This window comes from Nelumbo nucifera, chromosome 3 (assembly GCF_055504915.1).
Source record: "Nelumbo nucifera cultivar China Antique chromosome 3, China Antique-T2T, whole genome shotgun sequence".
Classification (NCBI taxonomy): Eukaryota; Viridiplantae; Streptophyta; class Magnoliopsida; order Proteales; family Nelumbonaceae; genus Nelumbo; species Nelumbo nucifera.
The window spans coordinates 24972467-25038289 of NC_142651.1; the positions used below are offsets into that span (position 1 = coordinate 24972467).

Here is a 65823-nt window from a genome sequence, read left to right on the forward strand (position 1 = left end):
GATTATTAATTGGCTAAAAGATTTAGACAACAAAAAATTAACAGTTTTTCAGAGCCCATGACATATATATATATATATATATAACTTTTGCATCTGATCACTGCTTATCTAAAAGGATAAAAAAGGGGTAGTGGTGATTTGACGAGAAGACAATCACTGAGTAAACCCTAATAATTCTACCATGCTTTTATCACTTATTGGCTGGACAACTCAGACAGAAAAAAGAATTTCTGAACTTTTTTCCAGCTTAAAAACCATTCCTGATCAACTTTATTCTAATTAAGACACGTCATCAGTTGTTATTGCGTAAAATTACATAATGATATGTGAAAAAGATTGATAAAAAGAGGAAAAGAGGAGAAAGATAATATGCTTAAATTATTGTTTTACTATTTGGAATTTATGTTTTTGTTCTTTACTGGAGAAGGGACCCAGGTACGGCATGGCTCCTAATGGGTATAAACGAATGAACCCAAGTCCATGGACCCAGACATAACTAGTCAGGGCTGGGTCTGTCGACCAATTGGGTATACCCCCATTGATGACATTAAGGCTTATTAGTGTTGAAAATTACTTCACATCATACCCCAGAAACAAAAATACTTGGTTCCAACATCCATTGTATTAATTGTAACACATTCTTGAGCAGAATCCACAACTGTGTAATAATCAGGCTCTTGTGGGTATCATAGAATCTGAGTTCTTCTACGGCTGGGTATGAAGTATATGAGCTCACAGAGATTTACTTATGAGAGAGTTCACAGTTAACAAGAAGAGGGAAAAGTACGGCTTTTATATATGAAGTTCTAGATTGTGTCCTTTCAATCTTTTACCTTGGAGAGAAAAACGGTTACAGCAGTGTACATGTAAGAAGCACGGTAGTGGTAGTAGTCGTAGTAGTTGAAGTAATAGTACACCCTTGGCCGTTTTCTCTCCATCCTTTCTATAAATAGAGGTGTCTGGGGACTCTCTTATAAACCATCCACACCTTATAAACCTTCTTCTATTTCTCCCACATCCCCCTTCTCCCTCTCTCTCTCTCTCTCTCTCTCTCTCTCTTTGTTTTACTTCTTTTGTTCTAATCTACTATATTAGTTACAAGGGACAGAGAAGGCACTGGTGATGTTGTTGACAGAAGATAGAGAGCACAGATGATGATGTGCGTGGAGTTCGCACCTCACTCCTTTGTGCTCTCTATGCTTCTGTCATCATCTTCAGCTTCTCTTCTCATATTTACTACTTTACTAATAGTCTAATACTAGTAAATTACTAGTACAGCAGCATACAATTGTTTATCTTGTTTAACTTTTCATCGTTTGAGAACCATATGTACAATGGATATCTCTAGCTATGTGTTTGATTTGTCTGATCCTTTTGCTTGTCTGTCTTTTCTGTTTGTGCAGGTCAAATTTGCTGATTGTCACAGATAATGTGTGCCGATGGGATTGATTCTGGACTTGGGTTTGGAGTAATTTCAGGCATGGAAGTCGTGAATCTGGTTCTTGTAGTACTGTTTCAGTTACAATTCTTCCTCTCTTATCGCAGCGAGAATTGCTTCACGGAATCGATTGACTGTTCAACTGGAGTTCATGTGAAAAATATGGGTTCGTTGTTGATTGCATGACGAGTTGTTCATCAGGTCCGTTTGTTAAAGCATCTTGCATTTGTGTTTTCCTATCAGAAACTGTATGTTTTGTACACAAGCAACGTCTGTAATTAGCCAATGTTCCATTCCACAATGTAAAGCTGCAATATTTCCTCTCTCTCTCTCTCTCTCTCTCTCTCCTTGTGGTCTTGGCTGAATGAAGGCCTATAGGGGGAAGTATATATATATATATATATATATATATTATGGGACTAAAATCATTTTCTGGTTAATTACCGAATTCCTTTTCAAAGTTACAGAGAAACTCCCAACTTTTCTTCTAGTGGGGAAAAGTTCCATTTCTGTTCATTTTGTGTTTATAACTCTTCTGTCATATTTCTGTTTTAAAATTCTGTTTCACTATATATAGCTGCTGAATGTTAAAAATCTATGAACCATATCAGATTACAGATGAGGATTTAATGAATACAAGCAGCCAGTGGAAATATACGAAACAAAGAGAGCAAATCATGTGGCTACTGAATGTTATATTTTTCTCTGGTATGTTATAACATGATCCGACCACAATACTGAAGAGTGAGTTGGGAAGATCTCTTCCCAAAATTTATTTCTGATTGCTTAGATGGCGAAAAGCTAATTCTTTATTGGATCCATCCAAGTCATAAGCATACAAGATCCTATTTTGGCTACAAGGTCTTACTGCATTGGGGAGGTTGAACCTTGAAAATGCATCTTCAATTAATTGGCAGAATATGGTCGGTTCACTGGTTGTCTGGTATAAGCTTCTATTAACTCACAGGAAGTTTATCAAATACTGTTGGCTTACAAAAACCCTTTTGGGGGTTCATTATTCACAGGGTCAAGAGCTATTTCAGATAAGTTGTATAGCTAATGAAATCTTTCTTTCAGTATCCATTATGAGAGATGTGGCCCATTCTTATTCTCGTGGCTTTCTACCTGTTTCCTTTAATTCTTTCAATAAAACCTTTCCATCTATTGAACTAAAGGTAGTCCAATTCCAGAAGAAGCGACATATATAGTAGGAGGTTGAAACCTTATCTCGTGTATATGAGTGTTCTGTGAAATCAATACCTCTCATATATATATATATATATATATATATATATATATATATATATATGTACCAAAAAACCCAACCAATGAATTAAATTCATTACACACATTCAAGGGAATTAACAAACCAGAACATGCATACTTTAAATGGTTCTAACAACTTGGTTGATTACTAATTAAATTGACATAACAGTTACCATCAATTGATTATCTCAAAGAAAGTTTTTGATTGGATAATGTGTGATTGTTGATCCAATGTCAAACCTAACGCCTTCTCTTGTCTCCTGATTGTCCATCACTTGGGCACTCGGAATGATCATATAAACCACTTAGAGACTCCTAGCTAGGAACAAGAGGGCAACTAATAATCACCTGCTGGAGAACCACAACTTTTCTCTCATTTCTATACTACTAGATCATTAAGTGGAAGAGGGAGTTGAGCAGGATTTGTATCGTTTGCTAATGAAAAGAAAAAGAAAATTAAAATCATTGAAAAAGTAATGAATATATAGAAGGTAAAAGCCTTGTCTACAAGAAAATATATTGTGTATAACAATATATATTTATGTATCCGAATACAAGGTTCACAAATAAATCATGAACAACCAACACTATCTCAGTAGTCAGTAGTAAGAATTAATTATGCATGAAAACTACTCATGGAAACCAACCACGAGTTGAATGAACAATGCGTTTATGGCCTTGAATGAAAAGCACAAAACACATTTTCTACACATTGTTGAATCCCACCAAATTTGCCAATATTTTTCGTCCATGGCTTGTAATAAATCATGGTTATGAGACATGGTTAGTAGACATGCCATTCATAAAGGATGCCTCAACCGAGAAAAAAAAAAAAAAAGTGTAGAGACTCAGATGAGCATTGTTGACTTACAAACAAAGATGGTCAAACATTTCATCTGAAGTAAACAGATTACATTTTGATCAATGTATCAACCCCCAATTTATTATGTTGTGTCATTCGAGAAGGATTGTTTTTTTTTTTTTTTTTAAGTTAGATTTGAGTACTAATTAATAAGAAGCATGTTTTAGTAGGATAATATATTGTTATTTTAAAATTAAAAACATGCTGAAAGTCTTTAATTTAAAGGCTATTTGTTTTGAAATCTTCAAAATCCAATGAAACTTACATTGGTTAAAAACCTAACTTCTAAATTTATTTGAATGCTTTTGAGTTCCATTAGGTGTTTCCATATGGTGATATTATTAGGGTAATTAAAATATTTAGGGAGAAAAATAGTCTATATAACATCTTGTTTAACCAGTGTATACACTTTAGTTCTTTTAATTTGCAAATATTTTCTTCTTTTAATGGTTTTAAGTAATTTTTTTAGGTTGACTTATCTGTATTTTCTCCATTTTCAAATATTTTAGTGCATTTTTACTGGGAACATGCAATGCACGTGAACACATTTGTAGATTTATAAAAAAAAAAAGTAATAGAATTAATATAGGGGGATTTTCTTTCTGCTTCTTCTTTTCCCTTTTTTTAAGAGGGAAGATAATAGTGGTGGTGGTGGTGGGGAGGTTCTTGGGAAGAGAAATTTTAGTAATTACAATTGAGATGTCCAAATTATCCTAATATACACGTTATATCTATCTTATTGTCCCTCATATACAATTTTATATATGAGGTCTCTCTCTCTCTCTCTCTCTCTTCTGATAAAGGTAAGGTAGATGCAATTCATAAAAAAGAAAGGTACAAAAGGCCTGGTTCCAGTGAGAGAAACCAGGCCCAACAAAGATACAGTACAGCAAAGAGACTGGGCCAGCACACAAACCAGCAGCCCCAATGGCTGAAAACAACCCCCCCCCCCCCTCCAATTCAAACAAGTAATGTCTCTGTTGCAATTTTTTATGAGGTTTATTGTAAAATGTCGTACCAAAATATTCTACGACTTCAAACCACCAAAACATAAAATATAACTCAAACTAGTAATGTCTCTGATATGTGGTTAATTTGATGGACCATAACCCATATAAGAGTCTAGGCCCATCAAAGCAAATCTTTGGTTTTGCATAAGTAATAGATGTCCGAATACATTTTTCTTTGTCTGTGGTTTTGCATAAGTAATAGATGTCCGAATACTTGGGATTCGATTATCTTCTTCGAAGAGACCTCATGTTAGTCACAGTATATATTTACCCACCATCAACTTGAAGCTTGACCCAGTTTCACCACTTCCTACTTTGCCTAATGAAAGAATTAACAACTAAAGTGATTTTCTGAGAAACAGCTAGAAATCCTTAATTTTTAGGTGCTATGGTTTTATTTTTTGTAGGAACCAATAGAGTACAAAGTACATAAAAAAGTGCATTTTTCTATCTAAAGCCTTTTGAAGTAATTCCCAAAACAAAAGCAAACGGTTCCTTATGATGTTATTTTAACTACAACAAATAGGGGTGGATTTCCATGATTGAATTCACCAAAACTAAATCAAAGAAGACTACCAAGCATCAATTTTAACTGTTAGTTATAAATGATCCATGTTATTTATTTGAATTAATACAAATTGTTCATGTTATGATATAGAATACCATCTACAAGATAGAGCAATGCCATTTCACATTAAATTCACTTATTAGGGAATTGTTGAAATTTGTTACATGAACAGGAAGAAGCATTGACCAGTCCCGCATTATAAGGACACCCCAATACCAAAATGGGGGAAAAAAAAAGTTAGAGAACACCTTGGGTCGGTTAGGGGAGTAGAAAGAATAAGATCCAACTCTTCTTATTGAAGCCATAAGATGAACTTCTTTTAGATAACATTGTTGTAGGGTTTAAAAAGTAAATGTTGGAGCAAAGATATTTACCTGCTTTCTCTCCATATAGTTAGTCCTTCTGTACACAACCTAATTAAGGTACTCATTGTTGGAGCTTCAAAAATTTACATCAACCAAACCTATAAGCAATGGAAACAGGTATATTATGAATCTCTTTAATCAGCTTTTCCATGTGAAAACTTATATAATTCCTGCTTAATATAATCCATTTCCATATTTTAACTTCAACTGCAGCATCAATTTAAGACAAGTTCTCATAATGGTATTATGAGAAGTTATCATGGTAACTGGTTTATGTTGAAATTATTATTATTATTATTATTTGCTTTTCCTTTTTTTTTTTTTGTGAATTTGATCTGTTGAAGTCGGCAGGTCTTGGATTCTTTAGGCACTAGTGGGTCAAAGGAGGTGAATACAACAAGAAGGAACCACAATGTCCCCTCTGATGATTCTGTACATGATCGTCTTGGAAGGAAAAAGAAAGATTCCCCCCAAGTCGTAGTCAATTTGTCATTGTCAGCCAAGACAAATAATTTTCAGTGACACTAATAGACTCGAATGGTGTTCCCTGAGATAAGATATTATATGGCTTCAGGCTTCAGGCTTCAGGTATGTGCAAACACCGTTGGTGAAGCAATCAACTCACAGTGATCAATTTCATTTCATTTCATCACTCATATATGCTTACATTTGCAACTCAAAACATCATGTATTCAGCATTGTAATTCATAAGGTGGTATTTCAATTATATTGCCCCTAGGCTGCTAGCTAGCTTGGATGCTGTTTCTTTTGTTTATGACTTTATTTCTTTTTCTTTTGGTTTGTAGTTAATTTAGCCTTGGTTCATGGTTCCAATAGTGAAATCCCATCCCATGCTTCTTGTGGAACAAAAACAATTGAATGCTGCACCCTCTTGATTGATTTATGCTTCCATTACTTAGAAAAGGGGAGCAGTGATTGATCTAATGTTTCATTCGACCTACCAACTAAAACGACTTACCAATCTGGATTTATGTGGGAATCTCTTTGATTTGACATAATAACAAGAAAATAAAATGATCTCTGAGAGGCTTGAAACAAGTTGCCATCCCTGCGGGATATCTACTGTTTATTGCTTATCATTTCTCTCGTCAGCCAATGTTGATCAACAAAAGCCCCATAGCTTAAATCATACCCTTAAAATGGAAATTTGACATTAAAATCAAACCCATCATCAACATGCTCATGGGTATATTCAAATCCATGGCAATAATGGATTGGAAGTTTCAACAAGAGATGATGGAAGTAGGTTTATTATGAGAAGAGGTCGGGTCCATGTGATAATGCTACTATTGTCCATAGTATTATGAGATATTTATATACGAAATAGTTGAGAGGTCAGAGAATGAAAGGTTACACCAATCGATGACACAGAAGTCCAGTCAGATAAATTCAAGTGATACTGATATAACAATCGAGGTAACGTTTGGCCAATATAAGTTTGTCGTGGTGTACCATTCTGTACCAACTACCAAAGCCAAAGCCAGAGATGGGCCGATTGAACTGCAAGATAATGATGTCTTACTGTTGTAAAGGGAAAATTACTTAAAAAGGCATGGTGGGTGTGAAAAAGAAAACGGATTTTAATTAAAGGTAACTTCTATCAAGCCATGCTTCCAAGGGTAAAACGACATTAACAAGAGAGAAGAGACGTACCATAATGATGTATGGTTGGTTATATTTCATATTATGAAACCATCTTTTTGTTGTTTAATTCTGTGTTCTTTCACTCTTTTTTCTTATGTAAATATATATATATATATATAAAGCACTAAATAAAACAAGAAGAGCACTCATAGAATTCTCTTCTTCATATTCATCAACTATAGCAGCTATCTTTTCATAGAATTTAAGCACTGAAAGTCACTAAAAGATGCATGAATGTCTCAGTCTGGAGTAGTGATTGGGACCAAGGTTTTTAAAACAGACCCGGAGATGAATCGGTCAGGGGTTTGGTTCCCGGGTCAAACAGTCCCACCATTTGAATCGAATGGTCGGTCCATTTTAACAAAAATAAATAAAAAATGGTCAAAACTGTTCGAACGATTAATCGTCTGAGTCAATGGTTTACTGACCAAAATCAACAGTTTTTGAGAAAATCTAATTTTCTGAAAAAACGAAACCGATCACCTGACCGATTCCCAATTTTTCTGGTCCAACCATCCGGTCCGGTTTTGAAAACCATGATTGGGAGTTGGGACTTCCCAAACAGACAGAAGAAACTAAAATGGATTATGCAATACAAAGGAAACACAGCAACGCAACCGGCACGAGATTGGGAAGAGAATAGTTGTAATTAGTGAGTGAAGCAACTGATAAAAATTCAAATTTTGAAAAGGATCATGCACTGTACTTGCAGAAATCAGTTTTGGGTCTTTGGGAACAAGACAAGTAAGATGTCTAAAGGGGCATCTGAAATCAAATGTGTAATTGTTACAGAAAACCCAAGAAATAAAGTCTATATCCACAGCTTAGAAATTTAGTCACGGACAAAGAATTAAAGGATTCTGTTTGCAGTTGATCAGGAATGAGATAGTAACTGCGTATCATCACCTCAATAACCATCACCCTCCAATTATATCCATATTTTTGAGAAATTCCAAAACCCACTCATCAATTCGTGACAAGGATTTCTTGTGGCAGTTCGTGATAGAAAATGACGTTTCTGGCAGGTAAGGGTGGAAAGGGTTCATAGAAGCTTAACTGTTGAAACCCATTGGCAAGTGATGTGGGTCCCTAGAATTTGCAGTAAAAACATGGTCATCATTTCAGAAAAATTGAGCTCCTGAGTATTGCAGCTATATCAATGGCAAAGGTTTCAGTTCCAACACCAAATATGTATGCCCAATATGAAAGCCTCTCTAACTAAAACAGAGAAAAGAAAGATATTAGGAAGAAGCTACAGCTTTTGCTGGGAGAAAGTAGCATTTGATTAGCCTTGGTTCATTTAAATTCTCCCTTCTGGATAGAGTAATTTATAGTGGCCATTGAGAAGAAGAAATTCAAAGAGACCAATGACAAGGATGGAAGAATTGGTAAGAATTAATGAAAACAAAAGAGGAAATCACACATCAGTACTCCAATATATCAATAATATATTCAATAAGTTGTCTTACACCACCAGTCCTAAGCCCTGATAAAGAAGGAGGGTTGCATCAGGTTGCCGGTCTAGAACATGGTTTTTAAAACTGGACCAGACCGGAAAGTCGGACTAGAAAAACCGAGAACTGATTAGGTGATCGATTCTGTTTTTTATCAAAATCAAAATTTTCCCAAAAACCATTGATTTTGGTTAATAAATCGTTGACTTGGGTGGTTAACCATTCAAACAGTTTTAACCTTTTTAAATTTTTAAATTTTTTATTTTTTTTGTCAAAATAGACTGACCATTCGATTTGAATAATCGGACCATTCGACCCAAAAACCAGACCCCTGGATAATTCATTCTTCGGGTCGGTTTTAAAAACCTTCGTCTAGAACTTCTGCCAAATTCTAATGATCATGAAGACGTTAAAAGGTTTAGGGCAGTGGGTAGACCAAAAAGAACATGAATTGATTTTAAGCATTTTTAATTTAACAATGGATAGAGTATATATTAAATAAAACCAGACGGTGAAATAGGATTCATGTAGACAATTAACCTTGCTAATTTGGAAGCAAATAGTAATTGAAAGAATTAAACCCAGAACAAGAATTGCGTGGAAATGACATATTTGGCCCCGTTATATGGATGCCCTTGTAGATAATTTTCCCTAAAGCTTGGCTTTTCCTTAGATGATATGTCTCTGATTGTTATGGTTTTATTCAAGTTTCAAGTTTCAAGATTCTAGCAGGGCGGCTGGGGTTTTAGTTTTCTGCTGTTCACGTGAATGACCAATAAGCATTTTTGTTTGTTTTCCTTTTTCTTTCCTTTTATTAATTTGTTCTTGATAATGCATATGCCACGTATGTATTTAATCTGCCCATATAATTTTTAGTGGTTGGCAATGGCCACGTGTCATGCATGTGGACACATAAAAGGAGACTTTTTTTTCTTTTTAAGAAAAAACTGTCTTTTGTCTTTTTTATTCGAAACATATGCATGTTTTTGTCTTTTTTTTTTCTCCATAGATACATTTTCCATAATTAATTTCGTGGATTTGTCAATTCATGGTAACATAGAAATATAAATAATTAGTTGTTTCATCAAACATTTAAGTAGGATTTGTATGCCTTTGACACATGATTGGATTGGACCCCGTCCAGTCCAAAATCAATCTAACGGATTGGATGGACCAATAATATATACTGGATTGGATCAATCTGGTTTAAAATATTTATTAGATTGGATTGGACCTGGTCCATCCATAATAAATTTATATTGGATTGGGTTGGATTAAGCCAATATCTAGTCCATTGATATAAGATAAGAATATATGTGTCAATGGACCGGGTTTGGGTTGAAATCAATTTAAATCAAAATGAATTTGAACAGATTAGACTGTTCATACATTGAATTGGACTGGTCCAAATTGGTCCATAACATTCATTGGATTGGATTGGACCTGATTCATTTATAATGGACTCACATTGGACTGGATCAGATTGGACCAAATCCAATCCAATTGACACCCCTAGCTATTACCATACTACATACAATCATACAAGCTAGGGTTAGGGTTCTTGATTCCCTAATATAAACTTATAATGCCTATCTTGATCAACACATAAGATACATAGAGGTGCAAATCAGGTCGTGTCGGATTGTACTTGCTACCTCTGAATGTTGTGTGGCGGGCCAGGTCAAGCCATAAGGGGTATATTTTTCAAAAATAATTTTAAAATAAATTAACAAAATAAAAAATAATAAAATGAAACTTTGATGATAAAATTGTTTATATATAAAATAATAAAATGAAATTAAAATACAATTGAAATAAAATAGTATAATAAAATTGGAAATAAAAATTAATACAATTATTATTATTATTATTATTATTATTATTATTATTATTATTATTATTATTATTATTATTATTATTATTATTATTATTATAAATATATGGGTTGGGCCGCAGGCCGGGACGGGCCACAGGCCCATGCCAGCGCAACCTGTGTTGTCGTGTCGTGTTGTGTCCGGCACGGCCTGCATGCTGTTGTGCCAGGCCGCATATGGCACAGCCCGATTTACAGCTTTAAAGATACATTTTAAGTATGTAATTTTTTATATTTTTAAAAAATATTATTATTTTTTCCTATAATTAAAATAATCATCATCCTAGCTTTATCCAACCATATGGGGTCAGCTACATGAATCCTATGTCATCATCCCATTCTATTTAAGTTATATTCATTGTTATATTATTAGTATTTAAATAATTTTTTACTACTTCAAGCCATGTCTTTTTAAATTTACCCTATCCCCTTTGGTTTTGGTACCTTCAACTTGCAACAGGTCACCTCTTAAGAATGATGTTAAAAGTCTTCTATACATATGACCAAACCATTTTAATCTACTTTCTTTCGTTAATTACTTATTAAAAATACTACTAAATTTCTTGTACTAGAAGAAAAATATCTCAGTGATGAACTGGATGTAAACCATTCCAGTAGAGCAAGGACATCACCGGGTCTGGAGCCCTTTATTGTCCATGGCTTTTTGTTATCGAAGAGGACAATTTTTAATAAGCCAATGAGAAAAATAATTGTACTATGAATGTATAATTTATGGGGAATGTCTTGGGCGGGCCTGAGAACACAATATCCACGTATGGCTCTAGGGCCCCAATAACTGGTAGTGATCTATATTAATACTATATTTCACTGATTCGTGTACCAAGCACCGGAAGGGTAACCAAAAATTCAATAATTCTTTGGGTAAAATACAAAAATCTCTCCTGAATTTTTTGAAAATCATAAAAATCTCTATTATAGTTTCATTTTAACAAATATCTCTCCTGAATTTTTGAAAAGTTCAACAAAAACCTCCTTGTCGTCATTGTCCCAGACCGAAAACGTTAGATTGATAGCTCAGTTTTTTTCAAATACTCATTCTACCCTTTTATAAATTATTTTATATACAAAATTACTGAAATAATCTCATTTTAACTTAATGAAAACCTCTTTTAACGATCATTTCAGTAATTTTACATACAAAATTACTGAGATATATTTTTTTTTGTTGAGTTAAAATAAGATTATTTCAGTAATTTTGTATGTAAAATAATTTATAAAAGGGTAGAATGGATATTTGGAAAAAACTGGTGCATCAATTTAACGTTTTCCATCTGGGACAGTGACAGAAGGGAGGTTTTTGTTGAGTTTTTCAAAAGTTCAAGAGAGGTATTTGTTAAAATGAAACTATAGGGGAGGTTCTTATGATTGTCAGAAACTTCAAGGGAGGTTTTTGTATTTTACCCTAATTTTTTTTACCACCTTATTTAGACTAAGGTTCAAAGTATCGATACAGAGCGATACGCCGATAGGGTGTATTAGCCTGTATCGGTACTGTTTTTTTTTTTTTTCAAATCTGGTTCAGAGATAGGACTGTTCATAAGAAGACCCAACCCGACCAAACCAACCCAACCCGAATCGGCCGGGTTTTCTTCAGCACCGATCGGTTTCGTGTTGTAAAAAATCATAAACCGACCCGAACCGAACCGACTTAGTAGTTAGTAGTTAGTTCCTAGTTAATATTTACCACCTACTTAGTTCCTACTTAACTAACTTGTCTCTATCCTAGTTACAACCTAACTTAATTTCTAGTTTTCTAATTAGGAATGACATTAATGACAAGTATTGTAAGACAACTAGACAATGAATTTTTTTGGAAAAGTTTAAAGAAAATAATCAAAGGATCCTAGTTTTTATGGTCTTTTACACCAAATAGGCAACCAATTACAATTAGAATTAGGTGTCATTTTTTACTTATATTAGAAGGTTTCTTGAAATATACAAATTTCAGTCTTCTTTCTCTAATACAATTTGACTTTCTATTTTCTTGATAACTTCTATTCTAACTTGGTCCGCCCCCTACAAATTTCAGTCTTCTTTCTCTAATAGAATTAGGTGTCCTTTTTTACATCAAAATTCAGTCTTCTTTCTCCAATCTACCAATTTATTACCATGGTTGAACTTAGAGCCGAAACCGACCCAAACCGACCAAATCGGTTTTAGTTTCAATTTCAAGTAACCCGATCAAGTCGGGTCGGTTGAAAAAATCTCAGTAAACTGACCCAACCCGACCCGTGAACAGCCCTATTCAGAGGGGTCAGTTGACCCCTAAATCACTTGTCGACCTGAAACACTCCCTGTAAAGGCGTATCGGGAAGGCTCCTATAGGATACGCCGATACGTGACAATATTTTTTCTGGTTTAGACATGGCAAGTCATGGGCCAGACCCAATATCTTGCCTAACATAATTTTTCTACAGTTAAAATTTGAATATTTCCATGAATTTCGTGTCGATATCAACAAATCAAACATTTTACAATATAATAATTTCTATTTACTTTTCTTATAATTTAATATGTCCTTAGTTCTTTATATAAAATCTACTCACCCACTCCTTAGCTCTTTACTACTATTACAATCTTTCCTATTATAGTAATGTATTCTATATCCTTCATTTGGTAACCTCATTGTGCAGCTTAACTACATATAAACTAGCTAGTGGGCTTTGAATATACCTTTGTTAGTGAATTTCTAACAATAACTAGTTTATATTAGTGGATTTCTAATAATTATTTTTTGTTTAAATGCTCTAATAGGTTTAATTACTTTTTTTACTATACAGAGTGATGTAACTTCATGCATGAGGCATCCATATCCTACCATTCTTTGAGAGACTTGAGTGATTCATCTTGAGTGGAAAATAAAAATTCTTCTCTTAGGTGTGGTGCCTAAATCCCGAAATTTTGTACATCTTTGTGGTCTATCTCTTCATTCATAAAAGTTTTATCCAATTTTCTTGTTTATTTCTTTTCGGGCTATTGCTTCTTCCATTTTATTTCTTTTTACTTAAGCTTTGTCACCTCATCCTACTATCAGCTTAAAAAAAAAAAACTCGCTCATTGAATTAGTGAAGCTAATTAAACGATGCATATAAATCCAAATTTTAGAAAACAAACATCAGATCCCCCAATATACACAAGAAAAACAATTTAACAAAATCATACTTGTTGCTGAAAACCCACTAAATTATATTATTATGAAACAATGCCTGTTTTGTATTACAATACTGATCTATTGCTTAGGAGAAAAAAAAAAGAAAAGAAAAGAAAACTTTTTGCTTATACATTGTTTTGTACACAGCTTCTTATTATATATCTTATGCAGAAATCAAAGATTTCTATGCATCCACCTAAGGGTGTAAATGGACCGGTTTTGGATTGAACCCATACAGTCCAAAATCAATTTGGATGGATTGGATGGACCAATAAGACATATTGGATTGGATCAATCCGGTCCAAAATATTTATTAGATTGGATTGGACCTGGTTCGTCCATAATAAATTTATATTAGATTGGGTTGGATTAAGCCAATACCTAATCCATTGATATAAGATAAGAATATAGGTGTCAATGAACCAGGTTTGGGTTGAAACCAATCTAAAACAAAATGAATTTGAACAGATTGGACACTCCAGGCAATAGATTGGACCAGTCCAAAGTATTCATTAGATTGGATTGGACCTGGTCCATTTATAATAGACTTACATTGGACTGAATCGGATTGGACCAAATCCAGTCCAATTGACACCCCTACATGCACCCCCAATAGCTGAGATGATGAATGGACCTAACGTGTATATATATATACTCCCCATCCCCATGTCCTGCATGCAAACCTTAGTGGCTGATGTTTCTTGAACATCATGGACCAATCCAAACTCCAGCGCTTCCACATTCTATCTCTTTCTTCGAATATAATGAAAGCAGAATTTAACCTATATTCTCAGTCTACCCACCAAATTAAGAACCGAGGTCCATTTCCATGTATTGACTAAGCCAAATATGGCTTGACTTGGGATTGGGGGTCCAATAAGTATCATGGGCTCAATTTTTGGGCCCATTTTCAAACTTGGGCCTCTTTTAAAAACCCATTTCTTACGTGTATATCTTAGAAGCTAAGCCCATTCTGCTCAACCATTCTTGGTTTTCTGTTTTGAAGACTACTATTTGAATTTTGAAGTACATTATACGTTATTATAACATTATTTTTGCCTGGTATTAACATCACGCTTTCCATATAGTTACCGAATAACAAACACAAGGGAATTGCTCCCTGATGTCTTTGTGATCCCCCAAACTCTCTCCCAAGTCCCAAACATACAAAAACTGATAAAATTGCTAAAAAGAAACAAACAGAAGAGATTGGACAAAGCAAACAACAAAGAAGGAAGAGAAAAAACACGAGTGGATCATTGGGAAAAAGTATTTGAGCATAAGTAAACTTTCAACTTTACTAAAAAAAGGACTAATTAATCATCCCAGCAAACAAAAAAGATAAAAGAATGAAAGAGTTTTAGAGAGAGAGAGGAGACTTTACTGAGTATGGCAGTATCGACTGCTGGGCGCGTTGAGGCCTAACGAGGGTCCATGGTGGATTTTCAGGAGTGTAGATCGCCATCGCCGCCAACAGAGCGGCAGAAGTAACCAGGTCCACCTCCATGACTCCATCCTTATCCTTTTTCATCTCTTTCTCTCTCTTTTTAACCCATTTAACGTCTATCCACAGCGGATTGGGGAAGGAGAGGAAAGAAAAGAAAAGGGGCCAAGCAACTTTTCTGTAACTCATTTACCAAAATACCCTCATTTAGTTACCTCACATCATGAGGGCCTATATGGTGGCATATCTGTAAATGTAAGCTTATACTGTACCCTCCTTTTAGTGAGCACCGAGCAGTCACAGCGAAAAGCTATAAATTATAAAATGAAAATCAATAAACTGTTGCATCTTGTTTGTTTGCCTGGGTATGGGTGGTTGCGTCACTTCATTTCCGACGCTACGCGGCAGCATCAGCAGGTCTCGACTTCCACCTTTGCCCAGCCGGTGAGTTATCACAGAGTCTTTGTGGGTGTTTGGTATGTTTGTTGGCTGTGTGGCTGTTGTGATTAGGGAGGGTTTTGTAAATTTTAGATCTTATTTGTCTTCTTAGACCTTTCGATCCATACCTGTTCAAAATTCGTAGTAGGTTCAATTTTAAGAATTCGTCTCATGAATATGCAAAATCCTCTCCGCATTCAAGGGTAAGGCAAGTTGATTTAGAACCTACATCTAATTTCTTATTATTTCTTGTCATATATAAATAATAAATAAGTAAAATTACACAAATAAAGAACAAAATTTATAATTATTTGATTAAGATATGTAGAAAACACATAAACTATTAATTATCTTTCACATAAAATTCAACATATTATTAAATTCAACGCTTAGTATATAAAGTTTATATGCTTTCTAACACTATGCGCGTTGGGGAGGGTCAAGTTTAGCCTAATATTGTACTCTATCTTTACCCGTACGGATTGTAGAATTCCAAAGCCCATCCCCACCCCAAAACCTGTCCTTCAAGCAAAAAAAACTGCCCCATTGGTGAGGGTAGGGGTGGGTATCTACCGATTATGATAGAAATTGCCATCCCTAGTTGTGATTCCATCTAAGTATGGGAATGGCCAAAGCCCATCCTCCATTCCTGATCCCCAATGGATATGGGTTCCTTCTAAGGATCTGAATTCCCAAAATTTTTTAATTAATAGTATTTTTTTGAAAAAATAAATTGAATTTAAAGATTTTTTAAATATAAATAATACTATATACATAAAATAATATATAATTAATATGAATAATATTTAATAATTAGGTCAAAGTGGGGTAGGGACTTCATTCCCCACCCTGACCCCATCCCTTGATGGGGTCAGGGAGACCTGATACCTAGTGGAAAAGGGGAAAATTGACATTCCTAATTCATCTTAGTGGCACATTAGTTTTAGGCTATTCTATTTGACTCTTGTTTGGTAATTCGATTGGGTACAAATTTTATTAGAGGAAATTCACTTTTATTATCATTTTGATTGGGTTACAAATTTTGCCTGTGTGGTGCCTACTGATGCTTTATGTGTAAGAAGAATCTTGTTTGGTTGATTGATTGGGTTCAAGTGTTATTTTTTTTTTATTCGGGATTATGTGAAACTTACAATTAGGCTCTATTTACTTTTTGGTAAGTTACTTACTCGGATAAATGCATTTATGATTTACCCATGTTCTTTTATTTCTCAGGTAAATATTTAATGACCATTTTAACCATAAAAATTTATTATTAAAATGGGCATTTTTGTCCCATCAAAGTGTTGACAACCTTCCCCTAGGTGGAAAAGTTATTTACCCACCTGTGAGACAAGAAAATAAACTTCCCATGGTTTCACATAAATTTGGTACAAGAACATAGGTTTCTTAGATCCCATTGACCAATTTTTCCCCTTCTCAAAATCCAAAATATGAAAAAATAACATAGGTTTCTTGAATCCAACTAACCAACTTTCCCCCTCTCAAAATCCAAAATATGAACGCCCCATTAAAGAAACATCATAAGGTGGTTGTAGCTTATGTGTAATAAAGCAGAATAAACAATTGTTGCATTGTACTCCATGCCTGCAACGATTTTCTGTTTTTTTTCCATTTTTGCTACATGTGAATATTAGCATAAGTGAACACAAAACTGAAAAATATTTTTCAAAAAGAGAATTAATTGTAGGGAAGCAGGAGAAAATAAATAACGTAATTTGTCTTTCCCATCGAATATCGTTTTTCAAGAAAATCTAATGGGCCCAGGTAAATCTAATGGGCCTATGATCCTCCTAAATATTGGTTATCTATATGTGAATTTGGTATCTCAATTTTCTATATGTGTTTAACATTTAACTATTAGGAAATATATAATTTGTTCCATGGTTTTTAAAACCATATCAGACCGGACAGTTGGACCGGAAAAACCGAGAACCGGTCATCTGATCGGTTCTGTTTTCCCCAAAACCATTGATTTTGGTCGGCGAACCGTTGAACTGGGCGATTAATCGTTCAAACGGTTTTGACCATTTTTTATTTTTTTGAAAATTCTTTATTTTTTTATTTTTCTATCAGAATGAGCCGAGCATTCAATTCGAACGATCGGACCATTCAACCCGGTAGCCGGTCCCCTGACCGGTTCGGTCACCGGGTCGGTTTTAAAAACCATGATTTGTTCCATTTAAAAATTTGTTGATTTTTTGAACGTATTGTTTCAAACCTTTACCTATGCTATGCTACAATACTCCTCTTTGTATTCATAAATTCTCTCACCTGTCACTATTGCTAATTTAGTAATTTTGTATAATTATTTTATATTTTTAACCATGTTAGGAAATTAAAATTCCTAACCAATATTTTAAAAACCAAACCTAAGGCTGAACTGTTTTTCCCTGGGTAATGGGTCACCAGTTTGACCATCCATGTCAAGTGGATTTTAAGCAATTGATCGACTTATTGTCAAATCCTGGGTTTTGGAAAAATCAGACCTTGAATTATGTCTAGTTTAAAGAGTTCAACCATCCAGATCAATGGTGGATTGAAAACCTGATTGATGATGTGGCACTGGCATGAATGAAAAATACACATTTTTCACCAAACAGGTTTAAGTTAAAACAGTGGTATTTGTGTTCCAAATATAAATGATATTTCAAGTGAAAACAGTGCAAATTCAAACACCAATTGTACTAAACACAACTGACAGCCTCATCTCTAAGGTACTGGGTTCTCTACTCTCTACCCCCTTGTGATATGTATATATATCATGGAACTTTTCCTCTCTACTCTCTACTCTCTAAGGTACTGGGTTTGGTGACAGCCTCACCAAGTAGTAAATGGATTGATCCTTATTTTGCATCTGATGAATCCTGTATCCTGTATTCCTGAACTTTTCATTTTTTTTGGACACATAGGTTGTGTTTGGTTTGAAGGAAAAAGTAGGGAAAGGAAAGAAAAGGTAGGGAAGTCTTTAGGCTCCGTTTGGTTTGTGTAAAGATTTAGGTATGATGGAATGGAAAAGTGTAAAAATTTACACTTCCATTGTTTGATTTTATATTTGGGAAAATAATAAGAAAAACATTGTGACGAGCTACTTCTTTGTTGTGGGGTGCTCTATTTCACCAAGAGGAAGATGAACAGTAGTTCGTCGACGGAAAGTAAAGATGATGAACAGTGTCGCTGGTCACCATTGGAAAGCGAACAATGCTGCCGGAGACAGTAGTTCAGATTAGCAGGTAGCAGCAAAGCATTCGGACTAAAGTATAACCTAACTTTCCTATTCGGAAGAAGAAGAAAAAGGAGGAAGGGGAGTGACTGTTCATCATCTCCTACCTTCAAACTAATAGGTAGCAGTGGACCGAACCCCCATCTCTCTCCATTTCTAAATCTTACTCACATATTCCTCTCCTTCTCCCTCCATCCTCTTCTCCGTTCGTTAGTCCTCTGTCGAACGTCTCTATCGGCAGTGAGGGAAGAAGCACACCAGAGTAGATTGTGTTTCTCGTATCATTTTCAATATAAACCCAACACTCGCGAAGCTACGGTCGATAAGCTTGGTTTCTTAATTGAATCTCTCCAAACCGGCCACAAATCATCGTTCTTATCTAAAGAAAGGTACTCTGAAATCGAATCGAGCTCGAATCTCCTCTATACACCAATTGAGTTCAGGCTAGACACAAAAGGTATTGCTCTGCCCGATTCGCCTTAAACTTAGGAAGAGCTACCAAAGTTGTTGGTGAAATCTCACCGAACCAGCTCGTGCTTTTGGGTTCGAATGAGGAACTAGAGGTAGCAAATCGCCGATGGTAACAGGGAAGGCACTTGTCCTCTCCCTCCTCTGTTCATCGTCGCTAGTTGCCTCCTCTGTTCGTCGTCGATGGTAGCAGTGCTTTCTCAAAATTTTCCACTGGGGTCGCACGGCTTTGGTGCGATCCCAAATCCACAATTTTGGGATCTGACATCCCACATTTTTCTCGTCCCATCCCTTTGTTTCCCTCAAAACAAATGAGAGAAAAATGAATAGTTTTGGAATATTTCCTTTTTCTCATCCTCATCCCACAAACCAAACGGAGCCTTACAAACCTTGTATAGGTTTCCCTACCTTTTCCTTCAAACCAAACATAGCCATAGGGAGATTTAGGATAGGAACATAGTAGGGTGCAGATAAAGCTCGATTTGGAAAGAGTACAATTACATATAAAATAATACAAAATACATAGTTTTGCACACTACGTATTTGTATTTTTACTCCTTCCAAACTGAGCCTAACGTTGTGTTTGATTGCAGTGCAAATTTATTTGCACTAGTACAAATGCATGAGAGTGCAAATGTAAAAAATGCAAATTCTTATTCAAACAAAATAAGCTAAAATTTAAAAGAAAAATAGGTCAGAACTTACACTCAAATCATTTGCACTGCCATGGTTTTCTATCGGTGGAAATTTATTCGCATTGCAATCAAACACAGCTACCAGATCATTAGCATACTCTTGAACTCAACTCATTAGATGGATTCTGACTAACACTAGCAATTGATTTATCTTTTTCTTTTTACATAAGTTTGTTATTTTTGGCATATTGATGGCTGATACTTGGGTTTTGCTATAATTTAGGATCGATACAGCGGAATTTGGATAAAGGATTTTCTGATTAAATGAATTTCGGATGTTACCCCTATCCAATTAATTGGGTCCATTTTCTGCCCTACACCACAACTCCTTCCCCCTCCCTCCACCTCGGCCCATCAATGAATCAGTTCTGTATTGCAGTTCAGACGCAGTCACAACTGATAAGAACCCAAAACCAATCTCAATGGAAGAGTCCCATGACATTTAGAGCTAAGTTGTTAAGTGGCCTAAACAATCCAAATTGCCTAAAGTTGTTAATGGGTCGGGCGTGGTTCTGGTCACTTGGACAGGGAGTACCAGTTCTGATTAAATGAATTTCGGATGTTACCCCTATCCAATTAATTGGGTCCATTTTCTGCCCTACACCACAACTCCTTCCCCCTCCCTCCACCTCGGCCCATCAATGAATCAGTTCTGTATTGCAGTTCAGACGCAGTCACAACTGATAAGAACCCAAAACCAATCTCAATGGAAGAGTCCCATGACATTTAGAGCTAAGTTGTTAAGTGGCCTAAACAATCCAAATTGCCTAAAGTTGTTAATGGGTCGGGCGTGGTTCTGGTCACTTGGACAGGGAGTACCAGTTCCAAACCACTTATTAGTCTTCTAAACCAGAATTGTCTTAATTTTTAATCGGGGCAATCGAATCTGATCCAATTAGACCCAATTATACATGAAATTTATAATTACATATGATAATAATAATTTAAAATTTTATTTTTAATGATATAACCTTCAAAAAAATGACAGTAAAATAGTAAATTGTTTATATGTTGATAAAAGAAGCATCCTTAACCAAAATTATCTTATACACTATCTATGAATAGGGGTGTCAATTGGACTGGATTTGGTCCAATCAAATATGAGTTCATTAGAGATGGACCAGGTCCACTCCAATCTAATGAATACTTTGGACCAGTCCAATTCAATGTTTGGACCATCCAATCTATTCAAATTGATTTTAATTTAGATCGGTTTCAATGCAAACCTGATCCAATATTGATACCTATATTCTTATTTTCTATCGATGGGCCAGATGTTGGTTCAAACCGACCCAATCCAATGTAAATCCTTTACGGATGGACCAGATCGAATCCAATCCAAATTGATTCAGATTTGAACGGGTCCAATCCAATACAAAAATAGAGGCCTTTATATATTATTAACTATATAATCGGTGCATGTCTGAATTAATTTGGAACAAAAACCTATCCAGATCCCATTATTATTTAGGACAAAACCATAGAACCAAAACCATTATAATAGGTTTGGTCAATTCAGTTCTATATGGTAGACCGAACCCATTGACAGCCCCACAATTGACTTGTAAAATACATACGATTCTAAATGTTTTACTTCAGCGAGGCTGTGTTTGGAAATGGTGTAAATGCCAGCCGACTATTGCATCCCAGTCCTGATTTGCATGCGTTTGGAAGCGTTGTAAAAATATCCTTGAGATTTAACTAAACTTGCAAATGTGTCGAGTTTTTTTTCGATTTTGGGGTGAAAAACTATTTCAAATTTTTTAGTGTAAATTCACGCCCTTTTTTCTCCACCGAGAAAAGCACACGCTATCCATCCAGCAACCGACAGTCTGACACCAATTTTGTGGTTCATAGTAGTTTAATGTGATAATACCATCTCTCGTACTGATTGAACCGCGTTTCCAAAACAGAGACGAACACGTTTTTTAACATTTTAGCTACCAGTCGTCGTCACTCGTCACCTACGAGTCATAGCCTCGGGCATTCTACAATCTTCCGTTGGATCCTCTTATAAAGAGAGGTTTAGTTTTTGTAGCCTTCCGTGCCGTGACATTCCACACTCACCTTTTCCCACGCTTGCAGCTTGCTTTCATCTTCCCAGAAGCATTTTTGCACCCCCTCTTTATCATGGCCCATCATCGACACCCTCCACCACCTGCTCCTTTTGCACCACCACCGCCACCTCCAGGGCCAGCCGGGCCGTCTCCACCACCACCACCAGGTCCTCAGGGTCCTCCGCCACCACCAGGTCCGCCAGGTCCCTTCGGTCCACCACCACCACCGGGACCACATCCTCCTCCGCCACACTTGGATCCGTTCGCCCCTCCACCTCCTCGGAGGCCACCAGGTCCTCCACCTCCGTTTTAGCTAAGCTTTAGCTTTTATACTTTCACTTTTCTAGTTTTCTTTATATACAATAAAGGGATTCTTCGACAAATCCCAATTCCAAAATGGCTAATCCATATTCTACTTTTCAAATTTTCGTGTAACGAGAGTTGTTGAAACACTGAGAAGTGTTTGTAAGATCTCTCTCTCTCTTATATATATCTTGTGAATTCATGTTAAAGGTTGAATAGTAAGATGCTAATTGGATTCAACTCGTCTTTTGCTTTATTTGAATCATCATGATTCAATTCAGTGAGAAGTTTGTGGGTTTTAATACTTTTATTCATTAGGAGAGTGCCTTACAATCCAACAAAACCATAATCAGATATCATTAAGGGCTTTGTCCTTTGTTGGAAAGCATCCATAAACAAAAATGCTTTCCAAAAAGTTTACAGTTGTTCAGGTGATGCATTCCTTATTTCTAAACCTTGTATTTTCACGGTATATATCTGTAAAATTCTACTCTTTCCAAACTGATATTTTAAATTTCTGAAAAATATAGTTACTTAGGGTTGATGACCGCCCTGTGAGCGTCTATAGACAAAGACCCCTCGCCTCCTAGGAATTCAGATTAAGTACTCGTAGAACCGCTTTCACACTGCTCACAAAGTCACAGCAACTTACTAGCTTTGCATTGGGAATATCTCCCTTCCAATCTAAACATATAAATACTAAGTTTTTTCAATGAATTCAGATCTCCTGCACATAAGAACTGTCTACGTCTACCCACATAACATTATAGCCAGAAGTGGGAACATCTCATCCTCCTATATAAGATGTTCCAAATGCATGGAGGTGATATGTTGTGGGTAGATGTGACTTGTGAGCAGAGTTCCTGCGGGCAAGAGATCCGGAGTCATTCCCGATGCACTGCTACAAAAAGGCTATGAATACGGTGTAAGGACAGTTTTGTGTGGGCTGAATCCATACTCGCCGAAACAGTTTTGCTCCTCAGACCAACATATCTCTATGAATGACAAGATAGAGATCTTTCAATTAACGACTGAAACTGCTACGAGGATTGTTGGACATGCGATCTACAATTGTTCTGTTCAGTTTGTGACAAATGTCTTACATACGTGTAAAACAGATCACACATACACTGAAACAGGCTGACCGAAACTTCAGAGGTGCAATTAAACTCAGAATATTCACTATAAGAAAAACGGTTTTAATCCTAGTTAACTGCCAAATTAGGTTTTGCCCAACATCTTCTGGTTCTTTGGGCGGTGGTCTGAACCGCCAGATCAGATCTAGATACAATATCCATTTGACATATAAAAAATACAAGGACTTCAAAAAATTCAATTTCTCAAATATTGTAACACATATTTCAATGCAAATCCACCTAACATAATGGTTGGACCTGCAACCATTATGGACGTGCAACAAATCCACATCGAATATTGTAACACATATTCTCTAACATATAAATTGTTAGAGAATGTAAACTGTAAAGTCAATGAGATGTCCATAAAAAATGTATAAAAACAAGGCATTTGTGGAGGCATCATAATTTAGCATTCTCATATCAATAAATGAATTCTGCAACTAATGAACTTTTACCTAATACCACATTAATCTTAACAGACAAAGTTGAGAAGTCACCGTTCAAGGTCGAGTTCTCTTAGAAGTTAGAACATTCATGGCTCTTTCTTCTTTCTGTTGTTTGGTAAGTGCTTTGGGAAGACGTAGAAGAGAAGCATATGTTAGAGTCTCTTTTACTGTGAGGTGAGGAAAAACATCATCATCTTGCATCACAAAACCAATCCTGTTCATGTATACCATTCAATCTCTCAGTAATTACTGGATTGTGACTTGGCAATTTCATCTCATATATAGTTTTTTTTTTTTTTTTGAGAGACATCTCATATATAGTTTGACACAAACCATATATGGATACATTAAATTCCATGATTGTCTGGTCAGGCACTTTTATCATTTTACATGCACCCCAAGTATGCATGACTAGAAATCAATGCATGCATCCATCCATTCATACATGTATCATGTATGTATGTATGTAAAGTTTTTTAGATATCAAAACTAAGCATATACGTACCTGTCACCCTTCCACTGAGGAGATTAAGTCGTTTTACCACCACCTGAGGGTCCCATCAGAGCAAGGACCTCTTCCAGTTGTACTGAACCCGTAATCCCATAGTGTATGTACTTCTCAGCATCTGAGCTCCTTCTCTTGTTCATAAGTACCTTGTATTGACATCCTGGAACTACAGATAATAGCCATGGAAGTTATGCCAATTCTTATTACATTCCAAAGCTACAGAATTTGAAACAACTTGAAAATTTTCAGCTAAACAAAAGGAACCCATCTTTATAGTATTACAAAACATTACCTTCAGAAATATGGCAAAGTAGGTACAGTCTCAATTTTCTTCCAACTGCAAGATTTTTTATCCTCCTCATACGATAAAGGGAAGCCATCTACTGCATTCCCATCTGGTGTTGCATGCAATTTTCAGTGCAAATTGGCTCCCAGTAAGTATCTCCACCAGCAAGGAAAAAAAGAAAATAGTAGTAGTGGAAGCACTAGAATTAACTGAGCACTTAGCCCAGTTTTTTTATTGTTCAATTCAAATTATGTTAGCTCACACATTATTTAGTTAAGAAGAAAGTAACATTTTCTAACAAGAGTATAGTTAAAACAGTAGTACTAGCTAGGAAGAGACTTGCTGTGTTTTATGTTGTTCAATCTCCAATATCTGAGATATCATCTGAGAGCATAGTATCTCTGGTGATTGAAAAGGAGAAGCCCAAGTGGTTGCTAGAAGAACCACTATGCATGAATCCATCTCACTAAAGCTTCAAGTGGCATTGCCAACAAGTTAATGAATAAAACTTAATTTCGTAAATTGTGGTTATGGGAGCTTGCTCCAAGTCTGTCCCCTGCAGGTGCAGCATCTTTTTCTTCTCTTTCTTTCCTTTTTTTTTAATAACTAACTCAAAGGTTTATTAAAAGAGGAAAATAGAATGATATACAAGAGACCCTGGGAGTGGTAGGAGATCTACCCCTTCCAAACATGTCATATCTAAATTATTTCCTGCCCACCACGAACACCGTAGTAGGACTTCTCTTCCCCATTCAATATCAGTGCTGTCACCTAGACGAAACTTTTTTTTTTATCAATAACTTGAAGATTTCATTAGAATATGCAAGAAGTAGAAAGTAAAAATACAAGGAGGTATAGAGCAAAGATTGTGTGAGACAAAATCTCTTATCTCTCCCCAACCCACCCCAAAAACCTTTACATTTGTGCCGAGAACAAAGAATGTCCCCCCACCCTTTGTTTAGCTAATGCATCAGCTACAGAATTTACATCTCTCCCAACCCCAGAATTTACAATCCACCCCAAAATCTCTTATCTCTTCCCACCCCTTGGCTTCATGTCTTAGGTTAGCCACTTGATTCTTTTATTTTTATTGTTGAAGAGACACATTTCCATCTCCTCTCCTTGTAACCAGTGGGTTACCAGCTTTGAGTCTCCCTCCACAAAGTGGTTAATGATTAAAAAGGTCTATTGAAGACAGTGGATGGAGCAATGGCTTAGAGAAAAGCACTTGGAAGCTATTATTGATAAACAATAAACTTCTTTGAGAGCTCAAAGCACTGTTTTGAGATGGATCCCATGGGGCTGAATGCTATTATAAAATCCAAACCCTTGAAATAAGAGAGAATCTCTTCATGTTCTACTAAATTTAGTTACATCCCCAACTGAATTATTTCAACTGAAATGAATCACTTCGTCTAAAATGAGCCAGTATATTAGAAACAAGAAAGAACCTGAAGCACGTTGGCAGCATATCTCCGAGTAGCTGCATCTTATTCCGCTAATCTGCGAGCATCCTCTGTTACCATTTGCTCTTGCTCACCCGCATTAGGACCTATAGTAACATTGGATCAGATTGTACACTATCATGATAGAGGTACACTTTTCCAGTGAGTTTTAGTGCGGAACAAGGAAACAATAACATATTTTTGGTATGCAAATAGGATACAGAATGGGGGTAGCGCTCCCCCAACTGAAACCTCCCAATCCCTGGTGGAGTCAGGATTTAATCCCATGTCTTGGCTAGAACTAGCCAGGACAAGGAACAATAACATAAAAGAATATCAAAAAGTTGGCAGACAAGGAAACAAGTATTAAACACTTGGAACTACATTTTTTCTTGGAAGTATTTTAGGCAACACCTCAGAGAAAATCCATCATCATGAGAGGTTTTCATCTTTTGAGAAACCAGGAAACCATGAGGAAATTTCAAAAGGAACACAGAAGGGAACAGTTGGCAAACATTGTCATTCAATCTCAACAAACAAGAAGTGGGCATTAAAAAAGATAAAGTTAAGAGGGACAAACAATGCTGAGCATCTTGGGTTCACTTTGCTTGTTTTTCCAGTAACTAAGAACCACCTTCACCAAATGGATGAAAGATAAAACTCAGAAGAAATGAAACCTGAAGCATGGAACACTCTTATTCCTGTTTATCTGATAGGGCCTGCCGTAGCTCTGCTATCTCTTTCTCCAACTGCTCCACCTGTATGAGAAAAGAAATTTTCAAAAATTTTATAAGCAAGACAATTGACATAGGTTTGCAAAGTAGAGAAAACTGTCCCCTTCCACACATACATACATGCAAAAGAAGAATGAACTAAAGAGTGAAATTTAAGCTCTTAATAGAACATATACAGAAGAAAAGTTGACAAGAAAACTATTAGAGAAGGCAATTACCAAGTGTTGGTTCCAGCTATCTGGGGTCTTGGGAGGGGTTGATTGGCTGCAGTCCTAATCGTTGGCATTCTATTACCATAAAATGGCCGCACTTTGCAAGTGCTACACTAATATCTGATGAACTTGTATAATTATGATGACGATTCTTCATTTGTACATTTAATTGTGATGATATTATTATTAGAAATTGTAAATATGAAAATTTCTAATTTCTCATCAATTTTCATATTTTATGGGATATTTACTGCATTTTTATTTTTTATCAGGATGCTTACACCCTATAGTGTTCTGGTTGTGAGTGCCTCACACATCTACGTTATAAAACATTAGCACGAAATGTTTTCACAAATAGATATGAAACCTTCAACCAAATAGTTCAACTACCTTTCAAGAATGAAAGGGATAGCCTAACCTCTCCTTGTGGAGTTGGCATTCTTCTCCCATCCACATACCTCCATCACTCCCCAATCTAAAATGTTTCTGAATGATTAATTTTTTAACAGATATGCTCCCCCACCCCCACCCCCACCAAAGAAATAAATAAATACAACAAAAAACACTCCACATAGTTTTCTTATCAACAGCTCAAATCAACAAAGCCATACCCAACTCTATTGAATCTGCTACATGAATCTGGTTTTCCCATTACAATCTATCTATTAACAGCAGAATAGAGGAGAAGAGAGGAAGAAGAAGAGAAGAGAAAGAGAGGAGAGAAGAGAGTGTTTTGGAGTCAACCACTATGGCTGGCGGCACCAGTTTATATTAATATATATATAGGGTGACCATAATTAAAAGGGAAAGGACCCTTATGCCCCTACTTAAGTTACAGTACAAAAAACAAAGAAAAAAAACTACTTTAACTAGTCCAAACGGACCCTAACTCAGCAGAATACAAACATAAGAAATAAAATTAACATTCCAACACTATCCATATCCCAAAGAAAAATCAGTGGTGTAATTTTCTATTTATCTATTGCATTTGTAAACTTCATATCAACTACCAAGCAAATAAAGGTAATAAAACTTGAACCCAAACATTGTTAGATGAGCTGTTCATTGCTACATATATAAACCTTGATTGGTTAACTTTAAAACCCAGAAAAATGTGAAGCCCAATCCATAACATTGGGGCAAATTCAACACAAATGCAAAGGAACACAAACCGATTAAGCAGTCTGTCAATCAACATTCAATTTCAAATTCGGTTCTTTCTTTTATTGGTTGGTTTCTGTTGGATTAAAATCCAACCCAAAAACTTCACTCCGAAAATTTGAGTTAAACTGACTTGAACCACACCGTGAACAGTCCTACAAAAACATGTGTTTCTTTCATATTTAACATGACAACTGGCATAACAAGCAGATAGTCTATTGTGATTCAGATGTACCCTTGCACTCATTTGTCAACAATTATCCTGCTTGACCATCTCCATGACTGCAGTTTCCAGCTCTTGAGCTCTGACAAAGAAATAGAAATAACATGGAAATTCAATACTAGATGTTAGACTAGGAAATAAAATTTGAGAGAACCTAATAATACCAAGGTGAAACTGATATTTTTTTCTAATGGGTTGGCTCTCCCTTAAAAGTATTTCCAATAGCCAGTTGACTCTTATATCTTAAAATTTTGTGCAAGAAAACCTACAAATTACCAACAATGATTATGACAAAGAATGAAGTGCAGTTCCAAGTTAATGTTTCAAACTCAGCACATTATAGCATGAGAAGAAAAAGAAGCATGGATTAACATATACAGGTGATAAAGCTTCTCTGGAAGTAAAATATACATTACTAGAAAACTCCAGACTCAACTTTCCATGGTTTCTGCAAATAATGAAAATAAAAATAAGAGAGCTCAATTGCTACCAGATGATTTCAGGTTTACTTGAGGAACTTCATAGTTCTCTCTTTGACAATGCAGAGATTGAAGAAAGGTGTGACTCAAGGCCCATGATTATGCTTTTTGCTAACTACTAAAGAAATTTCCATTAAATATCAAAAGGGGAGGGAGAATACATGAAACTCAGAAAGACCAAACTGGAAATAACATGCAAGTATGGAACTCCACATACACAACCAGCAACTAATAAAAAATGGTGTTCTACCATTGATCTCTAAGATGGGGCTGGTCTGTTGGGGCCCAATGAGCATCAAGGTAGGCTGGGCCTTAGTGACTGAACCTACACTCGTCTGTGTGCTTTCCTCGGGTTTTAAACCTTGTATGTGGACCTCTTCATAATTCATCACAAGATCCATATTCAATTGGTTCAAATCACATTGAACCAGGCCCAACTATTTAAGTCATCGTATATCAAGGATGAAGTCCTCCCTGCTTGCTATGGTGAAGTAGAAGAGCAAGAAGAGAAGAGAAGAGAAGACAGCAAAGTATAGGCGGCAATGACTTCTCAATCAGCCCTAAAAACTAATATATATATATATATATATAAATATATATTGACATTAAAATGTTACAATAAAAAGACTAGAGTGCCCTAGATTAGTGATGGGACAACTAGACAGTACAAAAATAGAACCAGTTCAGGCCCATAACAGAATATGAAACTAAAACATAGAATGTTAAATGAACCCACCAACACTTAATCACTAGGCCCAACACTCGCCCTCATGCTAAGAATGGATGTCAATCATGTTTAGCTTGCCAAGTAAGCCAAGGAACTTCACTTAATACGGGCATTTTGTCAAAACATCAACAATTTGCCTATCTAGGGGTGTGTAAGGAATGCAAAGTTCACCTGAGACAATTCTCTCTCACAAAGTGTCGGTCAATTTCAATAACAGACATAACAGAAATAACAAGGGAAAAGACCCTTGTGCCCCTGAGTACAATAACAGACATAACAGAAATAAAAAAAAAACACTTTAATTAGCCAAACAGGCCCTAACATCTGCAACTAAGTTATTTTAACATTATTCTAACACTCCCCCTCAAGTTGGAGCATAGATGTCAATCATGCCCAACTTGTCACACAAATCTTTGTGCCGCACATGATGAAGACCTTTGGTGAAGATATCTACAAGTTGCTCTTCCGAGCTGACATATGGTGTGCACACTTCTCCACTTTCAAGTTTCTCTCTGATAAAATGCTTGTCCACTTCAATGTGTTTCGTCCTATCATGCAAAACTGGATTAGCAGCAATATTGATGGCAGCTTTATTGTCACAGTAGAGTGACGTAGGATTGCTTACTGCGGAACCCAGTTCACCTAACAGATTTCTTATCCACATGATTTCCGCAACCCCATGAGCCATCACTATATACTCTGCTTCAGCACTGGATCTAGCCACCACACTTTGTTTTTTGCTTCTCCATGTGACAAGGTTTCCTCCTACAAAGGCACAATAACCACTGGTAGACTTTCGGTCATTGACTGCTCCTGCCCAATCTGCATCAGTATATACTTCCACTTTTAAGTGACTGTGTTTCTGGAACAACAAACCAGCTCCAGAAAACTTCTTGAGATATCTCAAGATCCTCTCTATAGCCTCAAAATGAGTTGTCCTCGGGCTGTGCATGAATTAACTAAGGACACCCACCACATAGGCAATATCAGGCCCGGTCATAGACAAATACAGAAGTCTCCCTACGAGTCTCTAGAACATCTTTACATCTTTCAAAAACTCTCCCTGACTGTCTCTCATATGGTGATTAGGTTCAATAGGTGAATCAGATGGTTTTACCCCCAACTTGCCTGTATCCTCTAGTAGATCTAGTACATACTTCCGTTGGGAAATAAAGATGCCCTTGTGAGAGCGGGCAACTTCAATTCCAAGAAAGTATCGTAAGGGGCCTAGATCCTTCACCTCAAATTTAGTGGCTAAGAATTTTTTTAGTCCCTGTATTTCAGCCTCCCAATCTCCTGTGATCACTATGTCATCCACATACACAATAAGAGCTGCAATTTTACCTTCACCTCTTTTCACAAACAGGGTATGATCTGACTGGCATTGTTTGAATCTCATCTGTTGGACGGCTAAATGGAACTTACTAAACCAAGCCCGAGGTGATTGTTTCAACCCATATAGGGACTTTTTTAACCTGCACACCTTTTGTTCACTGCCTTTGGCACAGAACCCTGGGGGTTGGGTCATGTACACTTCCTCTTCCAAGTCACCATTCAAGAAGGCATTCTTGATGTCCAATTGGTGAAGATCCCAGTCAAGATTTGCTGCCAAGGAAAGGAGAATCCGGATAGAGTTCATCTTCGCTACTGGAGCAAAAGTCTCTGCATAGTCCACTCCATATACTTGTGTGAAGCCTCTTGCTACCAGTCTAGCCTTGTACCTTTCAACAGTTCCATCAGCTTTGTGTTTCACTGTGAACACCCACTTGCACCCCACTGGTTCCTTCCCCTCAGGAAGATCTACCAACTCCCAAGTACCATTTTTGTGTAAGGCATCAATTTCTTCCTGCATTGCATCTATCCATTCAGGTTTTGACAAAGCTTCTGCCACGGTCTTAGGAACGGGGACACTATCCACAGAAGAGAGAAAGGCACGATACGAAGGTGAAACATGCTCATAGGACACAAAATTAGAGATAGGATGATTAGTGGTACAAGATCTAACACCCTTTCTCTTAGCAATAGGAATATTAAGATCATTGGTGACAGGTGAATCAACATTTATAGGAGCAATGGGAGCAAGTGTACCTGGCTGATGAGACGGATCTGCCTCGGGTGAATCCGATGATGTTGGTTGCATAGTGTCCGGCTCCACAACTCTTGAACTCTGTTGGCTCTTATGGCGATGATGAAAAACCCGGAACAGAGGAGGATCGGGTAAAGGAGGTAGTTGAATCTGAGTCATCGCCTGTTTCTCCTCAACCCTACTCTCCCCCTGAGGAGAAACCGAGAAGAACGGTTGACTCTCAAAGAATGAGACATCAATGGAAACATAGTACTTGCGGACAATGGAATCATAGCAACGATACCCCTTTTGAGATGAAGGGTAACCAAGAAAAACACAAGGAATGGCCCGAGGGTCAAGTTTACCACGAGTAGGTGACAGGTTGTGGACAAAACGACACCCAAAAACACGCATCGGAATGGTGGACAGTGGGGCAGTAGGGAACAAGAGCTGATGTGGGGTCTCATACTCTAGTAGCGGAGAGGGCATGCGATTGATGATATAGGTCGCACACAATACTGCATCCATCCAGAACTGTTTTGGCACATTCATATGAATCAGCAAGCCACGAGCAACTTCGAGAAGGTGACGGTTTTTTCGTTCAGCCACACCATTTTGTTGGGGTGTCCTAGCACAAGAGCTTCGCTGAAGTGACCCACTCGAAGCAAAGAACTTCGTGAGATCACTATGGAAATATTCCTTTGCATTGTCCGACTGAAAGATATGAATTTCCGTTTGGAACTAAGTGAACACCATGCGTTGAAAATCTTTCACAATTTGTGGCACTTCATCTCGAGATCGCATAGGGTAAACCCAAGTGTATCGAGAATAATCATCAATCAAAGTAACAAAATACTTAGCCAGCCGCAGTAGGTAGAGTAACAGGGCCCCAAACATCAGAATAAACAATATGAAATGGAAATTCAGATCTTTTATTTCGTAAAGGTAAAGAACTTCTACAATGCTTACTCAACTGACAAGTTTGACACTGTAACTGGCTCACTGACAAGGACTCAAACAACTTTGGGAACATAACTTTTAACAACTCAAAAGAAAGATGACCTAAACGACTATGCCATAAATAGGCCTGACTCTCACTCGACGAACTTGTGAACTCAGTCGCCACTAGACCAGCATTATTCTCCAACACGTAGAGACCATCCACCATGCTTCCTCTACCAATCGTCTTCCCCGAGGTCAAATCCTGAAACACACATTAAGACAGAAAAAAGGGGATTGAGCAGTTCAAAGAGTAAGACTACTAATGGACAGCAAATTAATAGGTAATTCCGGAACATGCAGGACATTAGGAAGAGTAAGGCCAAGTGGGAGAGATATGGTGCCTCGGCCAGCTATGGTAGAAAAAGAACCATCAGTCAGTCTTACCTTATCTCTCCCAGAGAGAAGGTTATATGTCTGGAACAAATTTGACTTACCGGTCATGTGATTTGAGGCTCCGGAGTCAATAATCCAAGGTGAATCAGTAGTATGAGATGACACATGGAAGGCTATGGCATTACCTGATGTAGACGCAAATGAGGTAGGAGTAGGCCCAGAATCCACCTGGCGGAGAGTCCTACCATACAATTCCAAATATTCACGGAAGGAGTTGATAATATCTTCCTTAGGGTCAGAACCGGGATGTCTCTCCTGAGTTACGGAAGGACTAGTCTCTGTCGATGCCATATTAGCTGAGTTATACCTTTTTTGATTCTGCTGGTCTGGTTTCTTGCCCTGATCCGATGTTGACTTCTTACCCAAATCCTGTGCCCATTTAGGTTTTCCATGGAGATCCCAGCATGTATCTTTCGTGTGTCGTGTCTTCTGGCAGTGAGTGCACCAAAGCTTGCTTTTATCTTCTAATTTTTTCTGAGTATCACCCCTTTTAAAGCCACCTCCGACAATTGTAACTGAATTTCCCTGGACCGCTAGGGCAACTAACTCCCCTTCTACACCATTCATCACACTTCTTCTGCTTTCTTCTGACTGCACCAAGGCATACACCTCATGGACTGATGGCAAGTCTTTACTACCCAAGATCTGTACCCTGATGGACTCATATGACGGATTCAGCCCTAGGAGGAAGGCAAACACTCGTTGCTGTGATACAAGTGACTTATAGGCCTTTGCATCTTCATCACACTTCCAATTCACATTATGATAGTGATCAAGTTCTTTCCATATTGATGTCAAATCAAAATAGTACATCGAGAGACTCCTCTCCCCCTGCTTGCAAGTAGAAGATTCAGCTTGTAGTTGATATATCTTGGCATAGTGTCTCTGTTCTGAATAAGTGGACTTCGCTTGTTCCCATATCTCACAAGCAGTTTCAGCCCAAATAAAAGTCTTCCTTACTTGTGGCAGCATTGAAACCAAGAGCCAAGACATCACCATACTGTTCTCTTGGTTCCACCTATCATGCTCAGCACTTCCATACTTCAGTTCCTTTACTCTCCCATTGATGTATCCTATTCGCCCCCTAGCAGTGATGTAGAGTTTTATCCCCCTAGACCACTCAAGGTAATTCAGACCAAGGGAATGACAACCATGGGAAAGCTCATATCCATTCCCCCACTCACTCCATTGTGGCTCCCTGAGATCTCTGAAGTAGCAGAATTCTCAGTCGACATGGTCAAGCAGTTAATTAGTCTCAAACACCAGACTTAGGACCCCTCCTTACTCCACAAAACAATGCTCTACTCAATTCACACCCACACACTCGGGTTTACCAACCAGATTGAGCACAAACAGTACAGAATTCCGGACAAAAACTGAGGTAATATTCGGCAGATTTCAGACCTGTATAGTTTTAACAGTCCCCACCTACCAGAATTCCAGAATGTCTAACAGCCACTAATCAGCAGGAGAGATCCTTCTTACTTATAGTCAACTCAAACCATTGAGAAGACAGGTCATCCTTGACCTACAGTTGTCTTAACACATGAACAGGATCACACGATCCAAGAAAACTAGGGTTACACAAATTCGACAACATTCAGCCACCCCAGATTCATAAGGTTTTCACTCGGCACATGACCAAGGAGAGTAAAGAGAAAAATAGGGAGAACTATACCAGTTGTAGCTATTCTATAGTCCAGAATCAGATTTCTGTTCTGCTAGTCTGTTCGATCTGTTCTTTGGGTTGATCGATCTTCTCTTGACAGTAGGGTTGATCGATCTGCTCTCTTTTAATCAACATTCCCGCTCTGATACCATCTTGACAGTGTGACCGGCTAGAGATAAGAGGAAGAGAGAAGAGAAGAGAAGAAGAAGAGAAGAGAAGAGGAGAGAAGAGAGAAGGTTTGCACTGTAACAGTACTGGCGGCGCCAGTGTTTATTTTACTATATATAGGGCGACAGAAATAACAAGGGAAAAGACCCTTGTGCCCCTGAGTACAATAACAGACATAACAGAAATAAAAAAACACTTTAATTAGCCAAACAGGCCCTAACATCTGCAACTAAGTTATTTTATTTTAACATTATTCTAACATGTCTATTCTTGCACTCAATGACCTCATTCTGTTGAGGGGTACTAGCACAAGATGATTGATGCAAGATACCAGCATCCTCCATGAAGAGATTCAAGGAGTTTCAAAAATACTCAACAACATTATTTGAGCGAAACTACTTAATCTTCTTGCTGAACTGAGTTTCATTCATTTTATAAAATACCATGGTAATTCACGAAACTTCATCACACCCTTTTAACAAGTGGATTCATGTGCATCATGAATAGTGATCAATAAAGCTAATAAAATAACGAAAGCCATATATAAAAACACAGGGTGACGGCCCCGTCCCCACACACCAGAATGGACTAAATCAAAAGGAGCTTGATTTCATTACATGAAATTGGATAGAGTTGTACATTGTTTTAACAACTAACACACTTCGCAAACCAAACTCTGACTCGAAACACATTTAAACAACTTAGGAAACAATTCTTGCATCAAAGAAAAAGACAAATGACCTAGCCAAGCATGCTATAAATGTAACCTAGCTACTGACTCCTCATTATCCTAACAACTGAAAGTAGATGACTATGAGGCTGAACTAATGTTTGCATCAAAATAATATAGACCTTCAGATTCATGACTGCTCCCAATCATTCTCTTCATCAATCTATCCTGAAAAACACAATGACCATGAAAGAATTTTATGCTAACATTTAAATTTTTTGTAAGCTTAGAAACAACTAATAGGTTTGAAGCAAGATTGGAAACATTGAGAACAAATTTAAGGGAGAGATCCTTGCCTAGGTTAACCTCCTCCTTTCCAAAGATGGTGGTAAAGGAACCATCAATTAATAGGTTTGAAGCAAGATTCGGAACATGGGGAACAAATTTAAGAAGAAAACAAAGAAAACAAGTGTGTTATATGTTGTGGTGAACCGGTTAAAAGATGACAACTCCAAGCTCTGGAAACTACAGCAATAAAAAGAGGAAATTTAAGTGGCTGACTAAGGACATTGAAGTTAGTTGTACATGGGTAAAGAGAGGTGCAAACTCATTGGCAGATGGTTTAGCTAAGCAAGGGGTGAATAGAAACTCTATTTTTTGTATTGCTTTGTAATTGATTTACAGTTTGGGTGTACATTGATGTATTAGGGAGTTAATATTTTTTTAGCTCCTTAGCTATGTAATTTCTCAATCTTTAATAAAATTCACTATTATTGATCAAAAAAAATAGCACCAGAATCAATAATTCAAGAGTTATATACTCTAGGGCTACTCACACTATGAGAAGAGACAATACCTAATTTGGCAAGAGAGGTGGATGCAAGTGGGTTGTTCCTCTAGAACAGCTAAGAATTTCTACCTCATCAGCTATGAAATCCAAAAATGAACTTAATGTGAGGGAACTAGTGGTTTGTTCCATTGGAAGAGGAGCAACTGCGGGTGTGTTCTTTTGGTTGTCAACATTGTTACTTATAACAACATTTCCACTTGTTGTTTAGCCCCTCTGAGGCTTCTTGTCCTTTCTTAATGCAGCTGGTAAAGAATCTAGCAAGTCTCTTTTAGATGCATGTCTCCTCCACAATGAGAGCAATTGAGGTGCCTCTTGTCTGAACCCTTGCCCCCTTTTTGGCTTTAAAAAATCAAGGTTGAATGTTCAATAGGTTGTGATTGGGTGTCTACTTACATCTCTTTCCATCTAACTTCTTCGTTCCTTATAAGATAGTAAACATGTTGTAAATCTGGAAGCTCATCCCTTCCCAAAATTTGAGATTTTATACTTCAATATATTAGGTCCAAGCCAGCCAAGAACTTAAAAGCTCTACCATCTTCTATCTGTTTATCATGCCTCTCCTTGTCTCTTGCATTCTCCCAGTCAAGTACAAGATGGTGGTCCAGTTCTTCCCATAATACTTCCACGGATGCAAAATAAGTTGCAATAGACATATCCCCTTGCCTCAATGCAACAATATCTTGTGTTAGTCTATACATTCTTGTATTCTTTTTCCTCTGTCCATGGGTTTTAGACACCTCTCAAATCTTAACGGATGTAGGGAATTGCCTTGCACTAGGGCATAACAACAGCATTCTCCTTGCACCAAGTTGAGTATTGAGCATCATCCCCTTTACGTTCCTTCCTCTTTCCATCTATATAACCCATAAGCTTCCAAGAAGTAATGAAAAGTTTGACTAAAACAGACCATTCTTTGAAATTGTATTCATCCAACAACAAATTGGTGATTTGCATATCATGCAAATTTGGAATTTCCAGGTTTGAACATCTCCCACCAGTCCTACTGTCCTTAGAGGACACTTCCCCGGATATAGTGAACATGTTATGCTCCTAACAGTAGAAAAGCACAAAATTACAAAAAAAAAGCTAAAAATTCAAAAAAATCAGAAATTTCAAAAAAAATGCCAATTTTTTTTCTAAAAATGCAAAAATTCAAAAAATATTAAACATAATGTTAATAAAAATATAAACTTAAATTTTGAAATAAATGTTTTAAAAAACCTATTATCTAAAATTAAAATACATAAGCATAACATGTAAAGCGTATTCAAATGAAAATTTAAAAATAAAAGCAAACATATAAAGCATTTTCAAGCATGTAAAACCCACAATCTCTTTCCTCGATTGCATTGCTTCAAGTAGCTAATGTGATGTAAAACATATTGCACTCTTGATTCTACGAGTTGCCTTTGTACCACGCCCCTCGAGGCAAGCCCGAACAAGTCTATGTTAGGGTCTGAAATTCTTAATTCTCACAAAAAAAATAATGATTTTATAACTTTCATTGCCTTTTAAAAAGATATTTTATTGCAATGAATGAATGAACAACATTAGCAAATAGGAGGTTCTCGGTGTTAGACAGTTTTGTATGCCCTTAGCTTCAATCAGAATGATGTACTTTATGAGTTTATTGTAAATGAATAAAGATACATATTTGATACATGTTCCCTTGGTATGTTTCTGTGTAATACCCTTAAACTGGACACTTAATGAGACTCGTGTTAGTTTAGAATGTTCACAGCCAGTGGGTCGGTCTGGGGAGACCTATCCTGACAAGGCTGACACTGTAGTGCCACCAAGTCGGTTGGAGTGGCTTGTCTCAGCTGCCAGGGTGAGACCCTAGGCACATACAGTGTAGAATTAATTGAATCTTTGAATTGGACCAGATTTCCAGTATTGCCCTGGACCTTGGAGATTGATGGGCAAAACTGGAAAGTTACACCCGACCCCTAGACTCGATTATGATACTACACTAGGTGTCGGATTGGGCTGTCTTTGATGTACCAATCAGTGAGATCCTTAGCGGGGGTCAACACCTGGGTATGTTGGGACAGTCCGAGAATTCATCTGAGTGGGTGATCATAGTGACAGGATCAGCCCCTTTGTCGGACAAAGGTAATGATCGGGGATGCACTCTCACTGATGGAAACCAAGACTGCCGGCAGCCGATTTCAACCGTTGAGATTTGTTTTGCAAAACATATTTTATATAAGATATAAAAGTATATATATATATATGGTTTCTAAATTGTTTGCAAGAAGGTTTTAATTCCCGGGATCCATATGAGTGGAGAGTGCAACACTGTTCCTTGCAGCCGAGGGAGAGGTCCTCTCTTGTCGGGCAGTGTATGATCATTATGGGCTGAGAGGTTAAGTGTAAGACCATTGAGGATAATGCCTGATGGGCTAATCTTGCATCTGCCCACAGTCCCTGGGTGTTACAAGGTGGCTTGGCCCAGGGACCACTTAGTGTAAGTGTTGGGCCCATAGAGCTCATTTGATGGGTTTCAGGGGGTACACTGTCTTCAGCAGTGCATTCGGCCAGGCCTTTGTAACAAAGGCTGGGCTGAACCCATGTGGCTGATGTGTAGATCAATGCTTGGGTCCCACGCCATACAAGGAAGCCCAACTGGGCAGCAGTTAAGAGGGTTAAGTGAGCACATAAGCTTAATGGGCCTAAAGCCCATTTCGAACTGGGCTGCTTATTTAGTTAATAAAGGGGCGAAATCTGAAGTGGATTAGCTAATAGGATTGGGATTAGACCCTATCCACCTAGAGAGTCCAAGATCTAAATAAGATTTAGATCTGGAAACCTCCTAATCAGATTAGGAGATGGCTGATCTGATCTCCAGATAAGATAAGGATTATCCCTTATCACTTAAAGGGACTTCTAAACCAAATATGATTTGGATTAGCAACTCCTAATCTGATTAGGAGCTGATCCCTTTAAGACTATAAAAGAAGAAAGGGGCGGCAGCCTTTAGAGACACAATACACACAGATCATCAGGTTTCTTTAGTGCTGAAATCTAGAAGAGAGAATTCTGCTCCCTGCAAATACTCTCTTGCCGCCTCCCTGTTCTTGCCGCCCTGCTTTCCAGTTCGATCTCCACTGGTGGGAGAAGTCAAGATTGGATCTTGACATCAGTCCTTTGAGAAATGATTGAAAGGAAGCTGTGCTCACGTGCCATCTTGCTGATTCTTGCGAAGGACAGAGTTCTTGGAGAAGAACACTGATGATTCTGCTCCACCTGCACTGCGCCATCTTCAGTGGGAGCAGTCTTTGGATCCTTCCTTGGGCGTGAACACCTTCGTTGGGAGATATTACTTCCCCGTATCAGGTATAATCCTTCCCACTTCTTTTTGGTTCAGATCTGGTTCAGTTTATGGTTCAGAATTGATTCTTGAAAATATGATTTTCTAAATGGGGAATACGATTCCCAGTTGAAGGGAGAGAAAAATTTTTGAAATTCGCCCCTTATTCCGCAATCTTTTGAGCGTCCATAGGATGGATCTCTCATCCCTTCACTCGGAGCACTATTAGAGATCGGGTCAAGCCCGAACGTATCATATAAATTAGGATGGGATAAACAAATATACTTAACTCCTTTCAAAATGGTGATAAGGTGGGCCCGTTGTTTTTACTAACTTCCCTCAGTTTGGAATGCCTCGCTCCCAGCAAGCCTTCTCAAAGAAAAATTCGATATTCTCAAGCATCATCTTGGCATTCAAAATTTCAAGAAAACATCTTACCCGACCTTAATCCGTCCATCCGTGAACACAATCTTCTACCAACTCGCCTCAATAATCAATGCCACAGTTATTTAAAATCAGAACAACATCTCCGCTCAAATATGTTTTCTAATTCAAATCATGAGAACGACATCTTTAGAGATCAGACCAGGCCTCATTTATCATTAAAAATCGAGATGCAATTGCCCAATATGTCGGCTCCCTTATGAACTATGGACTTATAAGGCTGAGACATTTGGACATTAATAGAGATCGGACCATGAACTTAGATCGTCCAAGATAGGGATGGGACAACCAAATATATTGACTCATTTAGAAACCTGCCCCTCCCAAATTTTTCAAGGCAGATGTCACCAAAGTCAATCTTGTGGTAGGACTGCATCTCGGTTGAAATAATTTTTTAGTAGGAAGGGTAGACTACGCATTATTAGAGATCAGTCAAGGGCATGTGTTATCATTTCAAACTGGGATGGTGTTAAAGGACTGACCTGTCATTCTAAGAACTTGTCGAATGGGCAATTTTAGAAATCAGAACAAGGCATGAGTCATCGTTTAAAATCGAGATGGGATCACCCAATATATTGACACATTTAGTAGTGGTCTTGGTATTATAAGGATGACACGATTTTTTACTAACTCGGCTTACTTATGGACACCACATTCAATTGAAATCGAGACTACATCTCAGCCCAATTAAGTGTTTTCATAGACATCGTGGAATGGGCATTGTTACAGATCAACATGCCTAAGTTCGCATTTAAAATCAGAATTAGATTACGCAATATATTGTCTCCTTTAGGACAATCTCTGGTCTTATAACACTAACCCCTCTTCTACTAACAAATAGGTTGGGTATTATTAGAGATCGGGTCAAGCCCAAACATATCATATAAATCAGGATGGGATAAATGAATATACTTACTCCTTTCGACATGGTGACAAGGCGGGCCTGTTTTTCTACTAACTTCCCTCATAGTCACTACAAGCTATATGGCCCTTTGTATACTTATTCCAACTCGAGCAACTGTGGATTCTGTAAACATCTCCAAAATAGGACAATGCACATCTGCAAGTTCACTCACCACCTGAAAAGCACATGCCAAAACAAGGATCAATTTTTTGTATGGATCCGAAGCAAGAATCAATCAACCAGTTGAATATGTGGATGAATCAAGCCTCAGCCTCTTATCAAAAAAAAATCAGCATTACATTCGCTATGGATAGGGAGAAGTTGGTTGTTAAGCATATAGGATATATTCAACTAACATGTGAGAAATTGTACATAGACTGGAGGATAGCACATCTTTGGAAGGAAAGTCAACGAATGCTCCATTTTTTTTACTTTAGGCCATCATTTAACCAATGAATAAACTAAGAAGTCTTACAAATTATCTCTTCTTTTCAAAAAGTTAAGGTTCTAATAGGTAATAATAGTTGTCCATGACCATGAGAGGTCAACACATTGGATGAGAAAACAATTGAAGCAGTTTGGGTTTTTCTTTTTGAGTTAATAATGGTGTGAGTAGATTGAAGCTTTAGGAGATTCCATCTCCTCTAGTGAATATTCCAAAGACTCCTTCCATTTGATCCCAATAAAATTCTGATGAGTTAATATTAATAATAATACAATCACCTTTTAAGGGGGTCTAGCCTATTGATTTTTTTATGCTGGACATTTAGCTTCTTAATTACATAGTTCGTCTCATTGTGTTGTATACCCACTATACAGTCTCTTAGGGCCTGTTCGTTTCCTCTTAACTCTTATCTCTTAAGAGGAATCTTTTAACTATGGTTGTCCGTTTCCTCTTATCTCTTATCTCTTAAAGTGCAACCATACAACGTTTTGTTTTCCAATGATACCCCCAAAAACACAAACAAAAACTCTCATATATGGGGTCAAAATGGATATTTGATCATTTTCAGAATTCAGAATTCAAAACAACATTCTCTACATTCAGAGTTTAGAGGAAAGAAAAAGTTCACCAATACCAATATACCTTTTAATGTAATTATTGCACTTTCAGATGTCAGACTCCAGAGCAAACGAACAGGCCCTTAGTGTACATGTGTAGATTGTATATTTTGCTTTTTTTATAAATGAAATAATTTTATTAATCAGCAATAGACAATAGTACAAAGTCCCCAAGGAAAGGCACGAGTTGCATCCTCTCCGGGCTAATTAAGTACAGATTTCCAAATTAATAACAACTTACAAAGAAGCACAAAAAAGATCTTCCCTAGAAACCCCCTGTTTGGCTAAAGCATCAACCAAAGAATTAGCAGACCTACTAACCCATTTTACCTCAACTCTCATATTGTTGATTAACCAATTTACTTTTTTTATGAGATCTTTGTAGCCCCAAATGGTGGTATCCAAGTTTAGGAGCCACCTTGTTACCACCTAAGAGTCCCCTTCAACTAGGAGATGCTCCATCCCAAGCTGGTTGGCGATCTGAATTCCTTGTACTGCAGTAAGGATTTCTGCCCTTGTGGAATTCCCCACTCCCACTGGTCCTGAGAATAGGAAATTATGTTGCTGTCCTTATTTCTCAGGATACCCCCTATACTTGAAGGCCCGGGGTTGCCTTGGCTGCTTCCATCAAAGTTCAGCTTGATGACACCTTCCAAAGGCGGAACCCATTCTGACAGAATTTTATTCTTCTTTGTTGAAGTGTTAGCTATTACTAGCAAATTCCTCCACAAGTCATCAAAGGAGAAGTCATCAAAGATATCCACAGTTTTCAGCCAATGGATTACTCTTGTTAGGATACAATCCTTCATTTCATCTAACCCTCTTTCCTTCTCCAAGAAAATTCTTGCATTCCTTTCCTCCCAAAGAGTCCATAGAGTGACTGCCCTGACACATTTCCACATGACCTTATCTCTTCTAGTGTGCCAAACAAAGACAGATGGGTTGAATAACAAGCTTAAATCAGAAGGCATAGACCACCTACCTCCAAATAAACAAAGGCTCAACCTCCATATAGCTGTAGCAAAGGAACAGGAGATCAGCAAATGGAAACAATCCTAATTCTCGGTCTTACACAAGAAACACCAATTTGGGGAAAGACAAAGCGAGGGTCTTTTTTTCTGTAAGTTTTCCAAAGTATTAATTTTCCCATAGAAGACTTCCCAGCAGAATACAGCAATTTTGGGGGGGAATAGGTCGCGCCCAGACTTCTTTGACAGGGAATCCTTGGGAAATGGGGTTAGAACTGAGGGATTTTAGAAAAGAAGAGCAAGTAAAAGTACCTTTTGGAAGAGGAGTCCAAACCCTTTGATCAGAAGAAGTGGAGTCCAAGCAAACGAATTCTAGTAAATGAATTAGCTCAATAACACAACTCGACTCACCATCCCTTAACCCTCTACAAAACCCAAAGTCCCAGTTTAAAGATAAGGGGTTTAACGGGCTCGAGAGAAAAGTTGCAATTGGCTCATGTTTGTGAAGGGAAAAGGAATAGAGCAAGGGGAAACAATCTTTGAGGGGTTGAGTACCCACCCAAATAACCTCCAAGAACATAATAGCATTACCAGAACAAGCATCATACCTGATGAATCTGAGGAAGCGAGGGAGAATACCATGTATAGGCTTCTAAGGTGTAGTAAGGGTAGCCCGGCGAGATACCCCAGAATCCCAACCATTTCCTACAACCTCATGCCATAATCTCTCTCTCTCTCTCTCGGGGCCATCTCCATAGCCACTTCCCTAGAAGGGCTACATTCTTCAGCACTATGTTCCCTATCCCTAAAATCATGATTGTATATTTTGCTTTTGACAGACACAGTATATTACCTTACATATTCAAATAATAATAATAATAATAATAATAAAAGAACTCTAATAGTTAATATTGACCCATTTAGATGATCACAAGTGAAGCACCTCTAGTGAATATTCCATAACATATTCCAAATTAGGTGGCAAAATAGCCAAAGCATTGACTAACAAAGTAGGTTTTAAGGACCCTCATGCCTAACTAGACCAGCAATGAAGTGATGCAACCTATATAGCAACTTGGGCATGATTAGGATAGAACTAGGACTGCATCAGTAGCAACAGCTTTGTTCATATGTTTTTTGTTGTTTTGTTTGGCTTCAAAAGATATTTCATAGATTGGACAGTTATGTATTTGTTTGTTATGAATATAAGCTCATTTTAGTTGAAGATAATTGACATAGACAGCAAAAAAGAAAGCAAGAGATACAATGTCAGATTTGCATTACTTTTTATAGCAATTTTTATGTACAATTTATAGTTATTCCCTTATTTTTATAAGCAGTTATTCCTATAACTTGTTTCCATAAACAGTAATTCCCATAATTATTATTTACAATAAAATCATGATTTATTATTATAGTAGTCTCCGGTTTCTCTATATTAGGTTAGGAAGTGGTTTTTATTTCCTTTAAAGAGTTTGTGGAAAATTAGAAGTTTCTTCGGTGTTAGTCAACTAGTTTAAGAAACCATTTTAGTTGTTGAGTATTTTGGTATTTTAAGGAGAAAAAAGAAAAAACTAAGCATGGCCTACCCTAAGGATTTATAAATATATTGTAAGGCTTAAATTAAGAGATCCAATGAGTTTGGAAAATGCATATGAGGAAATGGGCTCATCCCTTCGATGTATCATAGTAATGCAACTCATAGATCAAAGCATGCCCTGCAGCTTGGAAGTAGGCCAAGATCAGCACATATATGACTAATTCTTGTGTTCTAATGCTTTCTGGGAAGAGAATATGGAGCTCAATAACAACAAAGACCATTCGTCCGGGTAAAAAAATGTTTGGGCAATGGAAGCAGAATCTTGCATTCCCCAAGGCATGGTCTTCCAAGCAAGCTGGGCATCTTTTTGTAAGAGCTCCATAGCAAGGACATCACTTGCCTGTCAAGTTTCAACATGACCTAATGTAAGTTTCTATAGAAAAAAGAGTAAAAGTAAAAAAGAGCCACTAATATACCAAGAATAGGGTGTCAACAGATCATTGCTCCCTACCCAACCCATCCATATATAGTATATCTATACTCTCAAAAAAGCCTAATACAGGTTGGGCCCAGCATGAGTTTACCTCAACATGAAACCCGATTAAGACTAATCCGACCTATATTTGGGATCAGTGCGGGTTTACCAGTTAACCCAACCCACTGACATCCCAGCAGCCTGGGAAATGGCAAGACTGCAAAAAAAATAAAGAAAGAAAAAGAAAAACCTTGCTGTTAAATGTGACTATTAGTTTTCTCATAGCCACGAAACCAAAAATTTAACATCAATGGTTAACACATACATTAGAGGCCATAAGGCCATGGAAATCACATATGATCCAAGACAACCACTTCCTAGTTCAGCTGCAACACAGAAGGTGCCCAATACTTATTTCACATCTGGAGCAACCTGAAAAAATCAAAAAGTAGGTAGCAAATTCACTACTGATATCCAAGTTTCCAACTCCATATTATAGAAAATATTCTTTATGTACAGTTCCAGGCAGGAGATCTCACTATCAGTCTATCCTATTCTTCAATAAAGTTCTTCAACTTAATCAGCATACTATAAGATGAAAACTCCAAAACTACTTTCTTCGTAAACAAACTAGTAGACAATGAAAACTAAAGGATCGAGAAAAACCAGAAGTACAGTGCTAGATAATTGAAGGAAATGAGGGAGTCTATTTTTTGATAATAACCATCGAGGATAGCTTTAGAGTGGATAAGTCTATTTGGTCTAAATTTCCCTTTCTACTCTCAAATAATGAAAAACTGCGAACAACGTGAGGAGTGAGAATTAGCAACTAAGAAGTTGGTCATGTACAAAAATCAGCCATTAAAGATAGGATTTTGGGACAAGACTACTGCAACAGGATTGGCACACGAGCGATAGGATTTTGGGACCAACCTGAGACACTGGATGGCATGTTTCAGCCGCTGCAATAGGGTTTTGGGACTGACCCACTGCAAGAAAAAATAAAAATGTGATAGTGTCAAAAGAAGAAGAAGAACGTACCTGGTGCGTGAGGTTTCCTCTTCTTCGTTTGCTTAGAGCTCCGGGCTCCCCCCTAATTTCTTGGAATGTGTGGTATTGGCACACGAGCGATAAATAGCGGACCAAAATACGAGAAGTTTGACTTCTTTTTGTTTTTCTTTTTCGAAAATGTCTAAAACTCAAGATGAGTTTTAATATAAATTGTAAACAAAATAAAAAATTATTTTTAAATTATATAAATTATACTAATCGAAAAAAAAATCAAAAAATAAAAATTGTAAAGAAATCAAAAAATATAGAAAAATACAAAAATTATAAATAAATAACAAAAAAATACAGAAAATTTTATAGATTGTAAAAAATAGAAAATATAAAAAAAAATTATAAAAAACATCGGAAATTATAATATAACACTACAAATGCAAAAAAAAAACAAGAAAATTGAAAACTGAAAATGACCATTTTTCCTCTAACTCACTATTCAATGATAATTTGGTCATAAAAATTGTTATTTATGCTGACATGGACACCTCTATTAAGAAGCATTAAGGATGCACTAACGGAATGTGAGTTTTAAAAAATAAAAACTTAATGATATGATGAGTTTTAGACATTTTGAAAATTTGTAGTGAGTTGGAAAGGTTGAAAACTCATGATGAGTTTTACACAACTTCCTTCTTTTTTAATGAATTGTGGGCTGCAATGGTATAGATAGCGGAAACTTGAAATCGGCAAGGATGGGAGCTATGGAAATAAGATAGAGCTTATCTTCTTCCCTCGATAAAGATCTTCCAGAGTTGTATTTGCAAATCAGGCATTACTGCTTTCAGGGTTCTCAAATGAGAATCTTTGTTCTCCAAAGGAAAATCAGGGTTTCAGAAGCTGGTAAATCGTAAAAGCCCCAGCAAAGAGAGTTTTTCACTCGTCAGGCTCGGGAGATAGCTTCACTTCAAGTTTCTAATTTTGAGCTTCTAAAACCCACGTCCTCTAGGAGAAAAGATTTGCCAAATGCGGCCCAAATATTTTTAAAGCTGTAAAGCAAATCCAACCCAACCAAATACAGTTGGCCCCATTTGGCACGTTTTTCCGCGTGGTCTCTTGGTTATTTACAACTTTGGCAGATCCGGTCTCTTCCTATTTGGTTTGTGGTAGATTTGGCCGTCAAAATCCAACAACCAAAAATATGCAAAAAGACTAAAACGGGTGATTTTCGAAAAATTCATAAAATTTTTGTTTTTTCTATTTATTTTTGTGCAAAAAGATACATATTAACCTAACAAACTTTAAGTTGTTCAGATCTTAATGCAAAAGCTCAATGCATCTTTTAATTGTCAAAGCTATCAGAAAATTTTCCCAAAACCAAACAGACTTGCCAAACGGCTCCAAGTCTTTTAATGGTATGGACTTGATCGTATCTAATATTACCGTGCTGGCATGCTCCATATCCATATTTAGTATAAGGCAAATATTCATATTTAGCATGACCTTTCAAGGCAAATCCAAGCTAATCTCATGATTTAAGATCGCTCAAAAGTCATAACCATGGTTTTCAAAAACAGACCGGATTGGGCGGTTGGACCGGAAAAAACAATAACCGGTCAGCCCCCCGGGTCCAGTTATACTAAAAATCGAAAATTTTTAAAAACTGTTGAAAAGGTAAAAAAACAGCAAGTTTACAATATTTATAGTTGCAGCAGCCAGCACTTGCAGGCAGTAGTAAGAGTTGTGGCGGCCAGCACTTGCAGGCAATAGTAAGAGTTGTGGCAGCCAACACTTGCAGCGGCAGATGGCAAGCTTGCAGTGGCTGTCCAGCAAGTTTGCAACAGTGGGAGGGGAGTTTGCATTAGCAGTAACACCACTATTGGGCATTAGCAATTCTGCAAGTTGGAGCAGCACTTGCAGTGGCAACTTGCATGCGACCAAGCCCGATCCCACCGGCGACAAGCCTATTGTCACACCACTATTTAACATTCTAGAGTGAATGCTCATATTTTTTCCCTTTTACTTTGGTGCCAGGGGAATCTATCCCTGTGAATTTTGATTTTAGGTCAAGGTTTTTTGCATTTTAGGATTTAACATTCTAGTCTAAAGATGGAACTCCAAATGCAGGGAGAAATGGTGTATTGTTTTTGGTGGTATTCTGTTATAATTTTTTTTCTTTCTCTTTTGATATTCTGATTTCTCTAGTGAGTAAAAGGCTTCGATGATGATGATGATTGGGTTAGTTCTTGATTCAATTTCAGCGTAGATGATCTCAGCATGGAAGAGCTCCTTGCCTTACAAATCCCAACCTCTCAACTTCCCTGCTCCCAAGAGGTGAACTCATTCCTATTTTTATCAGCATCTCGAGATGACTTTGTTTACAATGATTCATGCATCCACACTTTCTAGAGATTTTTTCTATATTTTTGCAATTTTCTGTTTCTTTTTTCTTTATTTTTTCTGAATTATTTAGAATTTATCTGTATTTTATTTTTATATTTTTTATGTATTTTATACTGTAATATTTTTTATTTAAATAGTTGTATTTTCTGTTTTTTATTTAATTTTATGCTATTTTTTATTATTTATAAATATTTTTTTATTTTTAATTTATTTATGCCATTATAAATTAAACCATTTGACCCGAACAGTTAAACCGCTTAACCAGATACCGGTTCTGTTTCCAGTTCGTTTTTAAAAACTATGGTCATCACTGGTATTAGGTATGGATCCCACTAATTCTGCGTTTTTTCCTAAGCTCCGATCTGAATTTGAAAATAGATCAAACACGTATCTACTGAAATTATCCCATTCGGATTTGCTAGGTTTTAATTGTCCAATATATTAATAAATATTAATCCGACGAATAAGATCATATACGTATCTACTGAAATTATCCCCTGTAGCACTTCACATCCAACCCATTAAATGGTGACAACTAGTAATTTGGTTCTTGAAAATGCAACACGTGTCAAGTTAAAGCTCATACATATACGAGTTGAAAACATTTCATCCCCTTACATGTTATGCTGCATGGGAACATATTTCCAGACGTACGTAAAATTGTGACTAGGAGATCCGGAATCATACAAATCTCATGTCACCAGTCCCACCGACTTCACACGCAGATTTTATTGGGAACATCTTCTCTGCTTATAAGTTATTGTTTATAGGAAATATTTCCAATGCACGATAGATGTGCGTGTGAGACGCCCTATATGAGGAGCAGATCCCGTTTCCCCAATAATCAATTAGAGAAATGCTAAATCCCTATCGATTCCCATTTGTAATGACCTCGATCCATGTGCAACCGAATCTACTTCAAATCTTTATCCTTCAACAAAGATACAAACGGATCAGATATTTGAATCTGATATGAAAACACAATATATCTATCGACATGACAAACCTGTACCCACACCATTCTAACAGCATTTTTACAACTTTGTATTAAGAATATCTCTTCATAAAATAAAATATATAAATACGGAAAGATTCACTTTGCAGTAAAGGCTACTTGAACGACAGCACAGCAGTGAAGGAACTTTGCCCTGACTGAAGCCCAACTCATACATATCCAAATCATATCTCATATCTCATAAGTATAAATTACAAATTTGAATTCAAATTTGATAAATATTTTTTAACTATTTTTATCAATAATATATATACTTTTTTATAAAAAATAAATAATATAAAATAATCATAAAAGTCAATATAAATAATATATATATATATATATTAATTAAATTCATTTAAAAATCCAAAACAGAGATATCCAAATCCAACAAACAATGATCAGATTCGATCCATTTGTACCCTATCCTTCATTTGGTCTACAACACCACGAATCAAATTTGCTCTTTTATGATCAGATCCATTTGCACCTTATCCATCAATTGGTCTCCAACACGAATCCGAATTTGCTCTTTTAAATCACTCTTCACACAATCAGTGATTTCAGCCGTGCATTAAAAACATTTTCCATATCTATCTTTCACATGAAGATGCTCTCAATGAACAACTGAGATTTGCACACCAAACTCACAAGGGCATTCAGCCGTACATTAAAAACATATCTCATATTTGTATGTTATCTTTTCACAAAAAGATATTCCGTGATGGCACAAACTATGAAGATAATGGATCTCTTGTTTGGAGAATAACCCCAGTAAATGATAATGGAGTCCCTTATAGGCCTGATACAGGTTTGTTTAGCAATGCCAAATTTTAAAATGTAAAACCTTCTTTGCCCCTCCATTAACTAAATTGATTACGGAAAATTTTCAGATATTTCAAAACAACAAAATGAACATGATAAAATGCGCTCTTTCTCATCTCCTAAAATTTATGATGAGAAAGAGAAAAAATATAAATGAAGGGTTAAATAAAGATATATATATATATATATATATTAAGGGAAAAAAAAGAAAGATATATATATATATACTAAGGGAAAAAAAAAAAAAAAGAAAAAATGCTCTCACAAAAATATAATTTAGGGATTTAAATTTAGAACGGTTTCACAAATACATAACAATCAAATAAAAATTTATTAAGTGAGATTTTTTTGAAATTGAAATAAGAAAAAAAAAAAAAAAAACATAAGTGTTGGAATATGAAAGTTGGGGAGTTTTTGTTGTAAATGGAAAGTACGGGGCTAATCGCCACTATCCAAAGTACATGTTATAAATTTGTTTAGAATTTATCGGATGTCTCCGGGAAGGCCTTCGGAAATGATAAATTGAGGTTAGTCTCGGATACAGACGTGACGAAGGTGTCATAGCCACCTGAAACTAACTTGACAGGCCGTTCGTTAGACTTAGCCAGAACTCCCGCAAGTTCTCCGACATATCTAAACCGTCAGAACGATGTGTAAAAAATCCAGAAAGGAAAACAAAAGAATTGGGATTGATTGTGCTTAGCCTTGTACCGTGTTCACAGCCTTTTGATGCCGTGCAATGGGAACATCTACCCATAAATGAAAAAATTATAACTAACTATTAACTGAAGAGATGTTTCAATTTTCAAATGCAGGGCTGGCTGGAAGTGTCGTGAGAACAGTGTGAGAATAAATTTTGTGAGGACTGAGTGCGGTCTCCAAACAAAACAAAAGTTACAAAACCAACACCGGTGGTGTTTGTTTCTTTAAGACGAAATAGACCTTAACGGGCCAGCACACATCAATTTTGTCCCATGCACATGCATGCATGTACATCACATACATCTTATTAAGCAAATTAATAAATAAAATATAATATTTGTTAAACAAAAAATATAAAAATGGTTGCAATGGAACATGCAGCGAAAGTTTTTTTTTTTTTTTTTATCTCTTCATTTTATTTTACATGAACAGGAACCTCAAAAACAGAGGTTACAAAGGTAACTAAGTGCTCTTAAAAAAAAAACACGGAATATTTACAAAAAGAAACCTAAGTAAAACAGTAAAAGAAGAAAATGGTTACCGTGATGACCATCATCATCATCATCGTCATGATGCTCAACCCATCATACGGGAAGAACATCAACTCAGAGAAAACCACGTGACGAGGTCTGCAGCGACGCGCCTCTCGGTGGCGGCGACTCGCTCTTCCGACACCAACGGCGACCGACAAAGCGGGCAATTCCAGTTGAGGTGATCAAACCAGCCATCCAAGCAATCCTTATGGAAAACATGGCGGCACTCTAACCTGCGCACCTGATCGCCATCAGTTAACCTACACAAACACACAACACAGTCGGACTCAATCCCGTCGCCATCGTCGGCACTGCAATAGGAAGAGACACGGCTCACGTCAAGCTGGTCGGCCAAGACGATAAGCCCGGCCAAACCTGAGCCGACGGCACCCAATAGGCCATCCCCGACCTCATCCACATGCAAGAATCGGGAGAAACCCATCGATTTGAGGAGCCCAAAAAGCAAGGAACGAAGGTAGTTTACGCAGTTGGCGACGATTGCCACCATAAGTATCGGGATCGAATCCGACGACACGTCGCTGAGCTGCCCATATAAACCCATCTCTCCCCTGCACTCCACTTTTGATTAAAAAGAGAAAAATCTAGAGAGCGAGAGAGAGGGAAGGTGATGAGATGAGGGTCTGAGCAGAGAGGGATGGAGGAAAGTGGGTTGTTTTAAAGTGGGAGAGGAGTGAGAGAGGGAGATGGGCGAATCGGTGGAGAGGACAGAGGTTCGAGTCACCAGGGTGCGTCGCTGTCGAAGCTTACGTTACGTGGGTCGTGGGGAGAGGCAGGAGAGACAGAAGGCCACGTTTTTGTCTTGCCACTTTTGTATTCGCGATTGATATTTGATGAGATGATTTTTGGGGTTATCGACTTTTTCGTCCTTCTCCTTCCAGAAGTTGTGTTGTGTGTAGACCTGGCAAATGGGTTGGTGGGTCGGGTTCGGGTTGGGTCAAGACTTCGAGTCGAGTTGAATTTCGAGTTGGGTTATCACATGCTAGATTCTAACTCTAAATGTTCGTGTTAGGGTTGACCCATTGATTAATTTGGATAATCCTAAAAAATAACTGAAATTTAAAAAATAAAGAAAAATTACATTAAAATGTCAAAATTAAAGGAATTAATCTTAAAATAACACTGCATAAATAATCCCAATTAAACTTAATAATCGGATCAGCGGGTTGATCTATGACCCAACCCAACCCAATCCAGTTTTTTTCCGGATTGGGTCGGGTTAGGTCATTCTCACATTCAAATAGTTAAATATGAGACCTTAACCCTATTTTTTCGGATTGAATTGAATCTGGTTCACGAACTGGGTCAACTTTTTGCTAGGTCTAATTATGTGTGGTTGATACTTATAGGAGAGAAAGACTGAGTGTAATGGTGCGAAGCAAAGAGTTGGGTACTTGGGGGTTGTTACTAGATGTCAAATTCAATGGGTCGGGTTAAGTGATAAATCCGCACTGACCCGACCTATTGGGTTAGGTTCGGGTTTGGATGAGGTGAACCCGTGCTAAACCCATCCTGTTGCGTTGCAGGATTGAAATATCTGTAAATATACCCTTAGTATCCATGTAAGCATTAAGAAATTGCATTGAAAACCAAGTGGATATTTGGTATACGGTGTTGTGTGTCTAATGTGAATATGTGATTTTATTTCAATGACATTAGCATCGTTTGGATCTTCTAAGCAGAAGAATCCTACCACACCTAACCAAAGTTGTACTAGAACATATCCCGTATTCAAAAGAAAATGTTAGCAAAATTGGGTATGTTAGGGAAATTGGGTAGATTAGCCAGTTTAGGGTAAATTTTTAAAACTACTCATCTATTAATATTTCGTTAAAATCCGTACATGTCACATCATGTGACGTTTAAAATTTTTTAAAACCTAATTTTACCCTTGTCCCCTTTCTCTCAATCGGCAAACCCTTCCTCTTCCGACCTCTCTCTCTTCCCTCTATCTTCCTCCTATATAGTCTCCGTCAACACCAGATCACCGGAGAGAATTGTATTGTACCCGCATCATATGCACAGGACAAAGCCATAGTCTCAGACATTAAACATTGGCTTTGTCCTGTGTATTGAGATACCACATGCTTGCAATCACTTTGTACATGGGATGAGAAAGATGAATCACCAATGTATTACACCTGACAAAATTTGGGAAGCTCATCTAAAACTGAAGGATGAATACAAGAAGGGTAAAAGAAAATTCCAAGATATGGTATATTCCTTCAAGCTAATGCATCCTTATTTTTATGAACCATCTCTGAAATCATTCTTTGAACTTCACTTGCAATGTGTTGTCGAGAGGGTTCAAGCACACAAAGAGCACTTCACCTTCTTTCTTCCTCAATAGTGGGGGTGTTCTATTGAAGAAGCAGAGAATGAGTGAGGTGGCGGTGGTGGTAATCCCTTTGAAGTCTGACCTTTCTTTCTCTCTTCTTCATCTGGGCAACAATAGCGGGAACCCCTCTGAAATTTGATCTTTCTTTCTCTCTCTTCTTCCTCTGAGCAACGGAGGCGGCAACCCCTCTGAAGTCTGATCTCTCTTTCTCTCCCTCTCTTCTTCCTTTGGGCGACAGCGGCGATAACCCCCCTTTGAAGTCCAATCTTTCTCTTTCTCTTCTTCCTCTAAGCGACGGCGGCAGTAAACCCTCTGAAGTCCGATCTCTCTCTCTCTCTCTCTCTCTCCTTCCTTTGGGCAACGACGGCAGAAACCCCTCTGAAGTCTGACCTTTCTTTCTCTATCTCTCTCTTCTTCCTATGGGTGACGGCGACAACATTCACCTCTGAACTCATCTCTCTTCTTCCTCTGGTGACGGTAGCAGCACTGCCTTGTAATTCCACCCAGCGGTAGGAGTTACAAGGTTGTCTTAGAGCTCTGTATTTTTTAAGCCACAAGGAAGTTTAGACATTTTGCACGAGTTTTAGCGGAAGTTAACAGTAGAAATAGAGTTAGTCAATTGTGAGAAGTAGTAGAAATAGCCTCAGTCAATTTTCAAACAATAAGGGTATATTTATTCAATTAGCTAAATCATAAGGATAATTTAAGAAATTTATCCTAAAGTTAAATGGCGCTAGTTTTAGAAATACTATATTCTTTTTTTTTTGATAATTGGTAGAATAGAAATACAATATTCATGTTACATTAAGAAGATATTTACTTTCAGATATAAAATCATTGATACATACATATATATATATATGTATGGATGAGTAGATATATGCATAAATACATACATAGTTGTATAATATTTCTACACAAATATGAACAAATGCCGAGTTTGAATTGGGTCAGGTTGTTCAAATCCCTAACTGTTCGTATGTTTCAACCTCAACTCTAACTCAGGCTGCAGCTCTAATCGAAATCATCCAAGAGCCTAGTACCCAAACACCCTGTTTGCTGACTGGCTCACTAGGTAGCTGGTTTGACTGCTCGGTTTCTTGATGATTTGAAAATGCTGATCACTGTTATTTTTAATATATTGGTGAATATTTCTTGAAATTAATTAAAATATAAAATAATACTATTTTGACCCCAATCATGCTTTCATTTAGTATATCAGAGTTTTGAAAATTTTCTAGGAAAATTTTGAAGTTTTTTTAACCTTTTCCCTACTCAACAGTATAGTACTCACCATGACAATGGGGAAGATATTTCTAATGTTATAAAACTATTCATTTTAATATTTTATTTATAATAAATAGTATAGACAAGTGTTGGAGACTACAATTGGAAAATTAATTGTATTATTTTGATTATAATTCAAATGCAAATATATTCATCAATCATGAAAAATGCAAACTTGATTTGGTTGTGCATTGACGAATTATGTCTTCTTATTAAACATAATTGTGATAGGTAAAAACACAAATTTTAAGACTGAAATGTACTTTTTTTTTACATTGTCCTACATTGAGTGTAAGAGTTTGCTTTCATTTTGAATACAAATTAGAAAAGAAAATTTACTTTCATTTTCAGTAATAAAACATATTCTTACTAGATGCCTGAAAAACTAGAGGAAAATGCAAATTTAATTTGATTCAGCATTTGCGCTCTCACCAAATGTAAAATCATTAGAGGCATACCAATTAGTTCATTTCTCAAATAGCTTTTGATATTATATGGTTTTCTCTTCTCAAATGAGAGAGAGAAGGGGAAGGGTTTCATGTCCAAAGACAAAATGCTGAAGTACTTACACCCCTATGAGAGTAGGAGTGAATTTAGGATCAAAAGCCAAAAAGTAAAAATTGCTTCGAATTAATAAATAATTAAGTAGCCCAACTTATTAAAATTGCTTTTGATTGATAGATTATGATTTACTACTTATCATCTTTTAATAATTAATATGTTATTAGTTTATTATCGCTTTAAGTATATTATATTATATTATATTATTATTGTTATTATTATTTAATAGTTAGTATCTTTGTTTTTATTATTAATTTATTAATACTTTATTTTAATTCTATTTTTTTACTATTTTATTATTTTATTAATATTAAGGTTTGGAGTTTTTTTATCAAGAATTCTTTACTTCTTGAAAGACTCTAAGGCTTGGTTTGGAAGGAATACAAATATAGTTACGTACTGTACAAATACATACAAAATATAAGATTTTATACTTTACAAACTCAGTTAAGAAGGAGTGAAAATACAAATATGTATAATACAAATATATACAAATAGTATAAAGTGTAAGATTTTACATTCTACATACATATTTGTATTTATACTCCTTCCAAACTGAGTCTAAAATGGGAATCCCATTCACCGTGAATGAAAATCAGAACCCCATTCCGACTAAATAAACAATTAGAAATCGAAAATCAGAATGGACCATTCCAATTTTGATTCCAAATACCTATTTTAGAGAACGAAACGGACCCTCAATGATCAAAATAAATGGCAATAATTGAGAGATGATTTACTTTGGCTCTTGACCAACTCTTGGCCACATACATGTTCAGGGCTTAATCCAAGTCAAACACATAGTCTATTCCATGCTGGCTGGGTCTGTTTATTGCTTAAAGCTTGAAACGCGGAAAGCGATTGAGGCTCCATCTAAGCTTTGCATTGCTCATCTACCAAACACGCCACCAATTTCAACTGTAGCAATTAGTTGGAACCCATTAATCTAGAGCTAGATTCTAGACAGCCCATGCAGGAAAAGAACTGCACTTATCCTTGTGGAGCAATTTTCAGACATCTGGGTGGCGAAATAATGCCCTCTTGTTTAATCTTTGATCAACACTGAAACTTTAGTTGGCATTCTTGTTTAGCAGAAGAATCCAAAACGAAGTGGGCTGAGTTGAGTCATGTAAACTAAGAACGAGAAACTACTTATTAAGTAGTGAAAACCATTAAACCACCCAGGAAATAGGACGGTGGTCGGTGGATGATGTTGTGAACACGTAGCCAACCTATAAGGGTTCCCCACATGAGATGGATGGTGCAGATTATTGGCTAAATGAGAACGTTCAGGTGATCCGCTCAAAAGACATCCATAACATGCATTTAAATTAAATAATAGTAAAACGTAGAAAAGATATTTTTATTTTGCACGTCATCATCCTCGGTAATCCATGTCACAATCAACAACAAATTCTAATTAGAAGTTTCTGGCGAGATAAGAATTAGATTGACTGATATGTTTATTTTACTATGGTGTTTACGTTGCAGAAGGCAGTGGCGGTGAAAACGACCGAAGAGGCAAATAATAATTCAATAAATGAATAAAATAGTAATGAACCTATTTTTCTGTTTTATTATACATTCAACAACTTCCAAATGAGCACGAGGGAACTGAGCATTTTTGCCACGTGGAAAAGGTCCTAAGGATAGAGACTGACACTCGGAACGAAGATTGAGGTGGTAAAATACAAAGACCCATTTGAGATTGTGATATAACCACAGCCTGAGTATATTAAATTATAGACTTTGCTCTGGGATGGGGAATATTGGAATAAGAGGATTGCGGGCTTGGGCTTGGGCTTGGGCTTGGGTCAAAGATCCGCGTATCCACCGACCACGCGATTCTTGGATTAGGAGTTGGGTCCCAACTTAAATTAATCCCTTCTCCTTGAGGAGGCCTTTTATGCTGCCTTTTTCTTTTATCATCTCGGGAGCTCTTCTTCCTGGACCCGGAAACTTCAATTTTCAATCAGTCATTTTCATGCATCGCCACCACTATCTATGTGGACCTTGACCCAAACAGTTCCCTATAAAATGGCTGAGACAAACTATCTCAGAACTTGTTCATCTTGGAGGTGTAAATAGGGGTGGCAACTTCTCACCCGACCCGTTGAATCCATCCAACACACCTATTTAATTGGCGGGTTGGAAATGGGCTGATCGTTTATGGGTCAATTTAAATGGGTTGGATCAGGTTGGGTTATGAATAATTATTAGGTTAATCATTTAAGGTACAAGTGTGAATTCTTTATCCATTTTTCTTTAATTTTTTTCATTTAACTGAAATAATTTATAATTAATATATTATTTCTTTTATTAATTATTAACTAAAATTATTTTTTACTTGAATCAATATAGTTCATTCAAATTGACATAAATTCAAATCAATTCGACTTGAGTCCAGATCGGTCTGACTCAGTTCAACTTAGTTCAAATACGAAAAGACCCGATCACCTCAGTTTGATCCATTTGTGTTGGTAGATCCAATCCAGCCCGGGTCAGTCTGGTCTGAATACCTGACCCAGATCTGAGTTATCATGGGCTTATTACATTGGCCCAATTTGGACCGATCGGTTTAGACCCAAACCCTATGCTGACCCATATAGACCGGCCTGGTCCGACCTAGATCAGGGCTGGTCTGACCCAAACCCAAACCCGGACTAAACTGGGCTAGTTACCTTGACCCGATTCAGACCAAATGCCTCTGTCCATAACCCTGTGCAACCCAATATAAACTGGTCCCATATGACCCAAAACTGGACCGGTCTGGACTGCCTACCTTGACCTACTTCAGACCGGCTGGCACAGTCCTGAACCTTTGCAACCCAATATGGACTGGTTTGAGTCAATCCATCATATGCTGAACTGGTCCAGTTTGGTCTGACTGAATCAATCCGAATCCAAAAAATTTGGCCGCTCTTAATGTAATTAACTCAAAGATAAATCTAGTTAGATAGTTCAAGTTGGTCTGACTGGTTTGAACGTAAATAGTTCAGTCAAACTCGAAATCCGAACATAGTCAAATGACTTAAAATGATTAATTGCTTTTTTCTTCTCCTTATAAAAATAATATACATGTAATATGATTTAACCTTCATCACTTGTGTAAACAATAACTTCTATAACCACTAAGTTATGGCCAATTTATTTATCTTTTAACTATATAAATATAAGATTAATAAATTTCGGATTTTATATAACTGAATTATAAACAGATTAACAAATTAAATAAACTGGACTGGAACTCAACCCAATCCGCCCAATTGCCACCGTTAGGTGTAAAGATATACCAGGTGTTTGATTGAATTATAAACGTCTCATCAGTTCCTTCTCCAGTCAAATCTCTAGTGAGCCATGCATACCATACCTACCAACTTCCATTTGTCAATTTTAAGTCCCAAATAGTCATTAATTTACATCTTTTGCATGTTCAAAAGAACAAGAATATGAACCGTGCATATGAGAGTGAACATGTATGATATATAAATATTTGAAGCATGATCACCTCATACATACATACATGCATCTCCATGATTGACATATATGGACAGCAGATAAGTATATAATAGTAGTTAGAGAACATTGTGATCATCATGGAGACATGTGCATGCACATAAAATATATGGTAGTTAAGATCAGGTTCTTTATTAGGTTACAGAATCTCATAGCTAGGTGGGATCAGTTAATTGGGGAATGGAGATTAAAGAAATTATATTAAACAATGGATAAGTGCAGATAAAACAATAATTTATTCTTCGACAACAACATATGTTCATACTCCATGTTGTCTTGGATATAAAAACCAAATCCACACCCAAGGCATCATGTATTATTACATCCAAAGTTCCAGAATCTTCATTAACTAGAAAAAAAAAATGTCCAGAGACTTCTTAGAAGCAAACAAGAGAAGAAAGACCCAGAAACTGCTAGATACAATATATAGCTTACTGATCATGTACAAGGTTTTATCTCATAGGGAATCCTTCAGATTAGCCACATGTTTAGTGTATCAGTTCATCTCGGGCTAGACTTGTCACAGTGAAGGCTATGAGATAAATAGGTAAAGCTTTTGTCTGCCAGTGTCACCACTGAAACGAACTCCCACGTGTAAGCAGGGGAGTTAGGAATTTTTTTATGATGGGGACCATATTTAAAATTGATAGGAAAGGGGGGTGATAAATATAAATGGGGCCATAAACTGTATTACAAATGGAGATTTTAGGACCATAGGGGGGCAGGGCTTCCCTGGCTCCTCCCCTGCGTGTAAGATATTGTGTATGTGTGTTTTTTTGCCCTATATACACTAAAAGATTGCAGCCTTATGATGAGGTTCTGTTGCAGTCTATATGATGAAGTGAATGAGTTTTGAAGGAGGTTGTGGAATTCTGGAGCTGAAGTTGGGAATATTATTAAATCATAGAATATTTTATTAATTGTTTGGAAAATTTTATCCACTAAAACATAAAGCAATAAGTTGTTCAATTCAGCATGCTGTTTGTTTATAATCAGGGGCGGAGTCAAGTGTCCCCCAGTCTATTTGCACTCCTATGCATTTACACCAGTGCAAATGAAAACAAAGCCTGAGGGGCAATGAAAACACATCGAAGGGCTGCTAAAACCTACAAGCATAATTTACTTTTAGTTATATTAAACTAACAAATTATTATTAAAAAAAAAACAACAGATAAAATTTCTTTTGCTTTTTTAATTCCTAGACTTTTTTTTTAGAAAAAAAATGCTGCTTTGTAAACACTAGTTTTGATAGTTCTCAACTTCTCACTCATGTGAACACAAGTTTGAACAATCAGCCCAGTAATATGACTTTTATCTGTTTTTTTTTTTTTTTTAAATCTTTTTAGCTCTTGGCTAGGGCCTTCATTAATTTAGATAGGGGTCATATGAAAAATAGACCAGTTAAGACAATCCTTGAGGTCAATGACCTGGTAGCTGAGATGGTTATTCAGTGTCCCTCTAAATATATATCAAACCGGCTTAACTACAGGCTCTGTATGATAAGGTAAGATCAGTGGACCTCACATTCACCTTGCTCTGTTTCCACCTCTTAATCTTCCTCTAATATGAAATTTTCAAAAAAACGTTGTGTTTGATTTGCAAGAAAAGGTAGAAACAGAAAGGGAAAAATAGAGAAATATATACAAGGATTGTACAGGTTTTCTTACCTTTCCCTACTGTTTTCCTTCAAGCCAAACACAGCCTAAAGGAAAAGGAAAAAGTATAATACTAGAGAGTATCAAGTAGCAACCTCTCTCTAAGGACCAAGGGTTGGCTTGATTCGTAAGTTGATCATAAGTTCATAATTCTACCCTCCACTGAAAGTTGGGATCTCCTCCTAACAAAAATTACCCTCTTCTAAGTTCTAACATGATCCATGTTGGAGTGTGTTGAAAGGTTTTCTGTTGGGAGGAGATCTGAACTCCATTGAGTTGCTCTATTGAGAAAGCAGGGGAGGAGTTCAGATTGGCGCCTCACACAATGCCCCATATGCACATCTAACCATGCATTGGGAACATCTCCCGTATTTGTCATGAGGGGAGATATTCCTAATACACAGTTGGAATGTGCTCTGGGGTGTATGTGGAACGTTCTCTGTGGGGTGCCCATGCAGGGGGAGCATACTTCTCTTCACTGCAAAGAAAATGCACATTCTCACAAAGATCCGAGAAGTCCATTTTGATCCTAATTGGATCTTGTGTACCCTAACTATCTATGCATGCTTTATTAATCAAATCTTAGTAGATATGGAGCATATCTGTTATGATTTGGTTTAGCATTAGAGAAAGTGACAAACCATTAAGGCAGCATTTGGCATTCTTTATTTTAAGGATTTATCTCCTTTTTGCAGTTAAAATGCCCCTATGAATACCGAATTTGTAACAGCAAAAAGGAGATAAATCCTTAAAATAAGGAATGTCAAATGCAGCCTAAATGGTGAACTTTTAGATGGCTCCAGGGCCCAAATTGACTCAACTTTCAACCCAACCGATCGACTAGGGGCAACTCACAAGGCCATATCTCAGGCTTTCACTCTAATACAACTAATCTCATCATCATCTAAGCATTATCCAAACTATACGGGGTTGGATGCATGAATCTTGTTTTGTCATTCCATTCCCTTTAGTGCATATCCATTCATCTTTAGTGAATTATAGGAGTGGAAGGTTGTATTTGGTGCCATTGCTGTTTCTACCTAAAACTTTTTAGGTTGTTTAATATAAATTGATGTTTATGCTCATTTCAACTATAAATCTCAATGATGAATCCCACACATGTATTTTTCTTGTTGAAGTCTTCGTGTGATACTACAACAGATATTTTTCACCAATATATATTGATTAATAAAACCATTTCAAACATGGTTTTCAAAATCGGATCGGAACAAATGGTCGGACTGAAAAAACTGGATCCGATTGGTTCTGTTTTTCTCTAAAACCGTTGATTTTAGTCAGCAAACCACTGAACCGGCTAGTTAACCATTCAAACGGTTTTGACCATTTTTTAATTTTATTTTTTTTGTCAGAATGGGCCAACCGTTCAAACCGGTAACTGGACCCCTGACCGGTTCGGTCACTAGTTCAGTTTTAAAAACCATGATTTCAAATAAAAACAACAATGGTACTAATCAAAATCTAAATCATTTCTTACTATTTCAACTCAAGAAAGTGACTTAAGCAATTGGACTATTCCACCACTCCACTCATCTAAAATATGCACAATCATTCTTTTAGCTAGGAGTGTCAATGGTATTCAAAAATCCGATTTTGAATTCAAGATTCAATATAATCAAATTGAATTCGGATTATTCAAATATCATAATCGATTGAATTCGGACATTTTATTGATCATATTGTTTAAGTAATCGAATTGAATTCGAATATGACCTAAGTCAATTCGATAAATATCCAAATTCGACCAGTTATTTAATTTTTATATATAACATTTAAATTATATTAATAATCTATTTATTTATACACTTTATATAAATAAAATATATATTTTATATATTTATTAATTACCTAAAATAATTAATCAATTAAATTTAAATCAAATTAAATCCAAATATCAAATTTTCTAATCGAATTCAAATCCAGATATTACCTAGTTTAATTTCAATTCGATACATGTACACCTCTACTTTTGGTAGGCCACTGATTCACATACCAACATAGAATAAGCAGAGTTTAGGCAACTGGGTAATTCAAAAGACACTGATATTGAATTATTATTAAGTCTGTGCTCACCTAAAATATGCATAATCATCCTTGTCACGCATCTAAGTACTTGTAGATGATATAAAAGCCTTCAGTCAAATACATGACCTTGGTGTGCTTTTGTCTTACTGAATTGGCCTTCCTCTAATAGTAAATAGATAAACATAATTACATAAAGCGATGCCAAATGGTGGGTCCCTTTGCACAGCTTTGATAGATCTTTCCGAAAATGCTGAAGATGAAGATGGGACCATATAAACGTACTAACTTCGGACCAGTTGGAATTTGGGAACGGAACTATTCATCGATAAGATAATACCCTAAATCTATCGATGGGCGGGTCTGGTTCCGGACAGGATGGACCAGTGCCGATCTGATTATTAATCGATTTTATCAGACGGAGACAGTATCAAATCTGACCCGATTAAACCGGATACACTTTCATGATTATTTATTATAATATCAATTTAAGGGCCCATTTGGTTTATAGGAATAAGGGTTTAGAATTCGTATCGGAATGACCGATTTTAATCCCCCCTCTTCTAGAAATGAGAATCTATTTCAGCCAATTCTAATTCTAATATAAACTAAATAGATGAGGAAAATAGACCATTCAGATTCCAATTCCTAAGGGTTCTAATTCCAATTTCAACTATCAACCAAACCAACCCTAAAACTTACTTTTGATAATATAATCACATGACTGTAAAATAGTAAACTTTTTATAGGTTGATAAAACAAACTTTTACACTCAAAATTATCTTATAAATACTGTATATAAAATTTATCTTTTTAGGTATAAAATATAACAAAAATTTACCTCTATGGACTATTAAGTATTAACCATATAATTTGTTTGCATAAAACCAGACCCAACCCAATTATTAATGGAGACACAAACCACAGAACCGGAACCAACATCACCGGTTCCATCAGTTTGATCAAACCACAGAACCGGAACCAACATCATCGGTTCCATCAGTTTGATTCTGACAGGGAAGACCCAACCCATTAACCCATTAACCCATTAACAGCTCTATATACCCAGCTAGGATTTCGATTGGCCATGTCAATGATGTTAGGTAGATAGACCCTTGCTGTCTAAAGTTGTACTATCGATAAGGTGCAACTGGATACAAACTTTGGTGCGACAAGTAAAGAGCGTGGCCGAGGTACTACCGCATTTTATTATATTACTTGTCGGAAATCGGCATCATACAGAAGATGTTTTCTGATCTTTTTTTGCCATATGAAAAGCCTTAACAGTAGTTTGTAGCTTTCATACCACAGTACCACACAGTATCCGCTGATCACACTGTTTCAAGTTGAACTTCATGAATATGAAACCGTGTTCTGTGCATTAGATGCGTGAATCCACCAATAAAAATGCAATACGTCGGGTTTTCAAATTTTTAAAAACATTAACGGGTGTTCAGCTGTTACCTGAAAAAATCCAGTTGAACCACCCATAAGAGGACAAAAAAATATTTAAAGGATTTCATTCGAATTCCCTCACTCCCTCTCATTTCCTTCACTTGTCCCAGTCCCAGCCCTAACCCAGAAAATCATCCCATCGGCCACTCACATACACCGGTGTTTATAAACGTGGTCCATTAGCGGCAGCAAGAATTTCAATGGTAAATATAGAAAAGTTCTCTCAAGTCTATCCAATGACTCTTCTTTCCTCTTCTTCTCATCTTCTTCTTTCTTCATCCTCTTCTTCCCATTTTCTTTTTTCGAGAACCATTACTCCTCACACTGGTGGTCATCAGTCATAAGGCGTATCGGCCCTTCTTTTTAACTTCCACTTTTTTTCAATTTTGGTTCAGAGGGGCCGGTTTAAGCCCCGACTACCCTCTAAACCAGGCCCTGACCCGATACAACCCCTGTAGGGGCATATTGGGAAGGGCCCGATACAAACGTAACGATTTTTTGAACCTTGATCAGAACAAAGCTAATCCCCCAAGCCCTAATCCCTGTTACAAAAAACAATAAAAAAAAAACCCTGTTTTTTGTTAGAATGGAATTTCTCGCAATAGATTAAACTCTCCATAATACGTCTTTAACGCAAAATCGCCACTCAATTCCGACCAGTCATCGGATCTATGTGATTTCCGATGTTAGACTGCACATGATAGATGTTCCTATACTTTGATTGGGGTCGATCCAGCCTTGTGCGGTCACCATGTTCTTTTGTACAGTCATGGCTTTTCGAGCAATCACTGTGCAGTTTTTTGCAGTTTGGGAACACCACGGCTGCATTACCAAAGACGAAATCAACAGCACCGGTGATGTAACGGTCTCTGTAGAATTGGCGGAGGGAATGCGCATAGAGAGTGGCCTAGTTTGTGTCGATGCGGCAACGGTTTATGACACACTGATCTGCTCCAACTCTCAGCGCCACGGCTTGATGCTTTTGCGGTCCTGCCGTGTTTTGGAACCAGATGTCAGCTGCAATTGGAAGAGATACATGTACCAATGGACTGTGCAACAAATCTGCCGATGCTTAAGTGAACCCTGCTGCCATCACTGTTCGTGAGTGGCAGCAGTCTGCTATACAGTGAGGCGTAATGGTTCTTCCATCAGGTTGAGAAGAGAATCAGGTTTGGAAGAAGGAGAGAGGAGGAAATGGGAGGCAGTTCCAATGAAATCCCAGAAATCCTTTTAACATTATTTTGTCCTTTTGTGGGTGATTCAACCGGGTTTCTTCAGCTAACGGTTGAACA

At 36.9% G+C, this 65823-nt stretch overlaps 1 protein-coding gene and 2 long non-coding RNA genes across 13 annotated transcripts; 1 reads left to right on the forward strand and 2 right to left on the reverse strand.

Annotated features, from left to right (window-relative positions):
* Positions 1–571: 571 nt before the first annotated feature.
* Positions 572–2548, forward strand: LOC148801045 (uncharacterized). The gene is made up of 2 exons (XR_016083462.1): positions 572–1639; positions 2050–2548. It is a non-coding gene; the product is annotated as an uncharacterized LOC148801045 (long non-coding RNA).
* Positions 2549–2815: 267 nt separating this feature from the next.
* On the reverse strand, positions 2816–15354 carry LOC109115231 (uncharacterized). 2 transcript variants are annotated; one of them, XR_016083461.1, is made up of 3 exons: positions 15058–15354; positions 5519–5607; positions 2816–3052 (listed from the first exon to the last, which is right to left on the reverse strand). It is a non-coding gene; the product is annotated as an uncharacterized LOC109115231 (long non-coding RNA). The 2 variants fall into 2 exon arrangements; XR_002023099.2 differs by having other exon boundaries at positions 2816–3055; positions 15058–15352.
* A 6651-nt stretch (positions 15355–22005) lies between these two features.
* LOC104591680 (E3 ubiquitin-protein ligase RHA2A-like) lies at positions 22006–52459 on the reverse strand. Of its 10 annotated transcripts, XR_016084035.1 has the most exons (13): positions 51670–52459; positions 46244–49538; positions 45528–45634; positions 45312–45419; positions 41170–45127; positions 35829–35874; positions 28486–28555; positions 28262–28405; positions 26821–26901; positions 26150–26250; positions 24705–24807; positions 24410–24578; positions 22006–24118 (listed from the first exon to the last, which is right to left on the reverse strand). XR_016084035.1 is itself a non-coding variant. In XM_088901109.1 (2 exons), the coding sequence occupies exon 1, from the start codon at positions 52221–52223 to the stop codon at positions 51729–51731; it is 495 nt and encodes a 164-aa protein (XP_088757235.1). In that variant the 5' UTR covers positions 52224–52320; the 3' UTR covers positions 49150–49531; positions 51670–51728. The 10 variants fall into 10 exon arrangements, 2 of the variants coding, with proteins under 2 accessions (XP_088757235.1, XP_088757234.1); XR_016084034.1 differs by lacking the exon at positions 35829–35874; XR_016084033.1 differs by lacking the exon at positions 28262–28405.
* Positions 52460–65823: the final 13364 nt, after the last annotated feature.

Excerpts from the sequence above, each read along its gene's own strand:
- LOC104591680 (XM_088901109.1), bottom strand. The coding sequence starts at position 52,223 with ATGGGTTTATATGGGCAGCTCAGCGACGTGTCGTCGGATTCGATCCCG.